Genomic DNA, 72,089 nt, shown 5'->3' with positions numbered 1-72,089 from the left:
TATAAATATATAAAATATACAATGTAATATTCACATGTTGATACAACTTTACACATGAATATACATATCAAATGAATATATATATATATATATATATATATATATATATATATATATATATATATATATATATATATATATATCATGTAATATTCACATGTAATTATACCATGTTGGAAAATAATATATTGTAGTTTTCTTATGAATGCAACAATGTATGTTCGTATATTGACAATAAACGCTAGACATTGGATTAACGTATCGAGCTAATAACCACGATTTATTATCCGCAATGTCACACAAATCGTCGAGAAATATTAGCGACAACGTTTTTAATGACGACGAACGATTTAACAACGACACTAGACATGTCCGTCTGATGTCACATGTATAAATTGCGTCGCTTAAGGTGACATTTCTTAGGTAGTGTTTGTTTTTTGTCTGCAGATCTGCGTAGCCTCTTCTGTCTGTGCCGCGCAGACCACGCACAGACATTAGCTTCGCAGATTGTTTGTTTTTTTGAAGACTACAGACCTAAAAATGTATGCGCGCCCTCTTTTTGGCGCAGATGTGAACTAGAGTCTTCTAATATCTTCAGACATCTTTTAGCCTAAAAAAACATATATATCTTTATTTTTTTTAAGTTTTTTTTTTAATTTATATTTTTTCCAACTTTATTAATGATAAACAATTTGAAAAAAAAAATTACAAAACTTTAAAAAAAAAAAAACCTTTCGACGGTACAAACATGTATTTTTGACAAATTTGTAAATAAAGATTTATTACAATAATAGTCGTTGAAGTTGTTTATATAAATATAAAAAAAAATCATAATATAATCTTATATTTTTTTGCCAAATTTTATAAAGTATTATTTAATACAGTATCGTCAATTTCTTTAGAAAATATTTATGGTACGTTTTTAATAGATTTAATTGAAAAAATCCAAGTTTATTTCCGTCTATTTATATATCAAATTTTTTGATCACTAATTATAATGTTTAATTATAACTTTACAACCAAAGTTGTTGGTTTTTATCAAATATATACGTTAATTTATACCATTTTTATTTTTATTTTTATTTTTATACAAGAATACATAGAAGTTGATTTAGATTCGCTAAATATATATAACAAAGTCATAAAAATATTAAAAAATTACTTTAACGTTTAAAAAAATCAGTTTATTTATATTTCAATTTATTTTAGTAGTCCGCAAATGTTAAAAAACAAATAGTCTTTTTTTTTCAGACTGCAAACGTTTGATCCACCTCTTCTACTGCAGAGATCTACAGATATGATGTGCGAGACATTTTGTCTCACAAAAAACAAACAAAATCTTATTAGAAGACCCACATGGAAAAGACATTGGAACTATATATATTCTAACATTTAAAAGAAAAAACAGAGGGGGATAAATCATAATAGGTAAAACTCCGAGGGGTGTATTTATTTTATTATAAACCTAAAATCTAGACCTAGATGATAATTCGCTCTCTCGTTTCCTTTATAAAAGAGTTGATATTTCGTAAAGCCCATGCAAACAGTAAAAGCTAAAGAAACCAAACAGTCTCCAACTCTCTATCCACCTCTGATCATGGAAGGTAACAGTAGCAGCTCGGAGGCAACAACGGAGGTAGCCGGAAGGGAAACCTCCGGGACAGCAGCGCCGTGCAGGTGGAATCCGACGAAAGAACAAATAATAATGCTGGAGAATTTGTATAGGCAAGGGGTGAGAACACCAACGGCCGATCAGATTCAAGAAATCACAAGCAGATTAAGGACATATGGACACATTGAAGGTAAAAATGTCTTCTATTGGTTTCAAAATCACAAGGCAAGGCAAAGGCAGAAGCAAAAACAAGATCATCTCTCTTACTTTCATCAATACCTTCATCATCACCACCACCTGCACCAACCGGCGGCTGTCTTTCCGGTACCCTATCATCCCAATGGTTCGTATTTTCTTCTTATAGTTGATGTTGTAATGCGTGTTTTCGTGTATTTCTAGTTTTCGTATATAATTAAATGTTGGATTTTATAAAGGTTTCCCTTTTCAAGATCGTATCTGCTGCAGCCATAGTACTGGTATCAAAGTAGAAACATAGTTGGCATTTACGAATCTTGAATTTATTCTAAGCATTTGTTAATATCTTTATACGATAAAATTAATCTACATTTAATATACATGTTTTCTTTTATAATCCTTGAAATCAACTAAAATATTTTTTAGTTTATTTAAACTATATAAATGTTAATAAAAACTGTAAAGTATTAAAGTGTTAAAAGAAAGCTTTACCTAGATTATAATTATCTATTCTAAAGTTCAGACTTATATATACTAAGATTATAAATACTAAATATATGCTATCCTACAACATTGATTCTTTGGTTTCTATCTATAATACATGATACACATACAAGTTAATGAATTAAAACTAAAATTATTGCATTCAATTAAAATTTAGTAATACCATTAGTTAAGTATACATTAATTAAGTATACGTATCTACTTTCAAGGAACAGTTTTATATGATATAAAAAAAAAAAAAAAAAAAAAAAAAAAAAAAAAAAAAAACTAAATGGAAAAAAATGCAAGATACTTTCACTATATATTTTTAATGTTTAAACTCTTTTTACAAAAAGATATTATTGGAAATTTGGTCTAAACTTTGGGTTTATCACAACTGGAAGACCTTTCCAAAAGTATATTTTCCAAAAATAAGTGAAACCTTATTTTCTCTTTACCAATAAATGCATCATAATTTTCTAACTATCTGATATCACAAACTATTTTAATTTATATTCTTTTATTTAAAATGTAACTAGCAACTTGCTAGTTCGTTATGCTATTTATTTTGCTGTTATTCAATATATATATATATATATATATATATATATATATATATATATATATATATATATATATATATATATATATATATATATATATATATATATATATATGCAGCTTGTCATTTTTATTGAAATAAATTTATCATTTCCAATGGTTCAAATTTACAAAACTTAAAATTTGTTCTTGAACTGATAATTTATCTCAATAAATATTACTAAAAATATAATTTATAAATCAGTAGAATTTATATAATGATAAAAAATATTGTACATTACCATTATCCTGAAATAAAACATAATTTATTTTTTCTTAAAAAAATCATTTGAAAAATTGGTAGTCAAAAGGAACAGTAGGCAGTTTTCATGCAACAAAGTAGTACTTGTAAAACATTAAGTGTGTGTCTGACTGTCTCAATTCATCTGTTAGTTTTGTACTGTAAATGTAATCCAAAGGTTTCTGATTTTTGTTTGTTTATGGGCTTTAATTTGCTCATAAGCTTTGTCAATCTTTGTCAAATAATTTCCACAATTCCTCTGACATTTCTTTGTGTTGTTTTCCCAAGACTGTACTTCACAATTATTTGAGTGTACCTCCACATCTACCCTTATCATATTAAAAATAATGTAAGGTATATATTTTCGACCACAATTCCTAAGGTTTGAGTGTTTGATGTAGCTAGATTTGTATCAAAATCGTTTATGCTTATATAATATATGTTGCGTAAATGTGTATTGGTAGAAATGATAGAAAGATGGTTAAATGTGTCACATGTTGTATTATTGACCATTGAATTTGTCGTCTGGTTGCAAATTGGTAGAGTTTTATCTTGTTTACTGACGGTTTTTGGTACTAATATCGAGTAAGAAAACATATGTAGATTTGATTTATATAAAAGAAATCACCATCTATAGTACTGTTTCTTTCAGAACCATGCATCAGTCTTTTCTTTTGATTGACTTTTTATTATATAAACTATCCTTTTATTTTAATAATTTTTATTTGAATTGTTTCTACAGTTGTATATGGGCAATGCTATATCCCACAAAGTGATCACCTAGGGTTCTATCCGAAGGTGCTAATACCAAGTGCCACCACCACCATTAAGAGAAGGTCATCTCGGGCTGTCAAACCTAAACTGTCTTCCGGTGCTGGAACCCTTGTCGGAGGTAATAATCCGATCAAACCAAAGATGGTCAACGACAACAACATTCAACAAGAAACTTTGGATCTTTTCCCACTTCAACCTACTGGGATTTTGCAACACAGGGAAGCACCTACAAGCAATGTTAATCATCATTCTATGACTGCTTGTACATCAAGCTTCTCCGATCGTACGCAAGACCAACGCTTTTTTGACTTTTTCTCTTGTTAATGGTATTGACCTAATAGGCAAATGGTTAATTATGGTTAAACCCTATTCTTCTGTAACATGCAAGAAAGTGTTGTGATTAATTTGCGTTGGTTTTGTTTTTATGTGTATGGGAAGTTGGCAAAAATACCGTATTTTAAGTGGGTTTTTAATACATGTGTTTTTCTATCTTAGATCTTATTGTATTGATTACTTTTAAAAAGTTGATCAAACTCTTATCTTTTGTTTTTATTTTCGGTATGCTTTTGTTTGCAAATGCTATTATATTATGTAATTATGTATAAGAAAATTTAAATATACTTTTATTTTCATTTTCTAGTTTTTCTTTTTACCTATAATATCACTACTAGAAAAAAGGGTGTTTTCCTACGGATAATAGCTACGGAAAATTTCCGTAGCTAATTAGCTACAGAATTTGACGCCCTAATTTAGTAACGGAATAGCTACAGAATAGCTACGGCATAACTACGGATTTAATTCCGTAGGTATTCCATAGCTAATTAGCTACGGGATAGCTACGACATCACTACGGATGCTACTCCGTAGCCATTCTGTAGCTAATTAGCTTCGGAATAGCTACGGCATAGTTACGGATGTTAACCCGTAGCTATTCCGTAGCTACTTAGCTACAAAATGGCTACGAAATAGCTACGGATATAATATTAAACCATTAAATGAATAAAGGATCTCGAAGGTGCAAACGACTGTATCAACACTATTAATGACTATAAGTTGTTGAAAATAAAAATAATCGTGTATAATAGAGGTGGGATAAAAACGAAGAGAAAAAAACGATGTTTAATGCCCGGAAAATCAAAAATAATAAAATCCGTAGCAACTCCGTAGCTAATTAGCTACGGATTAGCTACGGATTTTTTTTATTTTCTATTTTTCGGGCACCAAACGTCGTTTTTTTCGCTTCGTTTTTTTTTACACTTCTACTATACATCATTATCTATACTTTCACCAACTTATAGATATTAATAGCATTCATAAAGTCGTGTGGACCTTCGTGATCAAGTATTCGTTTCATAGTTTTAACAATGTAATTACTATACTTTTCACCAAATTGTGATGAATTTATTTTTGTATATGTATATTTACATACATGAAAGAGTTGTGGTATATGTGTACGTGTATGTGTGTGTGTATACGTGTTTGTGCGTATTTATATGTGAACGTAGATCATAAGCGTGTTAAACCATTAAACGAGTAATGGATCTCATATGTGCACACAACTTTATGAATGATATTAATAGCTATAAGTTGGTGAAAATAGGGATAATCATGTATAATAGAGGTGTGAAAAAAACGAAGCGGAAAAAACAACGTTTGGTGCCCGAAAAACTAAAAATAAGAATTATCCGTAGCTAGTCTGTAGCTAATTCGCTACGGATTAGCTATGGATAATTCTTATTTTCAGTTTTTCGGGCACCAAACGTCGTTTTTTCCGCTTCGTTTTTTTCACACCTCTATTATACGTGATTATATCTAGTTTCACCAACTTTTAGCTATTAATATCATTCATAAAGTATTGCGCACCTTCGGGATCAAGTACTCGTTTAATAAGTACTCGTTTAACGGTTTAACAATATAATGACTATATTTTTCACCAACTTGTGATGGATTTATGTTTGTAGACATGAATGAGTTGTGGTATATATGTATGTGTATATGTGTATGTATACGTTTTTGTGAGTATTTATATGTGAACGTAGATGATAAGCATTAGAGTTTAAAACCATTAAACGTGTAATGGATCCCGTATGGGCACACGACTTTATGAATGACATTAATAGCTAAAAGTTTTAGAAAATATAGATAATCATGTATAATAGAGGTGTGAAAAAAACGAAGCGGAAAAAACGACTTTTGGTGCCCGAAATGTCGAAAATAAGAATTATCCGTAGCTAATTAGCTACGGACTAACTACGGAATTCTAACGGAAATAATAATAATAATAATAATAATAATAATAATAATAATAATAATAATAATAATAATAATAATAACAGAAATAATAATAATAATAATAATAATAATAATAATAATAAGAATAATAAGAATAATAAGAATAAGAAGATGTTTAAATAGAATAGTCAAGCATGTTAGTATGGATGTGGCATGCCCGGCTGATTGGTAAGTTTGTGGTATTGTACGTAGGCAACCCGAGTTCGAATCCCACCCACGTTTTTTTTTTTGCACGCCGTAGCTAATCGGTAGCTAAACCGTCACTAAACGTGTCCGAACCTGTGCCGTAGCAGATTCCGAACCTGTGCCGTAGCAAATCGGTAGCTATTTTTTTTAATTAAAATCCATTTTATTTCCTTGTTATATTCATCCCACGAAAATAATAATAATAATAATAATAATAATAATAATAATAATAATAATAATAATAACTAGATTATAACCCGCGTTAAACGCGAGGAACATACAAAAAAGTATAAATCGTTGAATGCCATATATGTGGACAACTTTTTATATTAAAAAGAATTGGATGCAGTAATGGGTTAAAATGAATTTTTTCAATTCTTCAATACATATATTAAACAAACTTAATATCATAAAACAAAATAAGAGATGAGTTGACGATTAAAAAATTTACCCTACATTTGATATCTTTTCCATCAACCACTAATTAGCATGGTGAATAACATCTTTAACATGATGGTCAATCAATACAAAAGAAGCAGACTCATATTCATATTGAACACGAATTACGACCATCGCCGTAAAATTATAAAATGACACTTTAATGGACAATGAAATAAAATTGGAAACATTCAAATATAAATTAATGGCACAAGAACTTTACAAACATAAAATTATGAACTTACTTGCTATAAACTTCAAAAACTCCACCACAACAGTCACAAGTAAATGGTTCAACATTAGTATCACCATCATTCTTACTTACTTTTTTTAAATAGTCACGACAATAAAAAGAATACCAACATTCGTCAAAATTAAAACTGATGACAGTAACAATGATGGACAAACCAATTTCATATTTCATAAATAAATAAATAATATATAAAAAAAATTCATACATATATTCATTATCATACTATTTTGAATTCTTTGATTTCAAATTCTATAATTATGAAAGGTAAATACAAATTACTTGATTTAAAAAAGGAATGAACCATATTTATGTTTTGACAATTATTTTAACATTTATTTCACTTCAATACATCCCAATTAAAAATTTCAATCACTATTAATAAGTTTTCAACTTCCCAAACGTAGTCAACTTAATTTAGTTAATATTAATTTTATTTTATTTTATTATGGCATCATCAAAATGATTCAATGATTAAAATTAATTAAGCAAACAAAATTAATGGTCCTGATTGTTGAATGTGATGTCATCAAGTTTCTCTTTTAATATATATAGACACTAAACCCTTCGAGAAGGTACTCTATTTTTACTTTTTTTTTTTCATTCAATCCAAACATATAATCCAATTCAATTAACACAGAACTAATTAAACTGAATTTTACTTCATCTAATCCAAACATAGAATCCAATCCAAACACACACAAGCACACAATCACAAACACACACACATACAGAGAGAGAGAAGGAGAGAGAGTGTGTGAGAATAGAAAATCCGTTTATCAAAAACTCACTAATAAGCCACTGATACATATATTGAACACATAAATTATAATCAAATGTAAGAAATTAATCAATAAATCAAAAAAAAATGTTAACCTTATGAAGCTGGTATTCGAACGTGATGCTGCAAAGTCCTGATTTCATGAAATTGTGATAACAACTAAATGAGATTATACTTATACATAATTTTGAACAACGATTTTGGAAAGGATATGAACAAATTAATATTATGATTCATATCATACTATTTTGAATTCTTTGATTTCAAATTCTATAATTATGAAAGATATATACAAATTACTTGATTTTAAAAAGGAAGGAACCATATTTATGTTTTGATAAATATGTTGACATTTATTTCACTTCAATACATTCCAATTAAAAATTTCAGTCACCATTAATAAGTTTTCAACTTTTCATAAAGTAGTCAGATTATTTTAGTTAATATTAATTTAATTTTAATTTTATGATGACATCATCAAAATGATCCAATTATTGAAATTAATCAATGAAACACAATGAATGATCCTGATTGTTGAAGGTGATGTCACCAGGTTTCTCTTTTAATATATATTAGATTATAACATGCGTTAAACACGAGGGAACACATGAAAAAAGTATAACTCGTTGAAGAACATATTTGTAGACAAATTTTTATGTTAAAAAGAATTGGATGCATTAATGGGTTAAAATGAATTTATTCAATTCTTTAATACATATATTAAAAAAATTAATATCATAAAACAAAATAAGAGATGAGTTGACGATTAAAAAAATTAACGCTACCATTGATATTTTTTCCATCAGCCACTTATTACCCTGGTGAATAACATTTTTAACATGACGATCAAACAATACAAAAGAAGCAGACTCAGTTTCATATTGAACACGAATTACGACTCCTACCCTAAAAATTATAAATTGACACTTTAATGGACAATGAAATAAAATTGGAAACATTCGAATATAGATTAATGACACAAGAATTTTACAAATGTAAAATTATGAACTTACTTGCTGTAAACATCAGAAACTCCACCACAACCATCACAATTAAATGGTTCAGCATTGGTTTCATCATCATTCTTACTTAATTTTTTTGAACAGTCACAACAATAAAAAGAATACCAGTCTTCATTTAAATCAAAACCGATGATAGTAGCAATGATGGACAAACTAATTTCCTATTTTATAAAAAAATATATAAAAATATATAAAAAAAATAATATATATTCATTGTGTTATGCGCTGTAAATTTATAAAATTAATGGAAAAATATTAATACTGTTAAGTATACCTTATTGTAATCTGGAATATCATCAATGTTCTTGATTGGAAAATGGAGGTAGTAATCTTCTACCTTAGCCACAACAGTATTAGTGTTAAGTTGTGTAGTACTAATGGAAGACTTAGGGGGTGTTTGGATAGGAAAAAAAGAGGTGCTTATTGTTTATTCCCACAATAAGCTAATTTTAGTGTTTGGATAAAATCCAACTTATTAGGCTAAATAAACTAATTTTATTAAGCATTCCTCCCCATGCTTATTGCTTATTGCTTATTCCCACCACAAATAAGCTATAAGCAATAAGCTAAAAAACTAATCCAAACATCCCCTTAATATTCAAATCCATATCAACAATACTACATATAAGAAGAAAAAAAATGAAGAATTTAAACAATATAAATAATTAATGATTAAGAATAAGGAAAAACAAACATTAAAATATTAATTAATGATAAATGACGTATGTTTTTTTGAATTTTGAAATGTGAGACATGTCATCATTAATATGCAATCTTGACCGAAACAAACAGTTACCTACTTGAGGCTGACCTGTAAATAACAATTAAAGTTATAAATTAATTTATCTAATAAATAAAATATTAATGTAATGACATGAACATGTATAATGAAAAAAAATATTCTTACCACCCCAAGTTTTGATATTTTCCATACGTAGGAGGATGATAACACCTGCATTATCATTTTAATGTAAACAAATCATTTTACAGCAAGTATGTATAATAAGACAATATCAAAAGTACATTGCCTTTTTTTTACCTTTGGACAAAAAACCATATGCTGATTGAGAAACACAAACACAAACATATATTAAAGAAATATATGAATCATTCCCAAAAAAGTAGTTTTTATTGCACGGGTAAATAAGTCATTTTGAAGAAATAATATATGTAAACACTAAACTTTTTGAGAAGGTACTCCACTTTTACTTTTCTTTATTTCTATTTTCATCCGATCCAAACACATAATCAAATCCAAACACATAACTAATTAAATTGAAATTTACATCATCTAATACAATCACATAATCTAATCCAAACACACACACACACACATACACAAACACACACAACAAAGGTAAATAGGTCATTTTACAACAAGTATGTATAATATTGCAATATCAAAATTACATTTGCCTTGTTTTTACCTTTGGACAAAAATGCATATGCTGATTGAGAAACACATACACATATATATTAAAGAATATACAAATCATTCCAATTAAAAGTAGTTTTTACAGCAAGAATATACTGAACATATACTTTTTTTTACCTTTGGATTGTTTGTCAAAAACTCACTAATAAGTCATTGATACATATACTAAACACATAAACTATAATCAAATGTAAGAAATTAATCAGTAAATAAAAAAAATGCTAACCTTATGAAGCTGTTATTCGAATGTGATGCTGCAAAGTCCAGATTTCACGAAATTATGATAACAATTAACAAATGAATGAGATTATACTTATACATAATTTTGAACAACGATTTTCGAAAGGATATGAAGAAATTAATATTGTGATTCATATTATACTATTTTCAATTCTTTGATTTCAAATTCTATAATTATGAAAGGTATATAAAAATTAGTTGATTTTAAAAAGGAAGGAACCATATTTATGTTTTGACAATTATGTTGACGTTTATTTCACTTCAATACATTCCAATTAAATTTTCCAGTCGCCATTAATAAGTTTTCAACTTTCCAAACGTAGTCAGCTTAATTTAATTAATATTAATTTTATTTTATTTTATGATGACATCATCAAAATGATCCAATGGTTGAAATTAATCAAGGAAACACAATTAATGGTCCTGATTGTTGAAGGTGATGTCATCAAGTTTTTCTTTTAATATATAGACACTAAACCCTTCTGGAAGCTACTATATTTTTACTTTTCTTTATTTATTTTTTCATCCAATCCAAACACATAATCCAATCCAATTAACATATAATCAATTAAACTAAATTTTACTTAATCCAATCCAAACACGAGAGAGAGAGAGAGAGAATAGAAAATCCGTTTATCAAAAACCCATTAATATGTCACTGATATATATATATATATATATATATATATATATATATATACTGAACACATAAACTATAATCAAAAGTAAGAAATTAATAAGTAAATCAAAAAAATTGCTAACCTTATGAAGCTGGTATTCGAACGTGATGTTGTAAAGTCCAAATTTCACGAAATTGTGATAACAACTGAATGAGAATATATACTTAACATAATTTTGAACAACGATTTTGGAAAGGATATGAAGAAATAAATATTGTGATTCATATCATACTATTTTGAATTCTTTGATTTCAAATTCTATAATTATGAAAGGTATATACAAATTACTTGATTTTAAAAAGGAAGGAACCATATTTATATTTTGATAATTATACTGACATTTATTTCACTTGTATAGATTCCAATTAAAAATTTCAATCACCATTAATAAGTTTTCAACTTTCCAAACTTAGTCAACTTAATTTAATTAATATTAATTTTATTTTATTTTATATGACATCATCAAAATGATCCAATGGTTGAAATTAATCAAGAAAATACAATGAATGGTCCTGATTGTTGAAGATTATGTCATCAAGTTTCTCTTTTAATATATATAAAGATATGTTTAAATAGAATAGTCATGCATGTTGGTATGGATGCGGCATGCCCGGCCGGTTGGTAAGTTAGTGGCATTGTACGTATGCAACCCGAGTTCGAATCCCACCCACGTTTTTTTTTGGCAGGCCGTAGCTAATCGGTAGCTAAATCGTCGCTAAACCGGTCCGTAGCTAATCCGTAGCAAATTCCGAAGCTGGGCCGTAGCAAATTGGTAGCTATTGTTTTTAATTAAAATCCATTCTATTTCCTTATATCCCACGAATTCCCCCCTCCCCTTCACCCCTTCAGTCAGCGAACAGATCCAGAAAAGAAAGAACCAAACTTCTCCCCCCCCCCCCCCCCTCTCGTTCCAACAATCACCGGCGATTCTTCCCGCTCTCACCGTTGCCGTCGCCGGCTTTCTTCTCCGGTGCACTTCCCTTCTCTCTCTCGGCCTTTTGCTCGATTCTTCCCTAAAAGGTAAAACCCTAGTGTTTTTTTTTTTTTTTTTTTTTTTGAAATTACACTATGTATACAATTTAGATGCTTTATTCATTGATAATGCTAATAAGTTTTGTTGAATGTGATGTCGAATTTAAGGATTTAGATTTAATTTGGTTGAATATTTGGTTAATTTCATAGCTTGGTTGAATATATGGTTAATTTCAATTTGTTAAAAATGTTAATTTTGTTGAAATGTGATATATAAAAAATGTTGTGAACTTTAATTTGTTAAAAATGTTAATTTTGTTGAAATGTGATATATAAAAAATGTTGTAAACTTTAATTTGTTAAAAATGTTAATTTTGTTGAAATGTTAGGCTAATTTTATAAATTTGTTAAAAATGTTTGATTAAATGGGATGTTATATATGTATCATTAGTTATATATGTGTATTATGTATGTGTATTGTGTTAATAATTTTTATGGGCTTTTTATGTATCATTAGTTATATATATTAGATTAAATGAGATGTTACACTATTACTTCATGTTTAGTTTAAAGTTTTAACATTTTTTATATCTAAATGTAGTTTTAGATCGAACTGTTGTCTAATAGAGAATGGATGTACACAAAGAGACTCGATAATCGTACCAATGAACTAGAAATATAAATTACAAGTATTAATCATAAATTATTTGTTGAAAACAAGATTTTTAAATAAATCAAATTGCTTAATAAACATTTTATAAAAATGAATGTTTTTATATAAAATATAGGAGGGAAGTTTATAAAGTTTAAAATTTAGGAGAGAGGAGGCCAAAATGCATGCAAAAACCGGCCATCACCTCTCCCCATGCCCTCTCTGTTCCCCAAAACACAATCATTAAGCTTAAACCCTTACTCCACCTCTTCCCTCTTCACTCTCTCACTTCACTCTCTTCACACACTTCACTCTCTTCTTCCCTCTCTCTAAACTCACGAAAATCCTCTCATTTCTCTGCAAAATTTCGAGATTGTGAAGCCCTTGAAGTGTTCTTACTTCTCTCAAGGTCAAAACCAAGGTGAACAACAACATCTTCTTCCATAGTTTCATGGTTAAACCTCTTTTTCTTCTTAGTCTTCTCTACTTTTCGGATTCTATGCCTTTCCATGGCTAGAAATATTTATTCTCCCCTTGTGGTTTGTAGATTCTCACCATAACACAATGCATGTGTTAGAGATGGTGAAAATCCGGGATCAAACCCATGCAAGGAGTGGAAAAGATGCACATATGATCATGTGACATCAAAACCTAATATTTCATGTTCTTCTCCATTTCTTTTGTGTTCATGCATGAAAAAAAGCATTTAAACCATTTCTAGTACATCTTGGATGCTCATTCATTCCATGCATGTGTTAGAAATCGGGCCTTACCAAAGACATGCATGATGATCTTGTTGAAATACCCTAATAATGCACACAAGCAAACATGCAATCTGCCAGATTACTTTGTTCCACTTTGAACAGTCATAACTCAGTCATTTCTAAACCAAATCATGATATTTTTTTTGTATTGGTTAGTTCCACGAGTTAACTTTCAAACCCAACTGGTCTCACTGTAAAATATTAAATATCCGATTTTTAGCAGATTTTACAAAAAGGTTGCGCATACAGCTCTTTTTCTGTGATCACTATTTTTATCTTGCTTAAACAATGGCTTTAAACCCAACCATAAATCTGAGGAAAAATACCTTAGAAACTTAACATATCTAGTGAATTATGGTTGAAATTTCGTGGCTTAAAACCTCACTGAATGGGCTACACAAATTCATGAACTTCAGCCACATTTACACTTCATGCATTATTGCATGCAACTTTTCTTAAATTGTTTGAAATCATTACCCTGATTTCTCTTCTGAATAAATTTTTTTACATTTTTCCTTTTGAAAGCCCTTGCATGCATGAGATAATCTGGAAAATTTCAAGAGCTTTTATTATTTCTTTGATTTATTAGAATTATTGCTAAAACCAAGGGCATAAATCATATAAAATACTTCCAGAGGTCAATAAATCCTAAATAAATTCATGGATGATCCTTATGGGGAATAATGACCCCTCACCAAATTTCAGCAATTTTTGTTACTGTTTCATATGATTTCTAATTTTCTTTTATTTAGGACATGATAAATTACAAAACCACTTTATAGGATGTGAAAATTGTATCTAACAATTTTTGCATACCTTACCTGTGATGGGTGACTCCAGAAAATAATTTCAAGATTTTCCATCATGTTTTACTATTTTTCCCAATTTTTGGTAATTATAATGGTCTAAAAATGGGAGAAATAGTTCTGATTATCCAAAATTCATGAAAATTTACCAGGATATAATATTATAGAGTAGGAGGTTACATAAAAATTTTGAATATTTTTCTTTACTGTAAACTATTTTTCTCCTATTTTCTAAAGTTAATTGCACTAAAATACACTTAAATATACATAAATACCCAAAACCAGTTTATACATTATGAAAACCACTTTTGATATTTTTCCCAGGATATTTATACTGTAAATGATGTTACAAAAATTTATGGTAATTTATTTTAACTGTTTAATATTATTTCTTTAATTAATGACTATTTAAAGGAATAAAGCAAGGAAAAATAGAAATACCCACTGAAAAATATCTTTTATATTTTTCCCAGCCTATTTATGTATAATAAAAATTAAATAAAAAGTTTGGGTAATTTTGGAAACTGTTTTCTATTTATTTCAATTTTTATTGAAATAAATGCTCAAAAATCATAAAATATAATTAAACAGCTTGGAAATCCATTTTTATAATTTTCCCAACTTAGTATTGTGTAATAACAGTTAAATAAAAAGTTTGAGAATTTTTATCCCTCGAATGCTATTTTCGTGAATTTATGTTGTAATAAGGACTTAAAAATTTGGAAAGTTTATATTCCAAGGTTGTAATTAATCGCCCGATATATAGAATTTCATTACTTCAGAAAAAGTGTAACTAATTGATATAAAATCCAATACTAAAACATAAATTGGCATTTCCCTATATGTAGAGTTTAGTATATTAGCATTAGATATCGACATGGAAACTCACTAGTGCGTGTGTTTGATGTCGTAGGATCCCGGTAGTAAGACGTTGGTGCATCTCGAAGTACCGCTTGTGTCTACACAAAACATCGTGAGTATTCACGCACTCCCCTATTTTTGGTTTTTATGTTTTGGGGTGGAAAAGCATGTCCAGAAAAACTACTGTTTGCATGTTGTATTTAAATTGAATTGTATCAAACATGATTGCTATTGTATTGCTATGTTTCTTTATGTATGTCTATGCAACACGGAACATGAGGACTTATCGTACTAAGGCCCTTCCCTTATCTCTAACCATTAACTCTTTGAGCCAATGGTCGTTATGGATAGCGCTATTAGGAATTGACAACTCCTCACTCGCCCGAATCGCTGGAGTGCATGATACCATATTCATCTATGGAACGATAAGCATAGATCTCGATAGGGCTTCAGTCATAGGTTTGGTTGAGACTCATTGTTTGCTCATACACATACAAACTCGTTTCTCGTTATAGCAATAAACTTGTATTCATTAATAGCAATCAACTTGTTTATCATTGAAGCAATGTACTTGTATTTACGAAAAGCCTTATTGTACGCTCGATTTTTATAAACTTGTGATACTCACCAACTATTTTCATAGTTGACGCTCGTTTTACATGCTTTTCAGGAAGTAATTAGTAAGTGGATGTAAAGATTCATCATCATAGAGCATGTTGCATCGTGTTGAAGCTATTATGAAGCTATATTTTGAACAATGTTATTTTGAAAAACTTGTATTTTGTTTCTTTTGAAGCTATGGGTTGTAAACTTTTAAATACTGCTATGGTGATGTATCTTTATCTTTTGCATTGAAACCGTTATCGCTGTCATACCTTGCGTTTCCGCTTTAGCGGGGTGTGACACATTATGTTAATTTGTTTTTGGATTTTGCTTATGCGAACGCAACAAACATCCAACATATCATTAGGAAGGGGTGGAAGTTTTTGAAATTAGATGTCCGTGTGCGAAATGCAAAAATATTTATTACCTTCCGAGAGAATTAGTTTTTAGCCATCTTGTTAACCGAGGCTTCATGATTGGTTATACACAATGGTATTTACATGGAGAAAAATATCCAACACTAGAGATAGGTCAATGTTCAAACCCAATTTCACCTCAACACGTGGGTCCAAGTTCGAATATTGAAACAATTCAACACATTAATAATGATTTTAGTGATTATCATAGATATGAGGAGATGGTTATCGATAGCATGCACCAACCTGAGGCTTCGTATTATCAACAAACACCACAACACCCAAATCCTGAATATGGATCATCCGTGGCCCCGATTTAGTGATATTCCCAATGAGGCCCTTTTGCAGATGTTTTCGCGTTTCAAGGCAATATATTAAATATAAATTATTGTATCTTATACTCATTTGTTTTTACTTTGTATTTTTAGATTTACTTTTTATTTTTTTACAGACCATGTACAGGTGGAATTCACTAGAGAATAGTAACATATTCGATGCCTTCAAGTGTGTCCTTAAGGATAGATACAAGGATCGAATGAAGCGTATCAGGATTAAATCTGGGGAAATGGCACGAAATGATGGGAAACCCGTCCCCTTAGGTCATTGTACCTACTACGAAGGGATGCATGACTACTGCCCTGGGCGCGTACCGGAGAATGTGTGGCGACGTTTGTGTGATGTAATGGATATGATACTTTATTATCTATTTTGTTGAATTTTAATCTCTTATTGTATTAGTATCCTTATATTTTTTTTTCTTTTCACAGCATTGGTCGACAGATAAGTGGAGAAAGAATTCAAAAATTGCTCAGCAGAACCGCAAAGTCGCAGATGCTAATGGGTCGACAGCTAGGCACACCGCGGGTAGTATAGGATTTGACGAGCACCGTAACAACTTAGTAAGTATCATAATTATAAATTTTATTATCTTATTTTTTTAACACTAACTACATCAACTATACTTTGTATTTTTATGTAGGAAAAGGTATTGGGTAAACCACCCACACAATTTGATGTTTTCATGAAGACACATGGTACAGCTAAGGCGAAAAAAAGATATTTTGCGGGAGATCATGAAAATCTCGAATATTGCTCACTAACTGCCAAAGAAGCACAAGTAACTTATCTTTTATCATTTATTATCTATTTTGATGTCTTAGTATTTTTGTACATGACAATGATACTTTTTTGGTAATTTGTAGGAGATGTATCTACAGGAGATGGCCAAAAAACACGGAGAAGACTCTTCAAACCATAAAGATGATGCGAGGGTATGGGAGGAAATTCAACTTAGGAGAAAAGGAAAGAAGAAGGGTGATATCTATGGCATAGGAGCATCAGATATACATTTTGTGATTACTGGGACACCGTCTTCCCAATCCACCCAATCCACCCAATCGGATAGTACACAACAAGAGGTATGTTGTTATGGTTTAAACGTTAATTAGTATGTTGACAATATTGATATAATAAACTAAAGTACATTGCTAATATTGTTTAACTATTGCATTGTGTTGCCATTTTTTTAGGTTGATAGGTTGCGTGCACAAGTTTCTACCATGGAACAACAACAACAACAAATGAAAGAACAAATGGAAAGGGTTATGAGGATGGTGAATATGTCTGGAAATCAACCCCGTGCTCCCCCTGATAATCCACCTGAGGACAATTGATAAGTATTTTGGAACAATTTAGTTTGTAAACATTTGATATTGTTTGTTTTGTTTAGTGCTTACTTTTGTAAGATATTTTGGATAATGGATTGGAATGAGTCAAACTTGGTATGACGGACGTTTTTTGGTGTATTTTATATGGTATTTGGGACAAATGTGAATTTAATGTGGTATTTGACAAAAAATTGGAAATTTTTAATTTTTTTTTTTTTTAAATAAAACGAAGTTAGCTACGGAATCGCTACGGATTTCCGTAGCTATTTACTTGCGTAGCGATTCCGTAGCTGTTTTGTTCCGTAGCTATTATGTAGCTATTTTGTTCCGTAGCTATTCCGTAGCTATTTGTAGCCGTAGCTATTCCGTAGCTATTTTCTTCCGTAGCTATATAGTGCCGTAACTATTCCGTAGGAAATCCGTAGCTATTTAATTCCGTAGCTATTCCGTAGCTATAGTAGCTACGAAATATTCTGTAGCTATTCCGTAGTGATTTTGTAGCTAATCCGTAGCTATAATTTAGCCACGGGCCATTATGCTACAGTCAATTTTCCGTAGCAATTTCGTAGCTATCCGCTTATAGCTACGGAATAGCTACGGATTGTACCGTAGCTATTGCACCAATTTTCTAGTAGTGATACGAATAAGAAAGACATAAATGATAATGCTATTTCATTTTCCTTATCACCTTACACCACTTTTACTTATCAATAAAACATATTCTCCATATTTTAAAGTAAAACTAAAAGAATATATGGGCGTGTCTTAAGACTTAAATTATATAATTAAAATATACATAAGTACATATTACTAAATATAATTTATAAACTAAAAACTTATATATATATATATATATATATATATATATAGAGAGAGAGAGAGAGAGAGAAAGAGAGAGAGATTATAATGAGAACGTTGGAAGGTTGAGAACAATTATATCTAAGAGGTTATAATGAGGTTATAATGAGAACGCAAGAATAACTATGAGTCAATCATTTTCTAAGGGGCAATATAGAAATTTTACTGTAGATTAATGAAATACTCAACTTAATTAAATGATAACAGGGGCGTAGGTAGTAACATTGAAGGTAGGTCTTAGGACCTGCCTTTTTTTTTATTTTATATATGAAGTATTTATAAAAAAAAAAATAAGGACCCACCTTATTTTTTATAAAAGACCTATCTTTGACATCAAAGCCCGTTTTTTTTTATATCAATGTCCATATCTTTTGCCCATTATCTATTAAGCTGTAGCCCAATCCAATTGATCAATTGTTTTATTTTTATTATAAAAAAAAAAAAGGAAAAGACGCAGCGCGGCAGCGTCGCTGTTTGGAAAATTGGAATCGAATCGGTCGTCCCCATCTTCCCCTCCGGCGGTAGCAGCCTATCGGCTATTGCCTAACGGAAATTTCTGATCGGCCACAGGGCACAGCCGCACACAGCATCACTCATCGATCAACTGCTATTTGTTGTTCAGGTTTGAGGAATTGAGGTTTGTATTACAATACAATATTAGAAATCAGAATTCTTTGCTTTTTCTTATTCAAAATCAAAACCCTTTGTTTGATTAGTGATTGTATATTTGTATGATTTCATGATTTATATTACATTATCACTAAATCAGTGATTAGATTGCAGAATTCTTAATTTGTTTTTGTTAAGTCTTAACACTTAACAGTTTTGAGAATTCTTTGTGTATAATGTATTTGATATAAAAACATTGTTTGTTTGCTATTGTCTTGATTTTTATGTTATAATGTTATATTGTTATTGACTTATTGTCTTGACTTTGTGATTTGTCTATTAGTCTATTTGATAACAAAACTACAAAAGATTGATAAATGATAAATTGATAATGGTTATTACTTATTAGTTTGGTACTTTTTATAACATTCAATTTCATAATTCAATTTCAGAATAAAGCATCAACATTCAAGAATGTCTTTGCATAAGTTTTATAAAAAGAAAGAAGATGATGAACAACAACATAAGTATAAGAAGGTTGATTTAAACGCACTACCTGTTGATCCATTTGAACGACCAAGTATAGATTTTTATCATGTAAACCAAAGAGATGAAATTAGAAGAGCATACTTGCAAAAAGGACCTTTCCAACCTCTCAATCATAAGTTTCCACCACGTGATTTTGGAGGTAAACCTCGAAGATTTATTCAATCTTGGTTTGATGATAATAAATATTGGTTAGAATATAGTATAAAAGAAGATGCTGCATTTTGTTTGTGTTGTTATCTATTTAAATCAAGTATACCAAATCAAGGTGGATCAGATCATTTTGTGAAATCTAGATTTAAAGCATGGAATAGGAAATCAGGAATAGATAAACACAAAGAAGGAAATCCACACACTATTGCTGTCCAAAAGTGTCAAAGTTTGATGAACCAAAGACAATCCATCACGTCTGCTTTTGAGAAACAAACTACTTTACAAGAAAAAGAATATCGTACTCGTTTGAATGCTTCAATTGACTGTGTTAGGTTCCTACTCCGACAAGGTTTAGCATTTCGTGGTCATAACGAGAAGGAAGACTCAGATAATAAAGGTAATTTTCTTGAACTATTACAGTGGTTAGCCGATCGATGTGATGTTGTAGATCGTGTTGTGTTAAAGAATACCCCAAAAAATGCTCAAATGAAATGCGGTGAAATCCAGAAAGATATTGTGCAAGCATGTTCAGATGTAATTTTAAATGTTATTATGGGAGAGCTTGGAAATGATTTTTTTTCAATTTTAGTAGACGAGTCACGTGATGTGTCATGTAAAGAACAAATGGCATTGGTTTTGCGGTTTGTCAATAGAAAAGGTGAAGTTGTAGAAAGGTTTGTTGGCCTTAGAAATGTTAATGACACTTCAGCTTTGTCACTAAAGGCTACCATTTATGATATGCTTTCAAAACAAAATTTGAGTCCTAGTAGGATTAGAGGACAAGGCTATGATGGTGCTAGTAATATGAGTGGTGCATTCAATGGATTGAAGACTTTGATTATGAATGAAACAAAATCTGCACACTTTGTTCATTGTTTTGCTCACCAATTACAGTTAGCCTTAGTGTTTGTTGCAAAGAATCACAAGACGGTTAATGATTTTTTTGATGTGGTTTCTCGGCTGTTAAATATTATTGGATCTTCTTACAAACGACGAGCTAAGTTAAGAAAAAAACAAGCAGATAAAGTTATGGAAGCATTAGCTGGAGGTATGGTTTATTTTCATTTGTTTATGCTAATTATTCGACTAATTAATTTTTATGTGGTTTATTTTAGGTGAGCTTGAGAGTGGTACTGGTTTGAATCAAGAAGTCGGTATTAAACGACCGTCTGATACTCGATGGGGTTCTCATTTTGCATCTTTATTAAATATCCAAACCATATATGCTTCCATTTGTGATGTACTTGAAGACCTTGGTGAATTTGATAGTGATAGTGATCGTAGAGCTGAAGCAATTCGCATCTTAAAGTGGTTAAAATCGTTTGATTTTGTGTTTTGTCTACATTTGATGATTGATATCTTGGGAGTGACAGATCATTTAAATACAATACTACAAAGAAAAGACCAAGATATCATAAATGCCATGAATCAAGTTAGTAGTTCAAAAAAAGCAATTCAAGAAATTAGGGATATAGGATGGGAACCACTTTTAGAGAAAGTTACGTTGTTTTGTGCTAAAAACAAAGTTAAAGTTGTGGATTTGGAAGATGAATATTTTAATGGATACAGTCGTCGCAAAGGTTCACAGGTTAGTAATGTTTCTTATTACCAACTACCACATTGATTTATAAATTTATTGTGTTTTATCGTTAGTTATATATATATATATATATATATATATATATATATATATATATATATATATATACATATATATGTATATATTATTTTTAACGTTAATAACTTGCACCATTATCAAGTTGATGTATTTAAGGAGGTGATTGATATGCAACTTCAAGAGCTAAACCATCGCTTTAATGAAGCAAACACGAATTTACTTCTTTGTATTGCTTGTTTGTGCCCAAGTGAATCTTTCAAAGCCTTTGATTTAGAAAAAATAATGAAAATGGCTTCACTTTATCCGGAAGAGTTTCCAACAGAATACGATCTTCGAGTTCTTGAAGTGGAACTTGGAAATTACATTAAAGATGTACGACAAGATGAACGATTTCATGATTTGAAGAGTATTGGAGACCTTGCCAAAAAAATGGTTGAAGAAAAGAAGCATATAATATTTCCTAAGATTTACCTTCTTATGAAACTTGCATTGATCTTACCCGTAGCAACAGCAAGTGTAGAACGCGCATTTTCAGCAATGAAGTTGATAAAGACTGATATACGCAACAAAATGAGTGATCAATTTTTGAGTGATAGTTTAGTGTCGTATATTGAAAAAAATGTTTTAAAAGGTATTAGTAACGATGCAATTGTGACAATGTTTCAAGCTATAAGACCTCATAGGGTTCAATTGTAAGAATTTTATTATAACTATTGAACTGATGTTTAAATAATTTGGTTATACAACCCGACCCATCATTGCTAGTATTTTTTACACTTTCATTTTTTTTGTCTTATTTACATAAGGAACCACGTGGTTTTTGGTTCTAGATTCGCCACTGAATGATAACCTCCTTTAATGTTGCAGTCATTTATATCAACTTACATTTTTTATTAATACAAAACAATTAAATTGAATAAATTCTATCTAAAAATATATTAAAACTATGACTTTTTTTCTATCCATTGAAATTCAAATCATATTATATCTAAATCACTTGATTTTTTCATATACGGAGAAAACCTACTTTTGTATAATATAAATATGATAATTGGTTTTTATTCATTGGTAAATGATATCCATGACTGCTATATTCATAAATAAATATGTCAAAGTTGGATTCATATATTTATGAATATATCCGTAATCGTAAAGGAATAAGTTTGTTGTATTTTTTAATACAGTTGAAATCATAATTAAATAAAAGGCAATATAGAAAAGAAATAAACTACAACTGTATATAATATATGATTATTGTAATAATAAGTGAATAAGTTACAATCCAAAGATAACAATAATTCACTATGATTATAATTATAAATGAATATGTTGTTGCGGGTGTGCTTTTTGGACAATATCCACTTCATTCTTCCTTTAATCCTTTTGGTTTATTCCATCTGTAGAAAGCCAATGAAATAATTATGTATAGTGTAATCATAAATTAATAAGTCAACTATAATCAGAAATGAATACACTTGTAATTGGAAATGAATAGAATACAATGAAGAGTTAAAAAGATTAACTACAATTGTAATCATAAACCAATAATGCAGAAAACTTAACTACAATTACTTAACACAAAGTAATCAACTTGAAATTGCAATTCATCACATGACATGGTTGTGTAAATGAGTAAATTTGTACTTGACAAGTAGAGAAGTTACAATAACTTAATTGATATTCAAACATATTTTACCACATGCCGAATTTATAATCATTAGTGAATAAAATTGGATAATCGTTCATGAATACATAAAACATTAAAAACTGAAGATTAGAAAACAATCTTGCAACAATTAAAAATGAAAAAAAAAAATTGTCCAAGTTCTTCAGATTTAGTGAAATACCCATAAAAAATTCATACCAATCTCTTATAATTTCAATATTAATGTTTAAATGAAGTGTTTGTGTGAAAAAATAAAAACATAACAGGAAGAATTTTATAGATTTCCAAAAGAACATAAAATTAATTTAAAAAACTCAAACGCCAAAGAAATAATAGCACACCATGCATGAATACAAACTCCTACCAATTGAACCAAATCCAAAGCTTCAAACTTGTATAACACTTAGATCGGAATCAAAACATAAACCAAGAAGATCATAGCAGAGGCAACCAAACAAACACAATGTAAAAAAAACAAACGTAATGAAAAGTGGAGATAATCAAAAATATTAGGCCTCAAATATTATATGTGATAATTAATACATAGAACATTATCAATCAAAATTACATAAAATAATATCGATAAACCTTACCCCTAGAAATTGTCTACATAAACTTGCATCCAACATCGAAAAGAACAAACCATGCAATGTTATAGCGAAATCAAAATTTCAGAAGAAGCCATACCAAATTTGAAATCGGTGTTACCTAAATACAAGGTCGAAATGAAAAAGGGAGTTTTATCGTCTTTCTCCATATTTATTGACTTCAAATTGCAACTTGTTTTATGTGCGTGATGATCGTCTATACCCCCAGAAATTTTAGGATTTTACGATTAAGGTCTAGCTGTGTGAAGATCGTGATGGTGTTGCGATGCTGATGCTGATAGTAGGTGGTGAAGCTGACGAATAGAGTTTTGTAGACGGATACAAAATAGGAAACTTAAATCTATTAGATTCGAAAATGTGGATATGTAGGAAGACAAAAAGCACGATAATGGGTGGAGAAAAGGCTTGATGGTGACAGCATGACAGTGTAGAAAGTATAGGCGACGAAATGGAAGAAGGTAGAACGTAATCTGGCGATGTGTAGATGATGAAGTCGTATGGTTTTTGCTTTTCAACAACTGAAGAACTAGAGAGAGATAGAGAGGAACGAGAGGTGAGTGATAGACATTTTAAAATCTAAAAGCAAATTTTCTGTTAATTCTAATCTAATTTTTAGCAAAGTAATAAATTTGAAATTACTTCCATAACCTTTACAAGGTTTACTTATTTACACCATGATATATTTAGTTTTAAGATTGATATAAATGACCCCTTGGATATTAGACCCAGATCTGATTAATTAGATGGATGTGATATGTTCTCGCATTCTCAACCTTTATGGTGTTCTTAATATAACTTACCTCTCTCTCTCTCTCTCTCTCTATATATATATATATATATATATATATATATATATATATATATATATATAGAGAGAGAGAGAGAGAGATGTATGTTCAAATGAGAACAATTCTTATATTGAGAACAAATTTCAACTACGCATCTAAAAAACGAACGCTTTATTTAAGTGCTAATGAAGAAAGGGGTTATCTGTAATTTAACTAATGATTCCATGTGCTTTGTTTTTCACGCACAAACTTAGTGACACCCTTCTCTTGTCCTGCCCTCTGCCCAACACTGACTCCTCCTGTTATACCCTTCAGACATTGACCCCGCCTCTTAATGCTTTTCTTCTTTCTATGAACTTTCATCTATGCATGATACTTGTTCCAGAAATTCAATGCTCAAACTCAACAATCTGATCTTCTGAAGGTACTATCACTACTCTCTCTCTCTATCTATCTATCTATCTATCTATCTATCTATCTATCTCTCTCTCTCTCACACACACACACATTAGCACATTCTAGTCAGATTTGTACTGTGATCAGGAAAACAATGGATCTAATCGAATTATGAATTAGATTCATGATATTGTGAAATCTAACATCGTTCCATTTATAATCATGAATCGTTTCTTCTTTATGCTAATTGTTGGTGTCAATGATAAATGAAAATAGTAAGCTATAGGGGCTGGATTGGAGTCTATTAGAGAGTTGATGATCACTGTAGGATTTCATGCACACAAGGTGTTTGTCATATTGTCTGAAAGAACCTAATAAGTGTAAAAGTGGCATTTTATGTGAAAATCGTTAACTTTGAACCCTCATTAAGCCAAACATTAAGGTCCTTAGGTTAAATTGAATTTCACATCTCAATATCCTAATGAGTAACCAACAATCATGTTAAAAGTGATAAACTTAAGGCTTAACCATTCATTACTTAATAGAACAACAAAAGTGATTTAAAAGCCATTATGATCAATTTTCCCAAATATGTCCTCAAACTTCTAAAATTCGTGCAAGTCAATAGGAACACCTAAAAATCATGAGACTTATTTTTCTATAAATATTATTGTGTCTAGTTTCTTCAAACTTTGAATCATATTTCGAAATTCCAAATCCTTGAGGGGTAAAATTGGCAATCTTCTCGGTTTGGTCCATGTTGTCACAAATTTCATGCATTGTCTTCAAAAAATCTTAATAAATTCATCAGAACTCCAAATGCCAAAATTCCAAAAACTTGTAGTTATATATGGATGTATTGTTTCCCACAATAAAGGGTCTGGTGTAATTCTTAGTAGATTGGTACAGTTTATTCCAATAGTTTTGAGTGGTCCATAATATGACAGCTTAAAGTTACTAACTGGTAAATTTAATATAAAATCAACCAAAAATCATTAGAATGCGACATCTTTATATTTCTGAAAATATAAAAGAGGGAACTTTACCAATATTATTTTATCGAAATTTAAGAATGGGTTGAAAGGTAAGAAAATAGATCCCAAAAGAGCACTATAATCAAAGAGAAAATAAGAAAATATATACATAAGTTTTATAAGAGTAATACAACAAAGCACAAGCAAAATAATGTTATTATTGTTGTGTAGGTTCTCGAAAAGGAAAGGATCCATCTTGCTCATGCTAGCTGATTTTCAAGTTCAAGGAGGCGAGTTACACTAACTCTCCTATTATGTAGGCATTACTTGTTTTATGATATTATTTACGGTTACCCTAATCCGATGAATTTTTCATACTAGAGTGTTCATCGGATGAAGATGAACTCGACGAGTTGTTCATACAACTCGGCGAGTCGAATGAAGGACTATTAGATATCTGTTTAGAAGGACAACTCATCGAGTCAATGCCTAACTCGACGAGTAGAGACGAGAGTGAGGACAACTGACTGGATAAGGACTCGACGAGTTAGCGAGCCAACTCAGAGAGTCGGGTCAATTGGAAGTTGACTTTGACTTTGACTTTTGACTTGGCCAAGGGTAAAATAGTCATTTTACCCTAAGGACAGTTAGCAGTGTTTGATTGAGTGTTTCGTAGGAATTACAGCCGGAAGATTTCCGGAGCAGCAGCAGCAGACAGACAGTTCCTGTGCAGATCAGCAACTACTTCGAGGTGAGTTACCTTGCAGTAGCGGTGGGTCTAGGGCCACAATGTCGGTCCACCAGTAGAAGTTGTGTGTTAGATGATTGTCTTTGTGATATAAACTAGTTTTCCTACTACTTGATATGTTATATGCTAATTTGATGTGTTATAGTAGTAGAGTTCGGTTGCTAGGACCGAAGGGTAGTCAGACACCCCAGATATGTCTGATAGTATGTGATGTCATGATTATATGCTAGCATGATCTGAGATATGTGTTAGGGGTAGTAGGAAGGGAACAGTCCCCAAGTTCGGTTGTTAGGACCGAAGGGTGGTCGGCACCCCATAATGGTCGCACGGGTAGGTCGGCACCCCAAAATGGCCATACCGGGTAGGTCGGGCACCCCAGAAATGCCTGACAAGTATGGTATGTTATATGATTGTATTGTATGTTATATAACTGTATGGTATGTGGTATGTTGGGGGAACTCACTAAGCTTTATGCTTACAGTTTTCAGTTTGGTTTCAGGTACCTCTTCATCAAAGGGGAAGGAGTTGGCACAGTAGCGACACATCATACACATACACCATTTTCCGCCTTACGAGATTGTTCTGGGATTTGTACTATGATATTCAGTTAGTTTCGTATTTTGGTTTTCAAACACGATATATGACTGTGAGATGATTTGATCAGACAATGTTTTATTTACAAATGTTTTTCCCAAGTATTGATTTAAAAATGAAATTTTTGGACGTGAAAATTGGGTTGTTACAAGTTGGTATCAGAGCCTTGGTTTGAGGGATTCGGACGCACCTTCGGGGGTGTTTGGACTCAAACCCATGGATTTAAAAGATTTTTACAAAGAAAATGACTTTCTAAAATATAAGATAAAAGAGTTTTGAGAAAGAATAAGTGTGCGATGTGCGCAACCGGCCAAGCTCAAGTAAGTATTCCCCAAAGTACCCATACAAGTCTATGTTACGTTTAACACGTTCAGTAGAACAGCATGCTAGTATAGGACTAAGGATCTAGGAGTGATGCCTTATGTGCCTGCTTTATGTGCTTCAACTTATGATGATTGCATGCTAGAATTGAGTATACAGCAGTAGGATAGCCTATTGAGGTTATGCCTGATAATATGAGCTTAGCATTGTATGTTAGTGCAATTCTTGTTATGAGAATATAGTTGCTAGAGAGTTGTTCCCTTTTGTTCAAATGCTGCTTGCTTTGTGCTTTGTGGGACTCTGAGCAATAAGAGTTAGCCATTAGGTGAATACGTCACATCACATGTGGTCAGAGTTGAATAATCTCAGAGTGCTAGAATTGGCCCTATTACGTAGCTCTCGTTTGAGTTTAACCGATGTGGGGACGAGTCTTTTACTCGAAGGATTATCTGAGCCTCACCCCATGTGATGGTAGTCAGGTAATGGCTAATTGGCATTGCAAGGAGGCCTTCAGCAGTTGAGGACCGGATAGGGTGGGGTCGGAGGTTTTCCCTAGGGTAAGCCTAGGATGAGGATAGTAGTGATCAGCAGTGGAAAAGGGATCTGGTGGAGTCAAGGCAGTCCTTGAAGAAGGTACGGATAGATGTGGAAGGTAGTATGGGCCCGTACTACTGAAAGTAGAGGATCCGTACCCGAACTAAGGAAGGCCGAGATAAGACCAGGGAACTTTTAGTAAATGTGATCCTTCAAGAGGTATCAGTATCACTAACGGTTGTTATTATGTATTGCAGAATGGTGGTACTATGTTCGAGGCCAATAGTTGACAGCTCAGGAGAGGGATTGGGTTCGGGATCAGGTTCCGAGCCAGTAGATGAGAGGCTATGCGAGTTCATAGCATCAGAGATCACCAGAGGTATCCTTAAGTCGACCCCCATCATCTTCGGGTCGATCAAGGAAGGGATAGTTGAGCTGATGGAGGACCGCCTCAGGGCGTTCACGAGTGACCTGGCATCTAGCCAGTCAGGATCTCACACACTATCCTTTAAGGACTTCAGGGGCAGTGGTGCACCAAATTTCATGGGGCGAAGGACCCCATTGCTGCCAGACGATGGATCGTAGATATTGAGTCTACGCAGTTGACTAGTTTTTGCCCCGAGGGGTCGAAGGTGAGGTTCATAGCAGGGTGTTTGAGGGACAGAGCTAGAGATTGGTGGGAGTCTGTTGGTGACTCATTGGGAGCCTCGGTTGTTGAGGCTATGACATGGCCGGACTTTGTGCCCGGTTTAGAGAGGATTTCGCACCTGCGGTGGAGCTCCAACAGTTAGCTAGAGAGTTTTTGGACATGAGACAGACGACGGAGACTGTGGCGGAGATCACCGCCAAGTTCCGAGAGAGGGCGTTGTTGGTACCTCAGTATGCGGGAGATGAGGATATGAAGAGGACCTGCTACCACGACATGCTGCGAGCCAACATTCGGGAGCATGTCATTTTTTGGCTTTCCCTACCCTGGACTCTACGATTGCAAGGGAGAGGGAAAGGGAGATAGATCTGTAGCACATCCGGAAGAGGAATTCAGAGGAGGGACAGACAAGAGGGGCTTCGGGGAAGAAGCCCAAGGGATCAGATGGTAGGCCGAAAGGCCAGACAGGACCGGGCCGCTGCAGGAAATGTGGCAGGCCACATGAGGGAGCATGTAGAGTGGGATCACCGGACTGCTATAAGTGCGGCAAGATAGGGCACTTCAGTAGGGATTGTACCGCCCCTACACCTATGATACAGACGTTAGAGTTGTTGTGTTTCCACTGCAACCAGAGGGGCCACAAGAAGGGTAATTGTTCCCAGTTGACAACAGCCGCACCAGTGAAGGCGCCAGCTCCAACGATCCTGTGGATTACCGATGGCTGGCAGGGCAATGCAGAGGCTCCAGTGGTGAGGAGTCGGCATTTCAGCTAACTACCGAGGAGGCACGTGCCGCACCCGATGTGGTGACGGGTATGATTCTTTCCCTCTAATTTATTTATATGATGTTATGATGTTGATATGTGCTCTATGTATATGCGTTTATGATCGTTCCATGTGAACAGTATCCCAATACAGGTGTTGTTCGACTCGGGTGCCACCCGATCATTTGTTTCTCTTGCGCTTAGCAAGAAGTTCACTAAGTCTCCGGGCTTGTTGGATTGCCCTTTAGAGGTAGAGATTGCCGATGATCGGTCGGTGCGAGCATCATCAGTGTTCAGAGATTGCGTTCTGAGGCTATTTGAGGAGCGCTACTTGGTAGAGTTGGTACCCATTCCGTTGCGTGGGAACAAGGTGATTATAGGCATGGATTGGCTCAACCCCAATGGGGCGGTGATAGATTGCGCTCAGTAGCTGGTGTGGATCAGGACCCTAAGTGGGGGAGAGTTGGTAGTTCAGGGTGAGAGGCCACAGTGAGGGCCAGCGGTATGTTCTGCAGTGAGAGCTAGGCGCTACCTTCAGCAAGGTTGCGCAGGATATGTCGCGTATGTTATGGACACCCGTGAGGCGGGTAAGGCGACGGTGAGCTAGGTTCCAGTGGTGTGAGATTACGTAGATGTGTTCCCAGAGGAGCTTCCTGGGATACCTCCGGAGCGACAAGTAGAGTTCAGGATCGACCTAGTCACTGGTGCAGCTCCGATAGCCAAGGCACCATATCGGTTGGCTCCACCTGAGATGCAGGAGTTGTCTACACAGTTGCAGGAGCTGTTAGACAAAGGATTCATTAGACTGAGCGGTTCACCCTGAGGAGCCCCGATTCTATTTGTGAAGAAGAAGTACAGGTCGCATCATATATGTATAGATTATCGGGAGCTGAACAAGGTAACGGTGAAGAATCGCTAGTCACTCCAGAGGATTGATGACCTATTTGACCAGCTTCAGGGAGCATCTTGGTTCTCCAAGATCGACATGCGTTCAGGATACCATCATATGAGGTTCAGGTAGGAGGATGTGAGAAGACCGCGTTTCGAACACGTTATGACCATTACGAGTTTGTGGTGATGCCCTACGGGCTCACCAATGCTCCTGCCGCGTTCATGGACCTCATGAACCGCGTGTGTAGATCGATGTTAAACCGGTCTGTGATAGTGTTTATTGATTACATCTTGGTTTACTCCAAGACGCAGGAAGAGCACGAGGAACATTTGCGAGAAGTTCTAGAGACTTTAAGGAAGGAGAACTTGTATACTAAGTTCTCCAAGTGTGAGTTCTGGTTGCGCGAGGTGCAGTTCCCCGGACACCTCGTCAACCAGAACGGGATCTCAGTGGACCCATCCAAGGTAGAGGTCGTGATGAGATGGGAAGTTCCGAAGTCTCCATCTGAGATTCGGAGTTTCCTGGGACTAGCAGGCTACTATCAAAGATTCATTCAGGAATTCTCCAAGATAGTCGTACCCCTGACGCGGCTGACAAAAAAAGTCATGGTCTTTCATGCTTTTGCTCCATAAATTTGACCTAAGATGAACAAAAACACCCGATTTCAGCTTTCTTTACTTAAAACACCAACAACCTACTCACTGATAATCAACTAAAAAATAGAAAATAAAATAAATCAATATCAACATAGAGGAAGATTCAGATAGTAGTAGGAAGAAGAAATAGTTGAGTTAAAAGAGGATCAATTCATATAAAACATTATTTGAGTATTTGCAGAGGGGAGAATTTTGGGAACAATTCATACCTGGAGTGTGGTTCAACTCCCTTTTATCCTCCTTACATCTCACTTATCTCTCATGAAGCCTACAACGACTTCAATTTCAGCCCCAAAAAATATTAAAAAAATAATCAAACAAACCTGATGATTGAAATGGAGCAGCCAATTTGATACGAAGGAGGTGGGGTCAATGAGTCGGAGCACCAATCAACAACGTCAACCTTTGCTATAAAAAACAATCACCAACTGAAAACCATATGGACATTAGGGTTCAAGAAATTGGAAACAAATAGAAAAAAATAGAAAATGAATTAAGCCCAAAAATATAAAGAAAGCAGATCAATTAATCCCAATACAGAAATGAAGAAATAACGACGACACTAATCAGGTCGTTGCTGCCCTGTCGGGAGGAAGATGCTGGCTTGAACGGGTTTCAGATAAACTCAGAGCCAAAAACCCACATAGAACAACCACGACCTACAAATCGCACAATCTGTATCCGAAAATAAACCCTTCGTGTACAGATAAGATGGGAAGACAATGGAGTAGCGAATGTTACGATAATGAACCGTGTATGCAGTGAGAGGAATCGATATTGTAGGAGTCGGTGAATCTAAACTGGACTGAAATATGCGACTATAGGAGACTGTGGCGATCAATTAATTGGAAGGATGGAATGAACTAGAAGGCAGAGGAAGAGTCGACCGGATTGGAGCGAGCAAGATGAGAAGCTGGGAGTAGGAAGAAACAATCTATGAAATCGGTGGCGGTGGGGTATTTACAGCGGTGACCTAAAGTCGAGACGACGATGATCATGGTGCTCAATAGAACAATGACACAGGGTTGAGGAATGATCGAGATCAAGCGGTGAGTTTGGAATAAACTGGATGGGGGTGGAGGCGGTGACCATGGTTGAGTAAGTAAACCTGAAACCTGATGAACAATACCTAAGGTCAGGTATTGTTCCTAACTTTCATTTCCATAATATATATATATATATATATATATATATATATATATATATATATATATATATATATATATATATATTAATTAATTAATTAAAAAAAAATTATGTGGTCCAAATTTGTTCTCAAATATTTCCGCGATAAAAAATGTTCTCAATTGAAGGCATATATATATATATATATATATATATATATATATATATATATATATATATATATATATATATATATATATATATATATATATATATATATATATATATATATGATCTTACAATCTGATCCTACCAAAAAAAATATTCATATATTCATATATTATTGGGATTGATATACCTACCTTGGATCATAGAATCGTAGGTTAAGATCACGATTTTACCAACCTTATCTAATGATCTCAATCGAATAGAATAGTATCTAACTTATCTAATGATCTCAATCGAATAGAATAGTATCTAACTGAAACTTAAATTTTTTGTTTAAAAGTTGGTCAAATCTTTCTATGAGATTTTAGTTTTTATAAAAGCAATTGCAACAAAATGTTTAATAGATGATGGAGAGATTGGTTTTAATCTGTTATCGATTCTTTTCTTATTAATAAAAGGAGATTAAAAAACTTTTGAAGAACTAGAACAATGAAAGAATGTGTCATGCTTTGTTATTTTCTGGAAGTAACAAAAAGTTTTGGACTAAACCCAAATCAGATGTGGGCCGATTACTTAATATTGTGACGGACTCAGATTGCAACTTTGTAAACCCTTAACGTTTGGCTGGCCCAAGTAATGAATAAAAACAACTCAGATTGCAACTCCAGATTTCAGGGGGAGCAAAAATCGACCATATATCGTAAACATCAGTAAAATCGCAACTGAACAAACAATCGATAGTGCGTTTTATTTTATAAACTTCTAGGTACTAGGTATTTACGGTGTGGTTCGATTTTGCATTATATACCGCATCCACCATTCATAAAAGCCGCATACCAAAAATTGAACTATAGATCTTCTAAATATTTAAATAATCTATATTACCTATTTAATATTTATAAACGGTTGAGATATTTAGTTTATTCAATAGTTTGTTTGAATACATACAAAATGTATTATTTAAGGTCGTCTCAAATATTACTATGGTCCATCGGTTTTATGATTTCGGCCATTTCGACATTCTCTAACATTTTAGCTACTAACTTGACACAAAGTCGTTTTGCATTTCTATTTGACGTATTATAAGCCCAAAGAAATATGATTATAGTCCATTAATTTTGTGGTTTTAAAACTCTGCCCAAATGTAAAAACTACACCAAACTTATTGCTATTTATAAACGAACCAAACCATATAAATATTGAACATAGGCTTCCGCTGGTGTCATGGTGAGTTTGAAAAGAAGCAAGGCAAAGTCTTTAGGAAAACTGTGTGTCTCCCGAAGACTCAGCCCCGTTTGATATGGTCAACAAAATGTGTTTGATAATCCAATTTTGGTCATCTGACTCAGCTCTGTTTGATATGGTCAACAAAATGTGTTTGATAATCCAATTTTGATCATCTGACTCGGTAAGAAATATCTGATCAAGAAAGGAGTTGGCATGATGCTAACTGAGAAAGAAAGCAAGATTTTACAATAATACCATTGGTCTTGGATAAAAAGAAATGAAATGGGTGGTTACAAGAATTGAACTTGGTTCTCCCCTATACACACAATGATTTTACCAACAAGCTAAAGGGTTTTTTGTGTTTTAATCTCTAAAATAGTATATTTAATGTCTATTATCTTGAAAGTTTTTGTTTACATTATTATTATTATTATTATTATTATTATAAAGAGCATCAGGGTAAAATAGTCATTTTGCATCAGTCAGTATATCCACTCAGATGTATAATCAAACAACATAATTTTTTACTCAGTCAGAACTTATTACTCATATAGATTTTTCTCAATCAGCACTTTCTCAATTAGCAACTATCAAACAAACCCTCAATGTGGCCTTGACATAAAGAGCATGGACACTTGAAACATTGCCTTATGGCCTCCTCGAAATGAAGGCTCCTTACCATAAGGGCTCCATTTGGGTTAAGTGGGTCTACTCTTATAGATTCTACGGTTGGAATTTATAGGATGTCTCGACTAAGAGTGGTATCGGTTGTGGATGGCATAACATCCATATAGAAAGCCTCCATATTTTGATTTATGAGTTATGACCATATTCATCTTGATTGTGAACAAATTGAAGAAGACTATCAAGAAGGTACGTACATAAAATAGGCATTAAACTTCTTATTTATGGTAACAATGATGTTTTTTTGGTAACTTTAATGATATATTATATAAGAAATCAAATTTGATGGTATTTTGAATAGAATAAAATTTTTATTACCTTCATTTTCCCATCGCTGTCGTAAAATAAATAAAACGGTGATTCCCCTGTTCGTTTGCTCCAAAGTGACGTGGTCGCAACCTATCGGCTGTTGTCGAATATCCCACTTCACATACGTCATTTCTCCCAATTTTATTTTATTTTATTGTTTTTCATCACACAAATAACGGATAACGCACACGCAGTCTCTCCTTCTCCCTCTCATCCGCACACACAAATGAGAAGGTGAGTGAATTGCAGAGAGAGCTTCCGACAAGCAATCAATCCATCCATCCATGGCCAAATCTCTCATTTCATCTCCTTCATCCTTCGTCGGAACACCTTTTCCTTCACTTTATCGCCATGGACGCCTTTCACCCAGGACTAAGCTTATATCTACCAGAGTGAAATTCAGTTTTAACGGACTTCCTCCCATTTCTTCATTCGATGCCGTCTCTATTGATTTCGCAGCAATCGCTACCCGTGCGGAGAGTCTTATGTATACCTTGGCTGATGCGGCGGTTGCTGTTGATCCCGCTGCGTCTGCTTCGGGGGAATCGGCTACCACCACCGTGCAGAAGTCCGGGGGATGGTTCGGTTTTATTTCCGATGCTATGGAAGTTGTTTTGAAGGTAGTTTATTCCGATAACTTTGTAGTTTTTAGGATTAGCGATTGATTTTGTTTTGTTTGGTGAAAATCTGAACTTAATCTAGTTTGACTAGATGATCTATCTGCTCAGCAGTTAATTTGACTTGTTTATCTAATTAGAAAGTGGCAAGATTTGACCAGTACTTTATCTTCACTTGCGCTTATCTTAACCAGGTACTGAAAGATGGATTGACTGCCGTTCATGTGCCATATTCCTATGGATTTGCAATTATATTGCTGACTGTTCTTGTCAAGGTTGCAACCTTGCCATTGACAAAGCAACAGGTGATCATCCTCTCTCATTCATATATTGATGATGATATACATGGTCTTCTACTACTATTGTTTGACGAATTCACTTGTTTAAAAGGTTGAGTCAACTCTCGCAATGCAAAATCTCCAGCCAAAGCTCAAAGCAATTCAACAAAGATATGCAGGAAATCAGGTGCAACATTTTTTATTATAGTATTGTATGCTACACTTATAAGAAATTTCATTTATTGTATGCAAATGTGAACATACTCTTATGTGCATTCCCCACTTCATTAGGAATGGTGTGCATAGCTTTGATTGCCTTATAAAATATTAGGATTCATGGAGAATTTAAGTTAGAGACTTGATAAATGTGCCATTGAACCAATAATAACAAACTTAAACATTCTGCTGAACACTTTCATTATCATATGAAAATCTGCCATAAGGGTTTTAAATTGGCAAACATGCCTACAAAATCTTCACCCCTAGAAGCATTCTAATGATTTCAGAGCAAACCTGAATATAAAGAAACTACTCGGATGATTAATGAAGCAAACATAAACAGTTCATAGTAAGATGCAATAATGTTACCTTCAAAGACATTGATGGAAGACAGATGAAGCTTGACCTTTAACATAAGAACCAAATCATCATACACACTAGTACTATAAATTTATGTTAGGGTTCATTTTGGAAATCATACTTTTATAGATCCATGGTTTCAAAACACACACTTTAGGTCTTAAAAACCAGTAACATGATAAATGATAAATGCTACTGTTGTGCTAGAGACATGACATTTTTTTAATAGGACAAGTGGCACGAAAATAAAACGTACTCTATTGTCAGGGTTCATTTCAGTGTCTATAGTTTCATAAACAAACATTTTGGGGCCTCAAAGGTTAAACAATAACAACTTAGGTTCCATTTCAGCATTTAAAAATACCATCATTGTTAACTTCTAGACCCTTAAATGTATCATTTAAGTTAATTTTACACCATCTTTAATCCTCTATGTTTAACAAAATTGATAATCATTTCAGGAAAGAATACAACTTGAGACATCACGTTTATACAAACAGGCAGGGGTCAATCCTTTGGCAGGTTTGTCTCATGAATGAGGAATTCCATTTTATTCAAACCTTTTTTCATCACTTTATTCTCCTCATAATCTCATCAGTTATAATTTTTTATATATAATGACAGGATGTTTACCTACTTTGGCCACAATACCTGTATGGATAGGCTTGTATCAAGCTCTTTCAAATGTTGCAAATGAGGTAAACATATAAACGCAACAATTTCAACTTTTTTTTTTGTAAACATCTTAATCATTAGTTTACAAATAATTGCTTATTATTGTCTCAAGGGACTTTTCACGGAAGGTTTTTTCTGGATTCCCTCTTTGGGTGGGCCCACAACAATTGCTGCTCGCCAAAGTGGATCAGGAGTTTCTTGGCTCTTTCCATTTGTGGTAAGAAAACCCCCCTCATCTTAATATAGGAAAAGTAGAATGCTATAATAAACAAAATGAATGAAAAGTACATTGTTTTTCCAGGATGGACATCCACCTTTAGGTTGGCATGACACAGCAGCCTACCTTGTATTACCTGTACTTCTTGTTCTTTCTCAATATGTATCAATGGAGATCATGAAGCCACCCCAAGTGAGTATACATAAACATTATTACAGAAACATAACTTTATATATTTTATATTATTTATATGAATTTTTATATTATGTATTGTTTTGATATGACAGACTGATGATCCAACTCAGAAAAACACTCTTCTTATCTTCAAGTTCCTTCCCCTCATGATTGGTTATTTTTCTTTATCTGTCCCATCAGGATTGTCAATTTACTGGTCGGTTTTTTTAAATGTTAATTTTTTTTTTATAATCAAAATAAGTTGACGTGTTATTAATTATTATTATAATTATAAATAGGTTTACAAACAATGTGCTGAGTACAGCTCAGCAAGTATGGTTGAGAAAATTGGGAGGAGCAAAGCCTGTTGTGGATGAGAATGCAGGTGGAATAATAAGTGCGGGGCGTGCAAAAAGGTCCTCTTCTCAACCATCAGAGTCGTCTGGTGCTAGGTTTGTCTCTCTCTTTTTTTTTTTTTTTTTTGGTTTTTATAAATGTCAAAAATTATGATTATTTTTTTATTAGAATTAATTTGATTTGAAATATGAAAATAGGTTTAAACAGCTAAAGGAAGAAGAAAAGAGAAAATCAAATAAGGCACTGCCTGGACCAGATGTTCAGGTGTTGGCATCATCTACATCTGACTCTGAAGAAGACGACACTGATGAAGACACAACAAAGTCAACGGTACCTCCAATTTTTTTTATTAACTTTCTTTTTGGTGTAAAAATTGATTTATGAATGTAATTAAGACTTTTAAAAAAAACTAATTGAGAATAATAATAATAAATATTTCAGGAGGTTTTGGAAGAGGCGTACGCATCTAGCACAACAAAACCAGTTCCGGATTATTCGGGGCCAAGGAGGAGTAAGAGATCAAAGAGAAAGCGTTCTGTATGATAGATACCATTTATTATTACATGTATGTGGTGTGTAGCTCTAATTTTGAACCCCATATTTTGTAAAATCTCATATTTTAGTTAATATATAGCTGTCATTTTTTGCGGCTCATATTTACATAATTACATTCTCTCCTCCTACCCACAAATCCACAATCAATTTTTTTTTTTTTTTTACATCAAATGTGGTATATATATAATATATATAACTCAAGTACTCAACCCAACCAATGTTGATTTACCCATATTTTTACAGACTCGAGGAAATACAAAGCCTCCCTTATTTACTAACTTATCATCTTTATACAATAATCAGAATTCCCTTCATTCATTATCTTCTAAATTAACATAGACTTCTCACAAACTTCAAAAGTTATTCAATTGTTACATTTATACTTGTGTTTCATCGTTTCAATCTCCTTGAAGGTGGTCCATGGTTCCCCACTGGGTTTGGCCCAGATGGCTGTTTATATGCCTTCTTCTCTTCCTTCTACATGATATATATATACATGCACACACACATACATAATTTTTACTATAAATCAGACCAAAACAAATAATGTTGTGTTTCGCATGCAATGAATTGAGACAGATGTTAATAAGACAAAAGTTGTCATTTTTATTTGTCACATCGGAAAAGGTGGGAACAGAAAGTGGAAATGATAGGATTTCCCTCTTTATCATTATCATCGAAAGTAATCATAGAAAATTGTGCGGTTATGTGAGTTATGTCTTGTGTAACAAACACAGCCAAAAGACTAACCTGAGTGGAGCTGTATATGCTGCCTGGATTTAAGCTATGGTGTGCTGACCGAACCTTAAAATCAACTATACATGTAGTAATTCATAAAGTCGGTTACATTAGAAAGTTTTAACAATATAATTACATAAAAGTTTTGACTTTCCGAGTCATACTCCAAAAAAAAAAAAAAAAAAAAAAAAACTTTTTTTTAAAAATGTTGTAACATAAAAACGTCAAACTTGAATTCGGAAAAATCCATACCTGGTTTAGTTGCATGAACTTTGGATGGAAATGGCAGAAGGAGGAGGAGGCAAAATAGGAGAAAAGGGAATAGAATCTGAATCCTCTTCATTTTGAGAACGGAAGAATTAAGGTTTTAAATTGAGGATATGATGATTGAATTTTGTGACAAAAATTTGCTCCATTTAACAAGTTGTGTGGCATCCAATGTTATCATTTCAAACCTAAAATTTGTCTCTGCTTCACTGAACTGTACACATAAGTTATTTGTCTTTACTTATATATAATGATTGTAACCATATATTAAGAATTATTATTTGTTACTTTATGGGTTTTTAATTGATTTGTGTTTGACTTTTTTTTCAACCAATTATTATATGATCAATAAATTTCAAGTATTATATCATTTTGTGTCCAAAGTGGTGGTGTCCACGACACGTCGTCGGCTGTATCTTCTTTTTATTTTTTTTCTTTTTTGTGATCGACATAGTTTTGTTACTACCAAAATACACTTAACATGTCCCACGTTTTTTTGGGAAAGAGGTTCTCCCCTAACGATTTGTTTTAGAAGAAAATTGGCTACGTATCAACACTATTAAGACGGATTTATGGTGCAATTTCAGTGGGGGCAAAACAATAAAGGGATAGAAGTATGTGTCAATGAGCATATTTTGCGCAGTATTTGAGGTATGACATTACACACTATACACAGACCAGTTGATTAAAATGGAGGGATGCAACGCAACAGGAGTTGTGTAGATCTAAATGTTGGCTGATAAAAAGGAACATAAAAGAAAGATAGATGTCGCAAATGGAGATTATGATGGTTTGGACATGTTCATAGGTATTGTGCTTAGGAGATTTATCCTATCTATCCTCTTTAGATGTTATCCTTATCCCTAGTTATTAGTATTGGATTCAAATTAGTCTCCAATTATCTAGCTATAAATATAGCTTCATTGTAATTGTTCTTTTCAAGTTGAAATACAATTTAGCAATCAAAGTTTATTATGGTATTAGAGCAAAATTTGGGAATCAAACCCTAATTCACTTTAAACAATGGTTGGAGACACTCTAGAAAAATCGACAAAGGAAACGACGACCATTGATATCTCATCACCATAATTTCTCACTTCTACAGGATGACTATCCTGAGCAGAATTTTATTGGCAAAAACTTGTTATGTGATGGAAATTATAGTGACAGAGAAAGCAAGATGACAAGCGCTTTGTTCGCCAAGAGCAAGATTTGATTTGTCGATGGTTCGTTGCCGATGTAGGTTGATGATTAGCCGATCTAATGAATTGGAAACATTGTAACGCCATGGTATGTAGATGGCTTGTAAATTCTATGGAGAAAGAAATCAAGAGTGGTGTCAAATATGCAGTCATGAATTGTGACATATCGTCGGCCTTAAAGAAAGGTTTGGGAAGGAAAACGCCCTTATGTCTTATAAACCTCTGACGTACTATCACCGCCATACGTCAAGAAGAAATGACCGTTTCAAAGTATTACACCAAATTAAGGAGAATTTGACACAAAATTCAAGCGATTAGCCAACTACATGCATGCATTGTAACAATTGCATATGTGAAATCAAAAGAAATCACAAAGTTACGTTACAAAGAGCGGCTTTATGATTTCTTGATGGGACTCGGTGTAGAGTATAACATTGTTAAAACCCAGATCTTGACCACCAATCATCTATCCACTCTTGGATTTGCCTTCCATCTTGTGGATAAGGATGAACAACAACGCTTGATCGGATCAACACGACACTCGTCTTCGTTGCAATCATGCAACAATTATTGATTAAATTTCTTGCATGCAAGAAGTAGTTTGTAAAAACTAAAACTTTCGGGACCTGTTAGGCTATTTCCTTTGTTTTATTTTTATACCATTAACTAATAAGCCCAACTCGTCAAGAATAGCAAGAGTTCGGTATTCCATTTAACCACCGTGATATGTCTTGTTATACTACGTCTTGATGATTGAGTTGGACAAATCACCAAAGTTGTAAACAAGTTAATAATTCCCTAATTGTTTGCAATCTCGAAACTCATGCAAAAAAAGATAAACTAAGCAATGTGTATGATCACGAATTTCTACACATAACAACAAAAATCTTCCCGACAAGTGATATTTTATCAAAGAAAATAAAAATAAAACTAAAAAAAATACAAAAACAAATAACGAATAATCAAATAAACTAAATTAATTGAAAACCGTTCACCAGCGACGGTGCCAAAAACTTTGATATGTAATTTATATACTACCTAGTAAATTTATAAACCTAACATACTTAACTAACTAACTGCACTTAGGCAGTGTACCTAGTCAAAACCATAGAACAATTTAGGTAAATCGAGTGTCGAACATAGGGAATATAATTTTAATTTATAAAATAATTACTAATAATTAAACTAAGAAACAAACTTTAAATGGGGGTTTTCCTGATTTTTCAAGTTCAATAACTTAATTCAAACAACTACCAATTAAACTTAAGTAAGCAAAGAAAACAATTTGAATTCAATATTAAAAAGTACTTTCATTATATATGAATTCTCCCTTTTCCCTATGGTTTATTTCTTTTATAATACTTGTTGGTTACCAAATTATGATGTAACTAGTTATTATGATCAAATTTCTAGTTGTTACCAATTTATGACATACTATGTAATGATTAAACACAAGTAGACACGAAGTCGATATAAAGATAAATTTGGCTATGCACGATAAATCTAAGAGTTACTTTTTATGATCGAGTCAAGCTACCAAGCACAAATTACGGATCAATTATGCTATCTAACATAGTTAAAGTTACTAACTTTAATTACCTAATCTAAGACTTGGCCAATCCTATCTCTAGCAATTTAATGATCATAAACTACTAGGTAAACAAATTCATGCAAATAAAATGATCATCTACTACACAAAACTTGTATAAAGGCAATTAAAACTAGAACTTAAACATGTAAGGATTTGATTTATCAACACTATAAAAACCAACAATAATTAGTCATAGGATTGAAATCAACACATAGTTCAAAGGGTTCATCATCACTAATGAAAGTTGAAGAGTTTTAGCCCGTAATCATAGCAGAAAACCACATAAAATTAAAGCAAATAAGACAAAACATGATTAAAGCTAGAAAACCGCAAATTTAATGTTGTTTTCTTTTAGATCTATTCAACAATTAAGCTTAAAACAAATTATGGTCCTCCGAGGGTTTTCCAGAGGTTATTTGTCATAGCTTTTCTCCAAAAAGTTAGTCATAAGCTTCTCCATTCAACCTGATACCGATATATTTATACTTTCTAATTTCTAGTCGCCACGACATGGGGATTAGGATCAACAACATGGAACCCATGAAAAACGTATATTCTCCAAGGCATTGATATGATCGTAAATCTTCTCCTCACCACGACGTGGCTAAGGATCTCCACGTCGTGAGCTTCAGAATTCATGGAGTTTTTTACTTTGGTTGACTTAACCCACTTTTTCCTGCTTTCGGCTTCACATTTTGCTTCCTTTTAATCTCGAGCATGTCTTTGTTGCTACAAAACATATTTTAAACATATTAAGCACCTTTTGTCCTAAGATAAGCACAATTATAGCTAAAAAGATTAAGATAATGCACAAAGTATATGAATAAATATGCAAATATCAACCACTATCAAAAGGTTGTTCGTATTATCGAAGGTTGTTTTGAATTAAAAGGATACCCGAATTGCTAGAATGTTAAATCGACAAACACCAAAAGTCAGCCCGATAAAAAAAAAACTCAACCACGGGCAACCAATGCTATTGTTGTTGAGGATCAAAACACACTTGACATCACCAAGGAGGAGTACAAATGACCTCATTCAGTTTATTCATACTATGAAAGCTAAGGCTCACTGACCCAAGGCAAACATGACTGGTAAGACTTCTAATTCTCCAAAGTAAAATATGATAGGTATAGACACTCATAAAAATTCATGGGTTATAGACTCAGGGGATAATGAGCATATAATTGCTCATAAAAATTGGTTGAAATAAATTAAAAACAATAAAAATGGCACTACTATAACCATTTCAAATAGTGAAAACATTCTTGTAAAAGGAATTGGAGTTTTCAACTTTTACATGGTTTCAAATTAAAACGTGTTCTTAATGTTCCCAAATTTAATTGCAATTTAATGTTTGTTAGTCGGTTCACACATGATTTACAATGTTCACTGACTTTCCATCTAGACAAATGTTTTGTACTTGACTTGCTTTTGAAGAACTTGATTAGGACATGTAAGGAACGTGATGGTTTGTATCACTTGGAGTTGTTCAAAAGGAGTAAAGTGGCAATGGCGGTTTTGATTAAGCAAGTCACTTGACATAGGAGATTATGACACACTTCAGAAGATGTTTTAAAGAAAATTCAACAACTAGATATACATAAAAAAAATTAGCTTTTTTTTGTGATTCTTGTATTATGGGAAAAATAGAGTAAGTTGTCTTTTCCTAGTAGTTTTTCTAAAACATTTAAATGCTTTGAACTTGTATATTGTTGACATATGGGGTCATTACAAATATTTTTTGTTCAGTGGGGCTTGTTATTTTTTATCCATTATCGGTGATTGTAATTGGGTAGTATGGATTTATTTAATGAAGAATAAATATGAAGTATCTTATTTCTTGACATTGTTCTACAACATTGCAAAAACCTAATTCAACAAAACGGTAAAACTAATACGAACAAATAACGGGTCAAAATTGAAGTTACGAAATGTGTTGGAGTTTTACAAAGAATAAAGAATTCTATTAGAAACATGTTGTCTTTATACACCCTAAGTAAACATTGTCATTAAAAGAAAGCATCGACATTTGTTTGAGATGGCATAGGTACTACGTTTTCAAGCATCTCTACTTATATAATTTTGGGGTGACTGTGTGTTGACCACTGCTTACATTATCAACAAGCTACCCACAAAGGTATTCGAAAACAAAATTCCATAATATGTCTTACTTGAAAGAATTCCATAAGCATTTAATGGTTTTTGGTTTCCTTAGGTGTACAATTTTATGGGGAAATAAGATAAATTTGGCTAAAAAAGGGAGACCTTATGTGTTCTTAAGATACCCAATGGGAAAAAATGGATATAAGTTTTACAATCTCAAAAGTGAAATGATTTGCATAATCAGAAACATCACCTTCGTCGAAGATAAATTCCTATTTGGAAGTAATTACGAGATGAATAAAAACATTTAAAACATGGATTTTGTTGATTCTCTACAAGAAATCGAAAACAGTATTAGCATAAGGCACATTCACATGGAAGAAACGATCATATGAATGTCATCCAAGAGGAACATTAAGAGACCACCAATTCTGGCTCATATTATGAATCGGCTTCTAAACAATCAAGACACAAAGAAATGCCTCCATCATCGATAAGACAAAATTCACACCCCAAGGCTACACCAAAACTTGTAGAGGAATATAACATTATCTTCCACCCTCTTTGGACTATTCGAAACAAACAACAAAATCATCCACAACACACCGTTTTTTGTTTCATAAGAGAAATTCTCCAAATCACATAAAGTTTTCCTCGCAACTATTATTCCTCATGAAGCCTAAAGTTTTTCGCAAGATGCTTCGAATCCAAATTGGATAGAATCTATGAGTAAAGAGATACACATTCTTGAAGAAAATAAAGTGTGTATCTTAATTGATCTGCCTCCTAGAAAGAAGGTTATTGATCCAAAGTGTGTACAAAATAAAGTACAAAACATTTGGAGAAATTGCGTGATATGAAGCTCGTTTAGTAGCAAAAGGATTCAAGAAAAATTAAGGGAATCATTTTCATAAAACTTTTGCACCTGCTGCAAACCTCGTCACTATTTAGTGTAATCTAGTTGTCGCAGCCAAAAAGGATAGGAGGTGCACCATTTGGATGTTAATAATGTCGTCTTACTTGGAGAACTAGACAAAATATCTATACATGAATACACAATAAGGTTTCAACAAGAAACACAAAAACTATGTTTGTAAGTTACAAAATTCAATTTATGGGTTGCAACAGGCCTCCACAAATTAGTACCAGAAATTCACTAAGGGTCTCATTGGCAATGAGATCATCAATCTAAGGCAGAATATTCTATGTTTGTGTTTTGAAAGGGTTTTCTACATATTTCCGTTCCCATATACATCGATGATATACTCTTGATGAGAAACAACTATGCAAAGATAAATTATGTCAAGCATCGTTTGTAGTCACATTTTAGCATAAAAGACCTTAAGGATCTTAAATATTTTCTTGTCTTTAAATTAGCCCCATCGGAAGAAGGTTTTGTCATAATCCAGTATAACTACACTTTATACGTATTGGAAGATAGTGCTACTCAAGGTTGGCGTCCCATAAACTTCCCAATAAAGCAAAATTTATGCTTGCATAAAGACGTTGATAGTACAAAAGTTGATGTAACTCAATATTGACGCTTAGTTGGGAGATTAATTTATGTCATTATGATACATCCATACATTGCTTTTGCTGGAAATCAACTCAACCAATTCCCTAGTTAACCAAAAAGGTCACACATTAATGCATCTTTTTATGTTCTTTGTTATCTTAAAGCCAATGTAGTACGTGGATTGTTATTACCTGTTGTAGCTGCAAGAGATCATAATTTAGTTGCTTATTGTGATGCTAGTTAGTTAAGTTGTCCATCCACTAGAATGTCATGTATCGGTTACTTCGTTAATTTGGGATGAGCTTCGGTGTCTTGACGGTCTAATAAACAAAGTGTAGTGGCCAAATCGTTTGTAGAAGCAGAAAAGTTCAAGGACACAAATGCACCACTGAACTTGTGTGCGAGCGCGTGTCCTGCGGACACGAATGCACCACCGGTCGATCAGAAAAGTTCAAGGACCTTTTTTGCATTTTTTTTCTTTTAACTGTTACAAATACAAATTAAGAGATATTAATCATAGATTTCGGTTTTGATTCTTTGATTAATTTTCTTATTTAATTGCGACAGTTACGATTCAGTTTTAATGACATCGGTTACATTTTGTAGTATATATACAATCCCTATGTAACTGGTTAAACACACCGAATGAAACGAAATAAATCTCTTCATCTCTTATGTTTCTACTTCATCTTTTCTCTCTTGCTGCAACTAAGGTATAATCCGGACCAAGTGAGGGTTCGGGCAATCTAGAAGAATTGTTTTCCACTATTGTATCCTGGGAAACAAACACTCATATAGGGCGAATTTGTTTTAAGGAAACTGTGTTAATCACACGCCTCAGTGAAGAACTTCATGCTTTTGTTCTTTCATACAATTTTGGGTTATATTTTCCTAACAGTCTTAAAACAAATCGTTTGTGCGAAACGAACTTCAAAAAAAAATTCTTTCTAATTCGTCTTTAAGTGTTTATAAAAACGAATTTTTTTTCCTCTACATAACAATTGCAGAATCTGTTTTCAGAAGTCGTTTTCTAAGACATTTTCTGCTTCTCTTGTTTTGCTTCTCTTGTTTTCTATTTAAGTTGATTGCATCCATAATCTGTTACTGTTTTCATAAATTGTTGTCTAAAACAATTTTCAGATTCTTTCTTTTGTTTCACAGTTTTCAGAACCTGCTTTCTGGAAACAAACAATATTTAACAGCTTTGTGGTTACTGAATTTTATATTTGTTTCCTTTTGTAGCATGACTACTGGTGAAGGCTCCTAACCACCAAAGCCTAATGGAACTCCTAATGTTCAAGGAGCTCCAATGATGACCATGTCGGTCAATCATGATGAGAAACCTGAGAAGTTCTCTGGACTGAACTTTAAGAGGTGGCAGCAAAAGATGCTCTTCTATCTTACCACATTGAATCTTGCTAGATTCTTAACTGAAGAGGCTCCTCGGATGCCCGAATGAGAAGGAGATGTGCAAGCTTTAATTGCTATTGATGCTTGGAAACATTCTGATTTCTTCTGTAGGAATTATGTTCTTAATGGTCTTGTTGATTCACTTTATAAGTTGTATTGTGTAACAAAGACAACCAAAGAACTATGGGACTCATTGGACAAAAAGTATAAAACTGAAGATGCCGGGACAAAGAAATTTGTGGTTGCCCGATTTCTTGACCATAAAATGGTGGATGGAAAAATTGTTATGTCCCAAGTCCAAGAACTACAAGTCCTCCTGCATGACATACATGCTAAGGGTATGGGGTTGAATGAGCCTTTTTGTGTTGCTTCCATGATTGAGAAGCTACCCCCTAGTTGGGTTGATTTTAAGAATTACTTGAAACATAAGAGAAAGGAAATGTCCATTGAGGACCTTATTGTTCGCCTTCGAATTGAAGAGGACAATAAGATAGCTCAAAAGAGTAGTTATACCCCTACTTCTGAGAAAGCTAATGTGGTGGAGCATGGTCAAACTTCTGGGAAGAATAAATCTAGAAAGGCCAAATTCCAAAAGAAAGGCAAGGGTTCAAACTTGGGAGCCAAAGGTGGAACTTTTAAGAAAAATTTTCAAGGAAACTGGCATAACTGTGACCAACGGGGTCATTGGGTTGCAAATTGCAAGCTTCCTAAGAAGGCTAAGGAGGCAAATGTTGTGGAGAAGATAACCAAAGATGTGTCTGACATCGATCTTGCAGCAGTTATTTTTGAAGTTAATCTTGTGGAGTCCAATCCAAGGGAGTGGTGGATTTATACAGGAGCTACCCATCATGTTTGCTCAAATAGAGAATGGTTCGAAAACTTCAAGGTTGTGGATAATGGTGACAAGTTGTTCATGGGAAACTCAGCCACTTCTGATATCCAAGGTGTTGGAAAGATTGTGTTGAATATGACGTCGGGAAGAGAGCTGACGCTAAATGATGTGTTGTATGTACCCGAAATTCGTAAGAATCTTGTGTCGGGTTGGTTGTTGAACAAGCATGGTTTTCACTTGGTGTTTGATTCAGATAAATTTGTGTTAACCAAAAATGGTGTGTATGTAGGTAAGGGGTATGCTGATACGGGTATGTTCAAACTTTGTGTAATGGCTCTTAACCCAAGTAACAATGATAATGAAATGAATAACTCTTCTACTTACTTGCTTGAGTCTTCAAATATATGGCATGCTAGATTAGGACATGTTAATTTTGATACTCTTCGTCGTTTGATTAAACTTAATCACATACCACACTTTCACATTGACTCAAAATATAAATGCAACACTTGTGTTGAATCGAAATTAACAAGATAATCTTTCAAGTCCATTCAAAGGACAAGCGAACCACTTAGATTAGTTCACATCGATGTGTGTGACATGAAATCAATTCCATCTAAAGGTGGAAATAAGTACTTTATTACTTTTATTGATGATTGCACTAAATTATGCTGTCTATTTACTTAAAAGTAAAGATGAGGCTATAGAGAAGTTTAAAGTGTATAAAAGTGAAGTTGAGAATCAACTTAATAAGAAAACTTAAGTACTAAGAAGTGACCGTGGAGGTGAATATGTATCACCGTTTCAGGAATTCTGTGCAGCTCATGGTATCATACATGAGCTTACTGCACCTTATTCACCACAACAAAATGGTATGGCAGAAAGGAAAAATCGGACCTTAAAGGAAATGATGAATATCATGTTGTTAAGTTATAGGTTGCCACCCTTAATGTGGGGGAAGCTAGACTTTTAGCTAACTACCTTTTAAATAAGGTCCCACGAAAGAAATCGGATAAAACACCATACGAGTTATGGTCATGTATAAAACCATCCTACAAATACCTTCGAGTGTGGGGGTGCCTTGCAAAGGTCGTGGTACCTGCACCCAAGGTGGTTAAGATAGGACCCAAGACTGTTGATTGCATATTTATTGGATATGCACAAAACAGTAGTGCGTATCGATTTCTTGTACATGACTCAAAAATTGCAGAAATTCACAAAGGCACAATAATGGAGTCAAGAAATGCATCGTTCTTTGAGAATGTGTTTCCATGTCTTCATAAGGTTGAGACAAATGCTTCAAAGTTAATTGAGCACAATGAATCCTCTTATGAAGAATAAATAGAGGAAGAAACAGAGCCCCATTGAAGTAAAAGGGCACGAGTGGAGAAGTCATTTGGAGATGATTTCTACACTTACATGGTTGAAAGAGAGCCTCAAATTATAAAGAGGCAGTCACCTCCTCAGAAGGACCTCAATGGAAAGAGGCAATTAAAAGCGAAATGGATTCAATCTTGCAAAACCATACATGGGAGCTAGTGGATTTACCTCAAGGTTGCAAACCATTAGGCTATAAATGAATTTTCAAGAAGAAAATGAAAGCGGATGGAACCATTGACAAGTACAAGGCAAGACTAGTAATTAAAGGCTATAAACAGAAAAGTGGCCTTGATTATTTTGATACGTACTCTCTTGTCACACATATTACATCCATTAGATTGGTACTTACAATCGCTTCTATAAGAAATCTTGAAGTACATTAAATGGATGTTAAAACATCTTTTATAAATGGGGATTTAGAAGAAGAAATCTACATGGAACAACCAGAAGGGTATGTTGCCCCAGGAAGAGAATTAAAGGTTTGCAAACTAGTAAAGTCATTATATGGGTTGAAACAAGCCCCAAAACAATGGCATCAAAAGTTTGACCATGTGATGTTGGAAAATGGATACAAGATTAATGAATGTGACAAGTGTGTTTATGTTAAAAACACAAGTAAGGGTATGTTATGTTGTGCATTTATGTTAATGATATGCTTATTGTTGGTAGCAATGATAAAATGGTTCAATCAACAAAGAACATGCTAAAGGCAAGATTCGACATGAAAGATATGGGTCTGGAAGACGTCATCCTTGGTGTGAAAATCACAAGGACTGAAAATGGACTTACTTTGAATCAAACCCATTATGTGGATAAAATTCTTGAGAAGTTCAACTCTACTGTAGCTAGGACACCAATTGATACAAGTCATCATCTAAGTAAAAATAGAGGTCAAGGGCTTGCACAAGTCGAATATGCAAGAATCATTGGTAGTTTGATGTACCTTATGAGTTGTACCAGACCCAACTTAGCTTTTGCATTAAGTATACTAAGTAGATATACTAGTAATCCAAGTGTTGAACACTGGAAGAGTATTAAAAGAGTATTACAGTACTTAAGGTACACTCGCAATTATGGGTTGCACTATACAAGATATCCGGAGGTCATAGAAGGGTATAGTGATGCAAATTGGATATCTGACATTAAAGACTCCAAGTCAACCAGCGGGTTTTTGTTCACACTTGGAGGTGGAGCTATATCATGGAAATCTTCAAAACAAATAGTTATAACTAGATCTACCATGGAATCTGAATTTATAGCACTTGATAAAAGTGGAGAAGAAGTTGAATGGCTACGAAAATTTTTGGAAGATATACCAGGTTGGCCTAAACCAGTTTCTGCAATCTCAATCCATTGCGATAGTCAATCGGCAATTGGACGAGCGCAAAGTGCTATGTATAATGGTAAGTCTCGACACATTCGTTGAAGACACAACACCATTCGACAACTACTCTCAACAGGAGTTATCTCAATTTACTACATAAGGTCCAAGGATAACATTGCGAATCCGCTAACCAAAGGATTAAACAGGGAGTTAGTTACAAAATCGTCAAAAGGAATGGGATTAAAACCCATGAACGAATAAGTTATTGCGAAGGAAAACCCAACCTAGTTGACTGGAGATCCCAAGATCTAGGTTCAATGGGACAACCTACTTGCATATAACATATGTGGATCACTGTGGGGGTCAACCCCAACCCATTCCTATAAATAACAGTGATGCAAGTTAAGCTTATAGTAGCTGGTGATAAGTTGGAAATCATCAAGCTTTAGCTTTTAATGATTAGGATATAATCACCTATGTGAGAGAGAAGTGGGTTCGCTTCAAAGGGAATTGAATGGGCAAGTTCCTAAGAGCTATTACAGAACCAGGCAAGTGTCCACGACCAAAACGGACACATCCATGAGACCCTAACTAGGTCAGGGAGAATCATGTGATACATGTATTGATTATTTACACAAATGGTAGAACAGTTGAAAGGACATCAAGTCTACTGGTCTACTAGTAAAATAAATATGTATCTTAAGGGAAGGTTCAAAGGGTAATACCTACCTATCATGTGCATGATTCAACTGCTAGATTTTACCTAAAGCTGCTTGGAATTGCGGATGCTGAAGCAATTTTCATTCATGCGAGCCAAATTGGCTTCGGGCCACTGAACTTGTGTGCGAGCGCGCGTCATGCGGACACGAATGCACCACCGGTCGACCAGAAAAGTTCAAGGACCTTTTTTGCATTTTTTTTCTTTTGGTTAACTGTTACAAAAACGAATTAAGAGATATTAATCATAGATTTCAGTTTTGATTCTTTGATTAATTTTCTTATTTAATTGCGACAGTTACGATTCCGTTTTAATGACATCGGTTACATTTGGTAGTATATATACAATCCATATGTGACTGTTTAAACACACCGAATGAAACGAAATCAATCTCTTCATTACGCTTCTGCTTCATCTTTTTTCTCTTGTTGCAACCAAGGTATAATCTGGGTCAAGTGAGTGTTCGGGCAATCTAGAAGAATTGCTTTCCACTGTTGTATCCTAGGAAACAAACACCCATATAGGGCGAATTTGTTTTAAGGAAACTGTGTTAAACACAGGCCTCAGTCAAGAACTTTATGCTTTTGTTCTTTCGTACAATTTTGGGTTATATTTTCCTAACAGTGATTCCTTTGGTCTATGATAACAAAGCAGCTCGGCATATAGCAGTTAATCCAGTATATCATGAAAGAACAAAGTATGTTGAGATGGATTGTTATTTTGTTTGAGAACGTGTAAATTGTGGCGATGTGATAGCTTGCATGAATCATACCAAGTTTGAACCTGCAGATATATTTACGAAAGGGTTGGGTGTTGAACATTTTCAATTTCTACACAAGTTAGGTTTCCATGACCTTCACAGTCCAACTTAAGAAGGAGCGTTGAGATACTTTACTTTATCCCCAAGTATTTATCCTCTTTATTTGTTATCGTTATCCCTATCTATTAGTATTTAGTATTGGTTTCAAATTAGTCTCCAATTATCAAGCTGTAAATATAGTTTCTTTGTAATCATTCTTTTCAAGCTAAAATACAATTTAGAATGCAAAGTTTATTATGGTATCATAGAATTTTGTTGGCGGAAATTGTTGAGGGTGCAAGGAGAGGTAGACTAAGAAGAAAGTGAGAAGATAGTGTGAGGTTGGATTTGAAAGAGTTAGCCTTTACCAAGGACATGGAATCATATAGGAGAGTGTGGAGGCTTAGAATCAAGGTAATGGAGTGGTTTTAGGTGTTGTTTGTTTTTTTGAAGTCAAAATGGACCACATCTGCAAGCCTCTGCGGCAGAAGAGGTGGATCAAATGTCTGCAGTCTACAATAAGATTGTAGATTGTTTGTTTTTAACATCTGCGGACTGTTAAAATAAATTTAATTTTTTAACTTAATTTCATATCATAAACATTAAAAATGCATTTAAAAAAAAAAAAAAAAAAAAAAAAAAAAAAAAAAAAAACTGCACGGTGGCCCATGTTTTTTTTTGTTTAGGTTAAAATGGGGTCTGAAGACCTTTGAAGACAGTGGTCCATGTCTGCGCTAGGAAGACCTCACGCAGACGTTTTCTGATCTGCGCACTTCCAAAAAACAAACAATCTGTGAGGGTCTATGTCTGCGTGTTGTCTGCGCGGCGCAGATAAAAATGATTGCGCAGATCTTCACACAAAAAACAAACAACCCCTTAGTGTGTCAAGGGCTGGTTTGTCGGACTTCACCAAGTAATCTTGTTTTCCAATTTACTTTAACATGTGGATCTAGTATTTGCTTTTTGACTTATTTTGTATACCAATTTTCACTACTTGTGTATTTATTCATGTTTTAATTGTTGACAATTTCTTCTCTTCTCGTGCAGATTTTTTTCATTTATCAACCTCTTTATTCATACAAACTTCATTTTATCATTCATCATAGACTAGCTTTTCCAATGCAAGATCTTTCGTTGTGGCCTAATTTATAATCTTTTATATTTTTATATATTTTGTATTTGTATTCTTAGTTTCTTTTTTGCGGATGGTATTCTACAGGAGTAACGGCCGAACATCCTACATCTATTTTATCCCATTTGTATGAGAGTCAAATAATGTTATTGTTTTATTAAAAAAAAAAAAAATACAAGTGAAAAGCAATAATTTTGTTATTTAAGTGAGTAAAAAGCATAACATTTCACACACACGAAAAAATAAAAAATAAAAAAAGTTTGTTCATGATAGGATCTGCATACAAACGTCTTTTAAAGTTTAATAATATCATTTCGACAAAGTTCATGAATAGTAAAACAATTTTGGCAGAAATTATCGACTTACATAGAAACCCTATAAAAGAGGTAAAAAAAAGTAAACATACATAATCAATTAATCATCAATCATTTTAACAAGACTTCTTCACTAATTATTAAACATATAGCGTAAGAAGTGGATATAAAGGGAAACATCATCACGTTGGCCCCCGACTAACTAAAGAGCCAAAATTATGAAAAGTTTTTTTTTTGTAAAGATCAAAGTCAATAAGCCTTTGAAATATAGTTTCTCTAGAATATATAAAGTTACTTAGATCTTTTTTTATTTTTTTAAAGGGTAACGAATAGTTAAAAGAGTTTTGGTTTATTTTAAATTTATGCTTCCTATAAGACTGTGAGGAGTGATGTTGACATTGCCGAGCCCCACCTCCTCCCCACTTAAACAAATCCTTTACAATTTTAATCCTTAGCAATTATTGTTTTCAAAAAATAAAATGTAATAAAAATCAAGAATCTACAAACATCCCATGTAAAACAAATGATTTTAGGTCATGATTTACACATTGACTTGGTTGATGGCATGCTTTTATGACACCTAAAAGGTAAATAAGTTTATATAAAAATGGTGTTACTTGTTTTGTACAAAATAAACCCAAATATTTTTTTTTTAGAATTATCATCTTTAGATTAATATTTAAAAACTTGCGGTATAAATTTATATTTAAATCTACTCTAATAAATGAATATATTTTTGTCACATGTCATACTCATTCAATTTGCTAAATGTTATTTTATAGTTATTTTGAATTAATTTGTTTTCCACGTGTCATTTTATGGGTTTTCCTAATTTATTAAAATTCACATAATATTTTAATGTAATAATTACAATAGATATAGTAATGAATGGATATCAATTTTATTAATGGACTTGCCTTCTAATTTCAAAATTCTCAAATTAAAGTTCATTAGTTTTCTTTTGTTTATTTATTTAAATTATTGGTTTAAATTTAAAAAATAAAAAATAAAATACATTTCAATTTTAATAATTCATTAATTTTTTTATTTTCTTATAAATCTAAAGTTCTCATATTTAGACATTTATATTTAATTTTTTATTTAATTAACTCATGTAATACATGAATCTCACAACTAATAATAAATAAATTAGCAATAGATCAACTTCTATTTAAAATAATTGAACCGTTTATTTTAATTATAAACTTACACTATATTAAACATTGATTTTAATTTACAATTTTTAATTTAGCTAAAATTGTTTTTTTACATATAATATACCTGCCCAAAACGCATAAGTGCTAATATTAGAATTTAGTGTTTAAAGGGTAAGCAAAAATGATTTTGGTTTATTAATATAGAAGTTTTTATGGATACGACATGTAATATATTAGAAATGGGAAAAAGAACAACTCGAGAAAAGCTAAAGCAAAATTACATGAAGCACGTAAGGACAAGGGATATATTAATACTAAGAGGGTGTTTGAAATTGAACTAAAAATGCTTTTAGATAAAAGTATTGATTGTAAAATGAATTTTTTTTTTAAATGTTTAGATTAGTTTTTTTTAAATGGGTTTTTAAAAGTGTTTTTATGATTGTAAAATAGGTTTTTAAAAAGTGTCTAGCTTTAAATTTCTTTCTTACAACTATTTCGGTTAAAAAGTTAAAAAACCAAGTTTTATATGTTTTTTAAATCTAATTTTTGAAGTACATGGAAAGGCTATTTTGAAAAATGATTTTGAGTTAGGGAATATGACTTACAAAGATAACAAACTTGTTGGAAGTGTTTACATATGACCATTATGACCAGCTATAGCAGGTCACGTCTTAGATGTGTTCGTTACCTAGACGTGTATAAAAAAATAGTTACCTAACAAAATGAAAAGTAAGAGTAAATTACACGAATGGTCTCCGTGGTTTGGGGGAATTTGTGTTTTTGGTCCCTAACTTATTTTTTTAACTCGGATGGTCCCTATTGTTTATTTTTGTTGTGCGTTTGGTCTGTCTTACCTAAAAAGATTATTGTGCCCTTATTAATTTTTTTTTAATTAATTTTATTATTTATGTATTTATTTTTTATATATTTAAAAAATTAATAGACCTCATATATTTGTATCTCCTCACCATCTCGTCTTTCATCCTCCTCCAATCTCATATCTGTATCTCCTCACATATCTATATCTCCTCACCACATATGTGTATCTCCTCACCATCCAATACCTCATCCTCCATCTGTAGTGATATCGATGTCTTCACCATCCCTTCTTTTTCAGTCCTTCAACTCCGTCAAATCAATACCCCAACTCACTAAAGATGAAGAGACAATGGGTTATGATGTTGGTTCGTCAGAGTTAAAGGACCAAAAAAAAGGATGGTGAAGACGTCGATGCCACTAAAGATATAAAAAAAAATAAAAAAAAAATGTGATGAGGATGAGAGATGGAATGGTGACTGATGAGGCTCAAATTAAATTTTTCAAATGTGGTTTCATGTTTACGGTGAGGAGATACAAATATATGAGGTTTATTAATTTTTTTAAATATATACAAAACAAATATATAAATGAAAAAATAAATTAATAAAGACACAATAACCTTTTTTTGGTAATAACCATCTTAATTTAAAAAAATAAGTTAGGGATCAAAAACACAAATTCCCACAAACCACATGGACCATTCGTATAATTTACTTACTTTTTGTTTTGTTCATATTTGGATAACTATTTTTTTTTAAACATCTAGGTAACGAACTTGTTGAAAGTGTTCACATCTAGAATGTAAACTGCTATAGCCGATCATAATGGTCATATGTGAACACTTCAAAACATGTTTGTTACCTAGATGTGTATAAAAAATAAATAAATAAAAAAATAAAAAATAAAAAGTTATCCAGATGTAAACATGTCAAAACGTTAATTACCTTTGTAAGCCATTTTCCCTTTTAAATTTGCAAAACACTTTTTTTTAGCTTATTGAGTTATCAAAAAATCAATAAGTTATTTTGAAAAGCAATATGAAACACCCCTAACATCATTATCAACAATTCTTCCCCTTTTTACACTGATTCAACTCAGTTACCCGCTCAACTCGGATTGCAATGAAACCTTGTCCAATTTACATCAATTCAACTAAAGTACATACTACATAGACACATCCTACTAAAGCCACCATCATGTATTGCAACCATATAATTTTTCTACCTTCAACAAATCATGTTGATGTAACATCAACAGACAAAAACACATCAATCAACCATGTTCATAATAAAGTCGCTTTTTCATTAGACTGAAGGGAGTGGGCATCGCTAAGAGACTCGCTACCGGTCGCCACCCTCGCCAAACACCGCCCCTTGGCATAGCCTCACCAGCGAAGTAGCAAGAAGAAAGAGAAAGGGTTTAGGTGGTTGATTCTTGTTCCTATCAAATCTTTTGCAAATTCACATACGATTTTGATTATTGTTTCTTCTTCTTGTTAGTCTTCAAACCCCCTTCAAGTTCTTCTACGCTTCTCTTTTCTTTGACCCTCTTCTAGGTACCATTTTCCCTCTTTCTCTCACACACACATAAAACACATGTTTCTTTGTGTAAAAATGGTAAACCCCATTTCGTTTTTTCTGATATTGTTTTTGGGGTAGGAAATTGGGGTTTATTTCACACAATAGGTTGTGATTTTGTTGTAAATTCAAGCAATTATTGCTTATCAATGGCGAATTTTAGAACAGTTCACACTATAATTTCTCTAAGTTTTCCCCTTTTCCCCATCTAAATACAAAGGTTTTGACATAATTGTGTGTAAGGCTATAAGCATAATCTCTAGATGATCAGATTACCATAATTATGTTTCAGACAAATCTGTGTTTATTTCAGTTAGAGTTTAAGCTTTCAAACTTCTTTGTGGTGATGATTTATTATAACTTTGAACATATGGCCTTGTGGTTTTGTAATTGATTGTTGATTTAATTGGTTTACTGTTATTAGTTATATATATTCACCTTAAAAAACAATCATTTAGGTTTAAACTTTGTTTCCTTGATTGGATCATGAGTAATTGGATTGTTTTTGTGAGTACTTGGATTTTTTCAGGTTCTTTTTTAATAGTTGGACTTGTTATAGTTGGGACAGTTTTAACGTTTTTATTATGGTTCATTTGATTAGTATGGAATGGAATCAAGTTTAGAATGAAATCAAGAATAGAATGTAATTTAATAGATTGTAACATCAAGATTAGAACTGGAATGGAATGGAATGAAGATTGGAATGGAATCAATAATAGAACAGGAACAACAGATGCACAGGGACAGAAAAGAGAAATGCTGGACAGGAATGGAATCAAGTGGAGATTGGAATGGAATCATTATTAGAACAGGAAATTGAGTATAACATGTTTTTGTCCAAACCAAACAAAACTAAAGAAACAGAGTCGACTCAAACAAACACATTACAGGTTGATTTTTTGCCCAAATCAAACAAACATAAACAAATTAAACAAACACAAGAAAGATAACCAAAAGGTAATTACTTTATGTGATATTAAATAAATCAAAAAAATGGTTGTGTAATATTAAAAAAAGGTTTGTCTATTAAAATAAAATAATTAAATTAAATTAAAAAAAAATGGAGTGTTAGGAGTGTTACCACTCTCTACTAAATGTCAATTTGTTTTACTCCACTTATCCATTCAGAACCCCTTTAGATAAAAATTATGGGGATGTTTCAATGGGCACTAGTAAAATGTTTTCTTTGTCAAAATGTTTAAACACAGAAAAACTAATAATTAAACAACAATCTCAATCCATTCATTCATTCAAAATAAACAAGCGTTATAAGCCGATGCATGTTCAACATAAAGCCTATCATCTTAAATCTTATTATTACCATTCAAAAACAAATGGGAAAAAGCAGTGTTCCATTACATAAATCATCACTGCAAGATCCGCCCATGTTGATCTTTAAAGTCGTTCAACTGCAAATACATATGAAACATATAAGAACAAGATTTTACCAACAATGATTGCATCTTGAATGCAAAATCATCTACAAAATTCACTCTGGTTCTTTGTTAACACACTCATAACTCAAGAAGTAATCAGTTCCTACACCTTATCGATACATTCGAATATATTTACCTGTTACGTTTCATATCCAGAAATGAGAAAACCTAATTTGCAAAACAATATTCTGAATCTGTAATGAAATATATCCTTGATGTTTGTTGATTGAGAACTCGATTCGAGTATGCATACATAAGAACTCACAACGCTAGGATGCGTATATTCGAATCTAGGGTTACAAAATCATAATAACAGTAAATCAGATTGGGAATGAAGTGCCATACCTCTTGTGCCTCTGAGCAAAGACGGACTTTTTCCGATCTTCTTCTGCAATTATATATGAGAATTAGATAATCAATTAACTGAATCAAACGCTTGAGATCGGACCAGATCCAAACAGAGACTCGTGTGCAAAAAAATGATGAAAAAGTGGGAACGAACCAGTAAGGCCGAGGGAGAGCTTGGTGATGATGGTTCCGGTGATGGCGAATCCGACGAGGAACGGCCAGTTGCGGTTGAATTCCCTCTTGAAGAAGACGGGCCACGGATCGAATTTCCTCATTCTGTATATGTGTAATCGCTCTGCGGCTGTTTCCGATGATCGAACCTTTTTTGCGATGCGAAGTGGTAAGATTGTAAGCTTGTGTGGTAATGTGAGCATAAATAGGATGGGCTATGGGCTTAAATGTTCGGATACGTTTGGGCTCAATGTTTGTAGCCCACGTCCAATTGTGTTTTTTTTTTCCTAACAATATTACACGGATGGTCTTTATAAATTATTAAAAAAAAAAAAAAAATTGCATTTGGCTTTTATTTATTTTTCCATGTCATGTGGTTGGTCTTTATCACATACTATAATTCTATCTTCTTTTTGTTTTTTATTAGTATTATTTAGATAAAGGAAAAGGTCATATTTAGTATTTATTATTTTCCAAATTTTAAGGAAAAATTAAAGAGTTATCAAAATAGTCACCAATTTGTATTTTTTTTAAATTGGCACAGCCTCTGCAAAATTCATCAAAATGATGACATTTTGAAAAGAAAAAAATTATGATTGCTATCTATAGATAAATAATATCACCGGGATATTATTGGACAAGGTTTAATCATTTAAACCTTAATTAAACAACACAATAGAGGCCGATAACGATTTCCAATCATGTCTGGATAATATTCAGTCAATCCTAGAAGAACATTAACCAATTATTCAATACAAATAATATTAAAGTAAAGAACAATATAATAAGCAAAGAGAATGAATATGAGAGAATGATACTTGTGATTCTTCATTGGTAAAGGCGTGCATGATACATAAAGTGATACTCTTATTGTTACATAAGACAAAACGAGACAAGTGTACTAAGGGTGTGGAGTGTAGATTAACTGCCAAAATTCTGACATGGCATTGTTGTTGATCTTATCCCTTGAGTTTTACATAAGTCAGACAAATCAAAACAAAACATTATTTTTCTTCAGTCTCTAACATTCTCTCTGCTTTAGATGGTTGACTAGCTTGGAACACTCTCACTTCAGATAGGAGCACATCTCATAATCAACTAAACATCGGATAGACTAAATGATCACTTTTATGTACTAACAATCACCCCCTGAGTGATATTTACCTATCCATCTCCAATCAGGTTGCATTGTCAAAAGCGAACAAGTAAGCTTTTTGTCGCTAGTCTCTAACTTCAATCCACCATGTCACTTGTTCGATGAACTCTTTCTTAATCGCTTATGGTGCTTGAGATTTGGCTGGTCTTGAGATAATTTTCTTGATCACTTAAGTGTGAACCAAACGCTTTTGCCTTACTCGAAAGAACTCTTTTTTGTTCGAATCTTTCTTCTTGTAGATGTAATCGAGTTATGGTTCTCCAATAGGCCCAATTAGAATATGCTCAATCCACTCTACCTCAGCATTGTGAGGATGAATGAAATTTTCGATTTTGAACAGAGAAGCTAGTACAGTATCTGTTCGAGCAAAGTCATCAAGGTAGTCTCTGAGGAACATCAAGGTCGATCAATATACACCTATGGTAAGATCTAAAGTTTGTTTTTGTTGGAAATTAACAGTGAGCACAAGAACATTGTTGGGGTTGATCATTGGAAAGTCAGCATCTGAGATCCTTATCTTCTTGTGTGTGTTTTGAACGATGTGATACGAATGTAGTTTATGCTTGAGTTTGATATTGTTTAGAACTTTGAATCTGCATCCATCAATCTTGGTTATCCTTCTCTTTGACCACGCTTCCTTGATTGGTAATGCATTCGAAGTATAGAAGTTTTGCAGGTATTCCCTTTATGGTTGAATTTGTATAGTTATATCGTCAGACGGATGAAAGCTAACGAACTTCTTGTAAAACATGTTGGAAGAGCATAACTTACAAAAGGGATGTAATGAAAATCATACAGACGCCCTTATAGAAAATAAGGAGACACCTTTCAGACGGTCAGATTGTTTCTTGCGGATCATAATATAAGACTTTATTAAATCGCTTAATCGGTATGTTCCTGTTACACTCCCCGGTTTGGTCTAACGACTTCATCAAACTGATCTGCTCGACTTCAAGTCATTTTCATGTGTCTTTAATATGAGCTTCTTGAGTTGATTAGTTTATAATTTTTTGTCCATCAAGAGTCACCATTACTTTTCGAGATTTTGGTAACTAGCTTCGAGGCAGGTAGTTCATCATCATTCTCAATGGGAGTGACTTCATCGATTGAAGAAAAAGATCCAGGGAGGAATCAGAATTTCCTTCGTTTGAGTGCCTCGGAATGCATCAACGTTGACTTGAGTTTGATCTTGGCCTCTTAGATGCTTCGGTTGAGAGATGTACCAAGTGTCAATGGCCCTTTAGCCATTCTGCTTTTTCTTCCTCGTAAATGATCTTTCCAAGAGGAGGTTGATTTTTCGTGACTACTTACATATCTTCGTTGCAAGATTCTTCATCTGAAGTTTCATCTTGGAGTCTAAACCTACTGTTACATTTACATCCACTACTAGGTTCTTCTCCTAATCTTGCATCAAAGGGACCGATATTAGGTGCAAGATTAATGTGTCCTTTTAACTCTCCAAATTTGTCATATACCTTTTGAAAACTGATAATGAAAATACTTGTAATGCCCCGACTCTCAGCTGATAATTTTATGGCTTTGATTTTCATTAAGTTGCAAGGTCTACTTGACGAGTTAGATGCTCTGACTCGTCGAGTAGAAGTGGTTTGGGCCACGTATTTAAGTGACCTACTTGCCAAGTTCAAGTTAAGACTCGACGAGTAGGAGATTGAGGATGAACCCCTAATTTTCGGGGTTTTGCATGTAACACCCTGTTCTGAAAATATACGTTTATGGGTTTCAAAGGCCACGGTTAGGGGCGTTTCGGCCTTTTATGGGTTTTGAGTTTTTATTCGAGAGGTTTTGGGTTGGGGAGTGTCGCTAGAAGTGTAGGGCTTCTCACTACCTTTTTGTGGATATAAAGTCCGTCGGAACGGACTTGGAACAAAGGAGTTATGACACTTTGAGTTATTGATAAAAATGGCCCCTAATGGAAATAAATGGCAAGAAGAACCATGCATGCAAAGTGGCAAACGCGCGAGTAAGCCCAACGTAAGGTTGGGGTACGCCCATCGTATAAGGGTAAATGATCGCGAGTGCCTTCTGGAGTACACCCAGCGTACGTCTAATGTCCAGAAACCCTAATTTTAGGGCATGCCACTAAAATAACATATTGGTTCAAGCCCTAGCCTCCTTATCTGTTCCCTTACCCTCATAAAACCCTAGAACGTCTCATTCCCTCATTCTTGAGTGATTTTCTCCTTAAGAAGCTCAATTTAGCGGTGTAAACTTGGAAGAGGAAAAGAAGAAGTTGACAGGGAAGAACTTTCGAAGTTGGAGCTCATAGATATGGATTAGCATCATCATTTGGGACTTTGTGAAGGTAAAGTTCATAACTTTACTTAAGGATGCATAGATATAGTGTAGTGAAGTTTTGGATTAGCATCATCATTTGGGACTTTGTGAAGGTAAAGTTCATAACTTTACTTAAGGATGCATAGATATAGTGTAGTGAAGTTTTGGAGTCATTTTAGTTCCCAAGATTGGACCTTTATAATGAAATCTCATTTTTTGAGCTTGGGGTAGCCACCCTCAAGGCTAAGAGTGTTTCATGAGCAGTAAAGTTTCGAACTTGATGGTCCATTCATAATCATGCATGAGATCTAGCCCTCTTTATGGAATTAGAAGATTATTTTTGGAGTTTGGGTTGTTTGGGCCAAGTAAAGTCACCAAGTCAGTGACTTTATGGAATAAGACATGGATCTGAGTTTGTAGCCTCTGGAGTGGAGTAATAAGCGCTTAATGGAAAAAGGACTTAACAGGGGAATTATGATGAGCGTACATGCAGGTACGCCCAGCGTACTCACCATCTTGCATGTACGCTTAGCGTACGTAGAGTACGCCCCGCGTACTCATCAGTTTTGGGCTTGTAGAGTTTTGGGCCTCGGGTGGGCCAAGCAATGGACTGTGGTTCGTTGGGCTTCAGTGGGCCATCAGGAGTCAGATGTTTTGGGCCAGGAACATGTTTGGGCTTAGGGTAAGACCCATTAAAGGTATTGGGCCCAATTGAGCAAGTTGGGCCATTTGTAGACCACTAGTGGGCTTGGAAAGCCTACCTAGTGTTGGGTTTTATTTTAAGAATTGGGCCTTAATTCTGGATCATACTGGGTCAGGGTTAAAATGGTCATTTTACCCCATGCATGTATTAAGGATTATGGTTTGGGGTCCAATTGCTAATTGGGTATATTGTTTGGTAGAGGCAGCTCGGGAAGTTGGCAAGTTAGCAGCGAGGGAATTCGTACGGGAAGTTTCGACAGTGCGAGGTGAGTCTTCTCACCATACCAATGGGTCTAAGGCACCAAGGTCAGCCCATTTTATGGTAGTTGGTATACTTGTTGTGTAGAGTTGTGTGACATGTTTATGATTGATAAATGGTAGAAATAGCATGTATGGCTAATGGTAGAGATAGCTTGTATGACTAATGGTAGAGATAGTCTGTATGGCTAATGGTAGAGATAGTCTTTATGGATAAATGTAGAGATAGCCTTGTGGCTAATGGTAGAGCTAGTTTTATAGATAATTGATATGTGTTATATGGTAGAGGTATATTTATAGTTGATTGATATGTGTATGTGGTAGAGGTAGCTTTATAGCTGATTTATATGTGTATGTGGTAGAAGTATTTATAGCTTGCATGTTATGTGGTTGTTGTGTGGGGTATGCTCTGGAGAAATCACTAAGCTTCGTGCTTACAAGTTTGTTTATGGTTTCAGGTACTTCAGATTCCAAGGGCAAGGCGTGATGGTGCGGCGTGCACTCTCTTACATACTTTTTGGGACACTCTGATGTATGGAATAAAAGTTGTATTAGATTTATGTTTTGAAAACAATTATAATTGGATTTCTTAATGTATGAAATCATGTTTGCTTATTCTAAAATGAAAAATTTACCTTGAAAATTGGGTCGTTATAAGTTGGTATTAGAGTCTTGGTTTGAAGGATCCGGGTGTGTCATGACTCAAACTAAGGAAATGGTAAATTTGTTTTCAAAAACAACATAAAAAGCCTTTGAAGGAAAGGAAAAGACGAGAGTGAAACGCGCGTGATCAGCTGAGCCGAGTAAGTAATTCCCCAATATGCTAGCCATATTGTTTTGATATTTGAGCCTTGTTGATTATATGGAACTTGTTATGTGTATGTTTTTAAAATTATATATGATTAGGAGCTCATAACCTTAGAATGATCGAGTTGGCCTTATTTCTTGTTCCTTGTTTGGTTGTGGTCTTATGGTAGAATCTTTTATTCGAAAGTCTATTTGATCCTTTTTCTATGTATAATTTGCATGCATAAAAGCAACTTGTCCTGATTGGTTTTATTGATACGAGTAAAGTAAATCTTAGGGCAGTCTGAGATTGATGTATGCGATAGTTGTGGTATGTGGTTTGGTTTTGGGATGAATTGAGGTTATCAGGTAGAGAATTGGGGATATGTACGGGTAGGTGTGGAAGGTAGTATTGAGCTCGTATTACTGAAAGCATATGACATGTACCCGAACCAATGTTAGATATGACGAATTCAAGGAGGACCGGTGTGGGGGGGGATCCCTTTATGGAAATCCTGATCATTATAATTTATGATATTTCAGTCCAACATGGTGGTGACTCGATTTGGAGCAGGGGGATTAGGATCTGAAACTGGATCTGGGGCAGGATCACGCGACACTACTGATGTGATTGGCGAGAGGCTGCGCGAGCTCATTGCAACCAAGGTTACCAGGGGCATCCTTGATGCTACCCCATTCATTTTTGGGACGGTCAATGAGGGCATTATGGAAATCATGGAGGAGAGACTCAGATCATTTAGAGTTGAGATTGTTGCGGGCCAGATTGGGGCCCAAACTCCCTCGTTCCGGGAGTTCAAAGTGTGTGGGGCGCCAGAGTTTTTCGGGGCCAGGGACCCCATCGTTAGTCGACGTTGGGTGGCGGATATCGAGAACGTCCAACACACGAGTTATTGCCTAAATGTGGTAAAGGTGGGATTTGCTTATTGTATGCTGAGAGACAGGGCCCGAGATTGGTGGGGTGAGGTTAGAGTCAAGTGGGAGCAGCCGTTGTGGCTGAAATTAGGGGTGAGCGCGGTGCGGTTCGGTGCGGTTATTAGCCAAAACCTCACCACTAACCGCAAATGCGGTTAATCCATTTTCAAAACCGCATGGTGCGGTTATTTTTGCGGTGCGGTTAAGCGGTTATTTTTGCGGTGCGGTTTATTTTTTCGATGTTGCGGTTATTAACCGCATGGATTTGATGCGGTTATTTTGTGTGGTTTTTAACCACAGTTTAGAGCTCAAATAGTTTTAAGAGTTCAAACATATTACTTGTAATAATAATAAAAACCATAAGGTATAAGACAATTAACTATTTAACTTAAACCACAAACAACTAATATCTTAAAAACGTTAAATCAATAGTAATTAACAATAAATATCATAAAATTGTCTAATTTCATCCTTTTTTTCAAAGTTAAACATAAGAAAAAACCAACACTTTTGTCTTCTAGTATTTTATCCGTTTTTCATTTATGAAATTTGTCTTATTTTTAATATTTAATAAACTAATTATTGATAAAAAAACTATATATAATATATGCGGTGCGGTGCGGTTTTTTTTGCGGTTTTTGGAAATTAATAACCGCACCGCACCGCAAATTTGCGGTTTTTGAAAAACAGAAAACCTCACCATCGGTTTTTATTGCGGTTGCGGTTTTTCGGTTGCGGTTTATGCGGTTTTTGCGGTTATTTTTAGTTGCGGTGTGGTTTTTACTCACCCCTAGCTGAAATGACCTGGGTCGAGTTTGTTTGGCGGTTCGACATGGAGTTTACACCTGCCATTGAGGTGCAATGGCTCATGAGGGAGTTTCATGACCTTCAGCAAACCACCGAGACTGTGGAGGAGATCACCGCCAAGTTTCAGAAACGAGCTTTGTTGATCCCGCAATATGCTATTGTTGAGGAGATGTGGAGGACGAGATATCATTCCATGCTGAGGGATGATATTCGAGAGTTTGTGAGCTTTACAGTGTGCAAAACCGTGAATGAGATGGTAAAGAAGGCCTGAGAACAGGAGATGGAGTTGGATTTCTGCACTAAGCGAAAGCCGAAGTAGACGCAGGCAGCGGGGGTCAGGCTAAGAAGTCGAAGACCTCAGACATTTCCAGGAGGGGTCAGCAGGGTCATGGCAGGTGTGCTAAGCGAAGTAGGGTGCACAATGGAGCTTGTCTTATCACAGGCACGAGATGTTATGCATGTGGCCTGCAGGGCCACTTAAGCAGGGACCGCCCTACGAAAGGCTTAAATTGTTTTCATTGCAACCAGACCAGCCATAAGCGACCCAATTGTCCGAGGTTGCAATGAGGAGGGGGAACGGTGGCAGTGCCTACACCTGCCACACTGAGGATTACCGATGGCCGCCCTCCAAAGGTGGATACTCAAGCAGTGAAAGAGTTGTGCATTTCAGTTGATCACTGAGGAGGCTCAGGCAGCACCGGACGTTGTGGCTGGTACGTGTCTATTATTCCATACTCTTTATTGTTCATATGTATGTTGGGACGTTATGCTAGTGTAAGGAACTTTTTGGGTCAATGATATGTCGATGCATGTCTTGTTTGGATCGAGTGCTACCCGATCGTTCGTGTCTCTTGCGCTTAGCAAGAAGTTCCAGGATGCGTCGGGAACCTTGGTTTCCCGCTCGAAGTAAAGATTGCAGAGGACCACGCGATGAGTGTTGCGAGAGTGGTGTCAGGTCGAGCAGCTAGAGTCATTGGCATTGTTGGGGTTCTGTGGTGAATAAAGGTGGTGGAGTTTGTGGCTGTGATCCGAGTGTTTAAGCTTATCTTTCGAGTCGACCATTGCAAGGTGAGTTATCCTCACTATACTCAAGGGTCTAAGGCACCAAGGTCGTCCCTTTCAGATTGTTATCCTGATATATACTGTTATGATATGTTAGATCGGTATCCTGGTAAATAGGATGATATATGTTGTTATGATATGTTTGATCAGTATCCTGGTAGATAGGATGATATATATTGTTTTGATATGTTAGATCGGTATCCTGGTAGATAGGATGATATATGTTGTTATGATTTGTTAGATCGGTATCTTGGTAGATAGGATTATATATGTTGTTATGATCTGTTAGATCGGTATCCTGGTAGATGGGATGTTATATGTTGTTATGATCCATTAGATCGGTATTCCTGGTAGATAGGATGTTATATGTGGCTATGATATGTTAGATAAGTATCCTGGAAGATAGGATGTTGCTATGTTATTGATCTGTTAGATCGGTATGTTATCTATAGACTATTATGTGATTATATGTTATATGTGCACATGGTTGTTTGATTGGGAGTTGGGTTGAGGCGGTCCTGCTTTGTGCCAAAGGCCAACATACCCATAGGGCGGTCCGGATAGGCTGAAGGCCTTGCGAGGCGGTCCAGACGTACCGAAGGCTCGGAGAGCGGTCCAAATAGACTAAAGGCCAGCGAGGCGGTTCAATCATGCTGAAGGCTCATTATGCATACTGTAGACTCGAGATGCATGGTTGTTCTATTTATTTATATGTTATATGTTATGATTATATCGGTATGGTGTTGGTATTTTGGGGGTAACTCACTAAACTTTCAGCCTTACAGTTTCAGTTTATTGTTCCAGGTTTAGCGGATGGCCGCGGGAAGGCGAAGGCGTGACTGTACACTTACTCGATTGATGATTATGGTTTTTGGGAACTATGATGTTTAACTATTTTGAAAAAAAATTGTAAAAACTGAATGGTTTTAAATGATTTAAAAAGCTTTAAATTGGCATGATTTTTATGGATGTTACAAGTTGGTATCAGAGCCTTGGTTTGAGTGATTTAGGGGAACACTCGTGTGAATATAATCTCAAATTAAGGAAGGATTTTCAAAAATGATTTTAAATGGTTTTCAAAATAAGCAAAGAGGATGTGAAGTGTATGATCAGTCAGAGCCAGTAAGTAGACCCCCAAATACCATACGGTTATTTGATATTGTGATATGTTAGAACATCATGCTAGTACTAGGCTAGGGATCTTCAGGATTTGCACGATAGAATTGCCTAATTACATGATACCTACTAGCCTAGGGTATTCCTTATATGAGATTGACATCATTACTGTAGTTGCTTGTGTATGCATCCCGGTTGTACATAATTAATATCTTATAATATAGGAATGTTTGGTTTGGCTTTATGTTCTGTTCTTATATGATTTGGTGGCTTAGTGTAGGATCGGATATTCGAAAGTCTATAGGGTCCAACGTTATGTATGGCTAACATACGCAAGTGTTGCAGAGTTGGTGGAAGTTTCATGGATGAGTAAGTAGTGTGAGGCCGGTATGTCAGTTACGAGATATTTAGCATTTCTCTAGGAGTGAGGATTGAGCACTCGCTATGATTATGCATATTATTAGGGCGTTGTGATGATACTTGAGACAAATATGGATAGGTGTGAAAGGTAGTATGGGCGCGTACTACTGAAAGCACAGGACCCATACGCGTAGCAAGGAAGTCACAACCGCTGGAGTTTAGTATGAATTTGGTTCCCTATTATTGTATGGGTTATCCGAGATCTTTCTGGTGTATTATTAGAATGATGGTTAAGAGACGTTTTGAGACTGAATCCTGATCAGGATCGGGAGCTGGCAGCCAAGATAGGCCAATATTGTTAGAGGATAATGTCAGGGAGATCATCCAGGAGGAGGTGATTGAGATCGTTCGGGGAAAGTTTTCGGAGATGATTAGATCTTTCAAGACTGCCATGGTTGAGTATTTCTCCGAGCGCTATGCAGCCATTGCTGAGACAGCTGCCACATTAGCTTCAAAAGTTGTAATGACGGCAGGGAAAGAAGTTGATTGAACTTTCCAGTATCGGGACTTGTTGCTAGGACATATTCAGATAAGAAAAGGATTGTATTTACTTGAGACTAGGGAGATGTTCGGTACTCTTTACATTATGCGGGTTGAGCGGGAGAGGCTAGCACAAGGGTTTCTGGATTTAAGGCTTAAGGGTTTGCTCGAGGCGGGAATGTGAGTCCCGGGGACTCCAAAAAGGAGTGGTTATTATGTTCAATTGGGATTTCACAGCTGTAAGTGGATTGATTAATTGATGGATTGGACTGTCATTTTATAGGGCAAGGATTATTCCTTTTTTAGTTTTTCGAGCTCGAAGGAGTGAGCAGGCTTGCGACCCTAGGATCAAGTTGTATTTCAGCTCGGGGTCAGTTGGTTGTAGGGACTGTCAATATTACTTCAGCGCCAGTGAATGCAGGTGGGTCGATGTGGCATAAGTATTTTTTGATGTCCAGTTTGCCTTGGATATCTTGTATCAGGCAATAAGGATTGACCATGCGACCTATTGCACTTTTGGAAAATTGTAAACTATGTCTGAGGAGTAGTTTGTAGCCCGGTTTGGGGCAAAGATTTCTTCAGTTTTTGCAGTTCAGCTGTGGGTGTTTAAGTGGGTGAGCGAGTTAGGTTGAGAACCATGAATGGAATGGTTTATAGGGCCCGATAATGGGAAAACTTGTTTGTAACACCTTTGGAAAAAGGGTTAATATGTGGGAGGTTTGTGATAGGGTCCCACAAAAGGGTTATTCGACATTGTCAGGATTTCAATGGGTTTTTTTTAGCATTCGTTAGTGATTCACATACGAAAACCCCCAGGGAAGTAGCTCGTTGCCGAGGTATTAGTTGGAGCATCTATCTTTTGGTTTGCATGATTTGAGTGAGGGTTCATTCAAGCATTAGTGATTGTCAGTTTCATTGAGATTCGGGAAGTGTCCATATGGTTCTTAGGAGTGTGTGATCAGTTGGGTTTGGCTTGTAACAGAGCACTAGTTGGGAAGAGATGGTGGTCATCGGATAGATCATCGGAAAGTAAGAAGGATCGGGAATTCTCCAAATTTATCATGTATTGTGAAGACTTAGTCGAAACTGAGTGAGGGGGGGGGAATCATTATGGGATACAGAAGCAAGAGCGGTGTTGAAAATGGGATAAGTTTCACATCATTGTCAGGAAGGAAGGCAACCTAAGTGGCAGATTGGTTTGAGGGTTGTGTGAGTTGGGAGTTCGGTAAAACTCCCCAACATGTGTATTACATCTTATCGGTTGTTGATAACAGAATTTGGGGAAATCAGGTTGGAGTTCTAGTCATTAATTGAGTTCAATTTGAGTATTCGGTAGAGGGTATGCTCAACTCAGAGGGTTTTTGGATTGATAAATAGGTGATTTTGTTAGCTACCAGAGCTCGTTAGTACTTTCAGCATATGTGTGCGGGTTATTTAGCGTATGTGGTAGATACGTGGGTCAGGAAATAGACCACGGATTTCCAAGAGGGTGGACGATCGATATGAGGCTTAGGGTTAGGCCGGGGTTAGAGTCCACATAATGGATCAGGAGTTTCGAACCCTAAGTGGGAGAGAACAATCATGCTGAAGTATTTGTATGTGTTTGTAGATCTATGTGTGGGTATTGAGTATGCTGCTATGCTATAGCAATTAGTAGGTATGTCCCCAAGTATTTAACATGGTGATGGAGTATGCTGAAGACATTGTGTGGGCTTTGTTAGCTATATGATTAGGTTCTGAGTATATATATGTGTTATGGGGTAGCTACTTGTTCTACAAGTGGATAGTGTGGGGTGAAGTTTCAGTACTGTGATGCTTGTTGGTGTTGTGAAGGACATTGTTTATGCCCTATTGGGTAATAGAAGAGGTGAAAATCTCCAGGATGGAGCGTTGGGACAACTAAAGTGACGATAACAGTGTCGATAGGTTATCGGGAGCATTCCAGTCAAGAGTTGAGGGTTGGAGAAGACATATCAGACTCATGTTGTGGGCTCATAGGCAATCCATAACTATACTCAGGACTATGTAAGGGTATTACAGTCATAGTCTGTGGGCATAGAGATTGTGTTGGTTATGTCTTTTGTAGGAGTGCGTTCGGGTTGGATGTTTTGGTTGAGATTTGGGGGAGTTGTACTCGGATGGATTACAGAGGATCTTGGTGATCTCATCAGTTCGGAGTGTCTCGGAGGATTAAGCTTATTGGATCGGTAATACTCCAATTAGGGTAGGAGTAGATCCGGATGGGTATTTATCAGCCTTAGGAAGGCTTGTGATTAGAACGTCCAATCATTCAGGTTCTAGGAACCAAGTTAGATATTTCTCCTGAGCGTCTATGGAAACACGTTATATTTGAATAGGGTTGAGGCGTTCTTGTTGTATGCAGTAGGCCAAGATACCCGGTGCGGACCGACTGAAAGACGTAGGCATGGAGGCTCAAGAGGAGCGGTAGGGTTGAGGCGGTAGGCCAATAAATCCTGAGAGTTTCAACTCGATGGTTGACCTGATTCGTCATGTTGGTATTCCAATCTAGGGTATTCCATCCCGAGGGTGACCAGACGTTATGATCAATTAGACTTGACATATTGGTATTCCCACCCGAATGGTGATATGGGCTAGATATGAATGTCATACTGGTTGGTCGGTAGTGGTAGGTATGTTGTTGGTGGTAATCGCTTGCGGGGTTGTATTCTATGGAAGTGGTGGATGGAAAGGAACGACATGGTAATTATCATCGGTATTATGTGGACATCCTTTTGATGGTCTATTAGATGGCATGTTGTGCTTGATTGGGTTGAGGCGGTCCTGCTCTATGCAGTAGGCCAAGATACCTGGTGCAGGCCGACAGTAAGTCGCAGGCACAGGGGTTCAGCAGAATATGATCCATGGTTCTATTTTCGGGTAGGAACCTCAGGATCCTAGTGTTGAGTAGTCA

The 72,089-nt window shown here is 34.3% G+C and overlaps 4 protein-coding genes and 1 long non-coding RNA gene across 5 annotated transcripts; 3 read left to right on the top strand and 2 right to left on the bottom strand.

The window, feature by feature from the left end:
• The first annotated feature begins 1,559 nt into the window (after positions 1 to 1,559).
• Positions 1,560 to 4,332, top strand: LOC144998260 (WUSCHEL-related homeobox 2-like). Its single transcript, XM_078958058.1, has 2 exons — positions 1,560 to 1,955; positions 3,874 to 4,332. The coding sequence occupies exons 1-2, from the start codon at positions 1,598 to 1,600 to the stop codon at positions 4,227 to 4,229; spliced, it is 714 nt and encodes a 237-aa protein (XP_078814184.1). The 5' UTR covers positions 1,560 to 1,597; the 3' UTR covers positions 4,230 to 4,332.
• Positions 4,333 to 19,911: 15,579 nt separating this feature from the next.
• Positions 19,912 to 22,450, top strand: LOC145046865 (uncharacterized). The gene is made up of 3 exons (XM_078995123.1): positions 19,912 to 21,184; positions 21,252 to 21,724; positions 21,911 to 22,450. Exons 1-3 carry the CDS (start codon positions 19,912 to 19,914, stop codon positions 22,448 to 22,450), a joined length of 2,286 nt encoding a protein of 761 aa, XP_078851249.1.
• Positions 22,451 to 35,012: 12,562 nt separating this feature from the next.
• On the top strand, positions 35,013 to 38,415 carry ALB3 (63 kDa inner membrane family protein). Its single transcript, XM_078996622.1, has 11 exons — positions 35,013 to 35,473; positions 35,665 to 35,775; positions 35,861 to 35,935; positions 36,789 to 36,849; positions 36,952 to 37,025; positions 37,115 to 37,219; positions 37,304 to 37,411; positions 37,507 to 37,610; positions 37,693 to 37,845; positions 37,948 to 38,080; positions 38,192 to 38,415. Exons 1-11 carry the CDS (start codon positions 35,138 to 35,140, stop codon positions 38,291 to 38,293), a joined length of 1,362 nt encoding a protein of 453 aa, XP_078852748.1. The 5' UTR covers positions 35,013 to 35,137; the 3' UTR covers positions 38,294 to 38,415.
• Positions 38,416 to 38,601: 186 nt separating this feature from the next.
• Positions 38,602 to 39,481, bottom strand: LOC145048191 (uncharacterized). The gene is made up of 3 exons (XR_013682770.1): positions 39,296 to 39,481; positions 39,056 to 39,120; positions 38,602 to 38,782 (listed from the first exon to the last, which is right to left on the bottom strand). It is a non-coding gene; the product is annotated as an uncharacterized LOC145048191 (long non-coding RNA).
• An 18,926-nt stretch (positions 39,482 to 58,407) lies between these two features.
• LOC145048189 (ATP synthase small subunit 6, mitochondrial-like) lies at positions 58,408 to 59,327 on the bottom strand. Its single transcript, XM_078996621.1, has 3 exons — positions 59,126 to 59,327; positions 58,969 to 59,011; positions 58,408 to 58,596 (listed from the first exon to the last, which is right to left on the bottom strand). The coding sequence occupies exons 1-3, from the start codon at positions 59,244 to 59,246 to the stop codon at positions 58,593 to 58,595; spliced, it is 168 nt and encodes a 55-aa protein (XP_078852747.1). The 5' UTR covers positions 59,247 to 59,327; the 3' UTR covers positions 58,408 to 58,592.
• Between the last annotated feature and the right edge of the window lie 12,762 nt (positions 59,328 to 72,089).

This window comes from Lactuca saligna, chromosome 5, assembly GCF_052625555.1.
Source record: "Lactuca saligna cultivar CGN05327 chromosome 5, ASM5262555v1, whole genome shotgun sequence".
Lineage (NCBI taxonomy): Eukaryota > Viridiplantae > Streptophyta > Magnoliopsida > Asterales > Asteraceae > Lactuca > Lactuca saligna.
This window is presented reverse-complemented; position numbering and strand designations above follow the sequence as displayed.

What these genes read in the sequence shown, in the direction of transcription:
- LOC144998260 (XM_078958058.1), top strand. Translation starts at nt 1,598, where the DNA reads ATGGAAGGTAACAGTAGCAGCTCGGAGGCAACAACGGAGGTAGCCGGA. An exon ending in GGTACCCTATCATCCCAATG is followed by an intron (nt 1,956 to 3,873) that starts GTTCGTATTTTC and finishes TTGTTTCTACAG; the next exon opens with TTGTATATGGGCAATGCTAT.
- LOC145046865 (XM_078995123.1), top strand. Translation starts at nt 19,912, where the DNA reads ATGTCTTTGCATAAGTTTTATAAAAAGAAAGAAGATGATGAACAACAA. An exon ending in TATGGAAGCATTAGCTGGAG is followed by an intron (nt 21,185 to 21,251) that starts GTATGGTTTATT and finishes GGTTTATTTTAG; the next exon opens with GTGAGCTTGAGAGTGGTACT. An exon ending in GTCGTCGCAAAGGTTCACAG is followed by an intron (nt 21,725 to 21,910) that starts GTTAGTAATGTT and finishes GATGTATTTAAG; the next exon opens with GAGGTGATTGATATGCAACT.
- ALB3 (XM_078996622.1), top strand. Translation starts at nt 35,138, where the DNA reads ATGGCCAAATCTCTCATTTCATCTCCTTCATCCTTCGTCGGAACACCT. An exon ending in TGCCATTGACAAAGCAACAG is followed by an intron (nt 35,776 to 35,860) that starts GTGATCATCCTC and finishes CTTGTTTAAAAG; the next exon opens with GTTGAGTCAACTCTCGCAAT. An exon ending in AGATCATGAAGCCACCCCAA is followed by an intron (nt 37,412 to 37,506) that starts GTGAGTATACAT and finishes TTGATATGACAG; the next exon opens with ACTGATGATCCAACTCAGAA.
- LOC145048189 (XM_078996621.1), bottom strand. Translation starts at nt 59,246, where the DNA reads ATGAGGAAATTCGATCCGTGGCCCGTCTTCTTCAAGAGGGAATTCAAC. An exon ending in GCTCTCCCTCGGCCTTACTG is followed by an intron (nt 59,012 to 59,125) that starts GTTCGTTCCCAC and finishes ATATAATTGCAG; the next exon opens with AAGAAGATCGGAAAAAGTCC.